The sequence below is a fragment of the Apodemus sylvaticus genome, chromosome 16 (assembly GCF_947179515.1).
Source record: "Apodemus sylvaticus chromosome 16, mApoSyl1.1, whole genome shotgun sequence".
Classification (NCBI taxonomy): Eukaryota; Metazoa; Chordata; class Mammalia; order Rodentia; family Muridae; genus Apodemus; species Apodemus sylvaticus.
Window position 1 is genome coordinate 76396239 of NC_067487.1, and position 72089 is coordinate 76468327.

Below are 72089 nucleotides of genomic sequence, written 5' to 3' on the forward strand. Positions count from 1 at the left end.
TTTCATTAATTATTGTTTCATGCACACACACATATAGATACTCATACACATGCATGTGTGTGTGTGTATGTTTGTGTGTGTGTATGTGTGTATTCTGAATAACCTAACTACAACATGATCAGTCTATATCCATGTTTTGGTTTAGTTTATTTTCTTTTCTGTGGTTTTTTTATAAATGGGTTAGTTGATGAAAGTCCCCTGTAGTCATAACTTTTTCTATCAGTAATTTCAGAATTGGGTGGACTTTATCATCCTTTGTCCTATCCTGTTCAGTTTCAATTAAATTCACCCAATGTTTACAGAATATATGTGTAATAATACTTAGGAAGAGAATAAAAGTGAAGGCAGTAGAAGACATGATTATGTGTAAAAAGAATAGTAGAATTATGCTTTTAACTGTTTTCATTCTAATTAGTGACTGTTTGTTTCATAAAATCAGTGTGGATCTTTCTGAGTTGCTTATCTCAACCAGGAGGAAAACAAACACATGCCAATTTTCCCTTTCATTTGTGACAGTGCTTATTGGTTTAGCTGTTTGTTTTATATCTCAGCCTTATCCCGATGCCTAGAGGTCCCCCGTTCTTATACAGATTCACAGAACATATTCCCACATAAGTCAGTTCACTGATTGTTTTGCCAGCCAGTAACTCTGGCTCTTAGAAAGATTATTCGGTTCCATTACTGACCTAGTTGCCCTGAGGATGCTCCAGACCTGACATTACATTCTTTTCTGTAGTCACCAGTGTGACTCAGAAATTGGTGTTCTGTATACTGTTATGTGTGAACACAATACTGTGTAGGCCATAGCACATGTGCAGAAAGCAGCTTTTAGGGGTATCAGCTCTGTTGTCATTTCCCAGAAATCACTGCCGTATAGATTTTCTGAGAAACTTTGCATTCAGTAGGATAATGTACTGGGGTTTTTCCCTTTTGTTTCCTATTCCTTTGTAATGCCATGATGCTACCCTCATAAAGAGACAATAATGCCAGATAGTGGAACGAACAAGCTGAACACAATGATTAGAAGGAAGTGGTTTCCTTAGCAACAATAACTGCAAAGGAAGCCACACTACTGACTGCTACTGCTACTTCTCCACTACGCCTGCCCCTTTCCCCCAGGTTTGAATAATGCACATAGAGGATCTGAATGCTAAGTGCCTGATTCTAAATCATTTCTAGGGAATGGAATTACAGCAAACAATTACTATCCAGAAAATTTAGAAATCTGACCAGTGTGCAATATACTTTTACATGTCAGTTGGCATCTTCCTAATTATTATATGAGTGTATTTGCACTTTCATTGGATGTTCCCAGAAAATTGCTACTTATCTCAAAGGCAAAGGAGATAAATAACTTGTAAAAGCCTGATTTAAAAAAATTCTCTCATTATATTTTTAGCATTTGAAAAATATCCTTTCTGCTACACTGGCTTAATGACGTGCAGATTAAATGAAATGATGAGAAAGGCTGGAATGCCTCTGATCTTAGAGTATTTAATTTTAAAGGTAATTCTTTCCCGAGTCTATCACCTGCTTTGCCACTTGAGTATTAATGTTTTGATAAGATCATTAAACACTGTTTTATAGATTGGAAATAGCATAGTGACACAGCTCTATGTATTTGCTGATGAGTATTTTACATTATTTATATGCATTTCAAATCATGTGACTGGGCATCATTTTGATGCTGAGTACTTCATGCAGAGCAGGGAAACCTGTCAGGATATGTGAAAACAGCTATTGATGAAAGAGAGATCATGTGGCAAACTAATACCTATTCACACTGATCTTTGGAATACTTGTCATTACCCATTATTATCTTAAACATCATGCCTTACTCATATTTGTGAAATATCATTGAATATATTATTGTAAGTTCCTGAAAACATGTTTCTTATTGGAATAAAACTAGGTAAGAAATAGAGAAATTCTGCCTAAAACACATTTAATGTCAAGGTGGGCCTGATGTTTCAGAGAGCAGAGGTATCTGTCACTCCTCAGTATTATCCTCTGATCATTCAAAAACCCATGCGTTCAAAAAATATGAGCAAAATAAATAACATTAATAAAATTTGAACCATGATATATCCAGAAAATAGTTTTAGAAAAAATGCAAGCCTGCCAGAAAATCAGGCGGTAGCCTGCCTTCTCTTCTCCCTCTGTTCTCTCACATCTACCTCCTCAGTTTCATTCTTAGCTTTGCAACAGAACACCTGTGACAGCTTTCCCTGCCCCCTTGTTTCCATTTCCTACAGATCTTCCCCTTCTAGCTACTCCCTCTCACCTCTGCTTTGCCCCAGTCATGAACCTCAGCAGACATCTCTGCTAACCCAAGGGTCCCTCCATCCAAGGAAACATATGCTGAAGATGGATCCATCCCTCTTCTCCTGCTCACCTCAAGTCTCATCCCAAGCTCCGGAGCAGAACACCTGCTCTGATCTACCTTTCCTCCCTGGCCCCATTCCCAACAGATCTTCTCCATTTGTTTGCCTAACTCATCTCACTAATTTAGCCTTTCATAGAAACAAGAGTTTTCTGTGAATATATCACCTGAGACAGCCAGGGGAAAAGGAAAACTAACTGAAAACTTTCACATTACATCCCCCAAACCTCTGTCACATCCCTAGCTCTGCACCAGAACACCTGCTGTAGGTTTCCTTCTTCCTCTGCCCACACCTCTTGTCAATCAGATAGACCTTCCCCTCCTAACCTCCTTCTTGCTAATTGCTGTTTTATCCCACCCACCAACTCCAGTAGGCAGTCCTTGCTAACCCACAGACCACTCCTACCAAGAATACAGGTAGGCTGTCTGCAAATCTTACCCTCTTCTTCTGCTCATCTAGATCTACCTCCACCCCCAGTTGCAGTCTCATCCTCAGCACTGTAGCAGACATTTGGCGTGACCTCTTTTCACTTTCTTCACAAGAAGACAAAATCAAAAGATCCTGGTGAACAGGCTGTTTTTCTCCCCTGTGAACTCCATCAGACTCCCAATCTAAACCCATTCTTAGGTGTCACCTAATACCCTGAAACACATTTTAGCTAAAACAAGAACAAAGAAGAAGAAGAATGTTCAAAACTATCAGGTCCAAAGAGAATTTCCTGCCAAACCACAAAGCAGCATTATATTCTCTAGGAATCCAGAGAGGAAACAGAAACCAAAGAATAAAACAGTCACCCAACAAAGACAAGTCAGGAAATCAGCACCTAATGAGAGGCCAAACCTACTCCATCTTAGAACTGGACTTTGTCTTTTAAAAAAAGACAGAATAAAAGAAAAAAGCCTGAGAACTTGACCTGCAGCTAAACCCAAGTTGCACGAAAGTATCAGGAAGGACCCCATGGCTTGTCCTTGATCCACACTCCAGAGTTACTCCCTAGTTACTTCCTAGCAACAGTTAATCAAAGATTAGTCTGACTGTTTCAGATGTACTTTCAGATAATTTGTGACTGTTCGAGGTCTTGTTTCCCACGTGTCGGATCACAATAGTCATTCAATTAAATACTTGCCAGGATGGATACCGTTGCTTCCATTTCCTACAAAACCTTGTCCGGATGATAGTTTGGGGGCTGCTTCATCCTCCCATCCTGCTGTGTTGTTGGAGAGCCCACGCTCAAGCTTGTATTAAAGAGACACTAATGTGATTGCAAAGCAGTTGGCTCCTTGTTGGCCTTTCGGGTTCTGGCACAACACTAGATCTGTATTCATCTCAATCTCAGATGCCTATATCACAGTATCAAAACACAATCTATAAAAGTGAGGTTAGTATGTCTCTGCTATAGCCTATATATCCAAATATACCACAGTAGGCCAACAAAATCTGTGAAATATAGATGAACACACACACACACACACACACACACACACACACACACACACACACGACTTTAAAACTGCTTCTTGTTCTGGAAAGACTCAGTGAAGCAGTATAGGGAAAAACCAGAACGGGGAAGTGGGAAGGGGTGGCTGGGAGGACAGGGGGAGAGAAGGGGGCTTATGGGACTTTCGGGAAGTGGGGGGCTAGAAAAGGGGAAATCATTGGAAATGTAAATAAAAAGTATATCGAATAAAAAAATAAAACTGCTTCTATGAATATGATAGAGCTTTTTAAGTGGGAATGAATAAAACCCTTAAAGAAAAGCAGAAAATTCATGATGTCCTCATTTTTAATAACTGAATAATGTTCTGTTTTATAAATGGACCACATGTGCTGTATCCATTTTTTGGTTGAGGAAGATCGGGCAACTTCGCATTTCTGGCCTCTATGAATAAGGCTGCTATGAACACAGTGTAGTATATGTCCTTGTGGCATGGTGGAGCTTGTTTTGGGTATATGCTCAGGAGCAGTGTAACTGGGTCATCAGGTAGAACTATTTCCAATTTCCTGAGGAACCACCAGATTGATTTCCAGAGTGGTTGTACCTGTTTCCAATCCCACCAGTTATGGAGGAGTGTTCCTCATTCTCTACATTCTTACCAGCATGTGCTGTCTGTTGAGATTTTGATCTTAGCCATTCTGCTTCGTATAAGGTAGGAGGATCTCAGGATTGTTCTGATTTGCATTTCCCTGATGACTAAGGATATTGAACATTTTTCAGCCATTCAAGATTTCTCTGTTAAGAATAATCTGTTTAGCTCCGCACACCATTTTTAAATTGGGTTATTTGGTTTCTTGAAGTCTAATTTCTTGAAGTCTTTTTGCATTTTGGATATCAATCATCTATCAGATACAGGGTTAGTGAAGTTTTTTTTCCCCTAATCTATAGCTTGCCTTTTTGTCCTTTTGACAGGGTCCTTTGCCTTACAGAAGCTTTTCAGTTTCAAGAGCTCCCCTTTACCAATAGTTGATTTTAGAGCCTGATCCATTGGTGTCCTGTTCAGTAAATTTCCCTCTGTGCCCATGTGTTTGACACTACTTCCCACTTTCTCTTCTATTAGATTCAGAGTATCTGGTTTTATGTGAGGTCTTTGATTCACTTCACTTGAGGTTTGTGCAAAGTGATAAATATGGATCAATTTGCATTTTTCTAAATGCAGACTGCCCATTAGACCAGCAGATGCAGATATTTACAGCTAAGCATTGGGCTGAGTTTGGGTAGTGTATGGGAGTGTTAAGGGAAGGACTGAAGGAGTTGAAAGGGAAGGCAATCCCACAGAAAAATCAACAGGGTCAACTAACCCAAACCCCTAGGAGATCCCAAAGTCTAAGTCACCAACCAAAGAGCATCCATACATGGGCTGGTTTGAGGCCCCCTGGGAGAGGACTACCTTGTCTGCACTCAGCAGAAGAGGATGCATCTAATCCTGTAGAAATTTAATGCCCCAGGAAAGGGGGATGCCCAGGAGGCACTCTCTCAGAGGGATGGGGAATTTGGTGAAGAACTGTGGGAGGGGGGACAGAAGAGAGGGCAACATTTGGGATTTAAATAAATAAAATAATTAATTAAAAAATTAAAAAAAGAGCAGAGAATATGAACAGTTAGAGGAAATAAATAAACCCTTTAAAGAAATCTAGGAAAAGACAAACAGTTTGTCAAACAGGAAAGGAACTGTTCAGGATCTAAAATGGAAATAGAATCAATAAAGAAAATATAAACTGAGGATTATTCTAGAAATAAAAAATATAAGAATTTGAACAGGAACTACAGAGGCAAGATTCACCAACAGACTAGAAGAGATGGAGGAAAGACTATTAAGCATTAAATGTGTGACAGAAGACATGAATTCATTGACCGAATAAAATGTTAAATCTAAAAGAGCTATCCCTAAAAATATCCAGGAATACTGGGACACCATGAAAAGGCCAAATCCATATATAATAGAAAGAGAGGAAGGAAAAGAATCCATGATTAAAGGCCCAGAAAAATATTTTAAACAAAATCATAGAAGAAAAATTTTCTAACCTAAAGAAGGAGATGCCTATCAAGATACAGGAAGCATACAGAACACCAATAGATCAGACCAGAAAAGAACGTCTCTTTACCACATAATAATTAAAACACTAAACATACAGAGCAAAAAAAGAATATTAAAGTGGCAAAGAAAAAGAGCAAGTAAAATATAAAGGCAAACATTATGAATACACCTGACTTCTCAGTGGAGACTCTATAAGCCAGAAGGCTCTGGACAGATACGCTGCAGACTCTAAGACACCATAGATGCCAGGCAAAACTTCTACACCCAGTATTACTTTGAATCACATTAGGTAAAAAAAAATAGAATATTGTTAATAAAGCCAAATTTAAACATGATCTATCTATAAATTCAGTCCTACAGAAGAAGGTGCTAAAAGAAAAATTCAAAACAAAGGAAGTTTACTACTCTTCCATGACACAGGGAATATTCTCAGACCAGCAAAATCAAAAGAAGGGAAACATACACATATGCACATACACATCACCACCACCAGCAGCAGCAGCAAAATAACAGGAATCAACATTAATTGGTCCGTGATATATCTCAATAAAATTGCCAGAATTCTCCAATAAAGAGAAACAGATTAACAGAGTAGATGCAATAACAGGATCCACAGTTTGGCCTCATCCAGGAAATGTACCTCTACATCAAGGATAGACATTACCATAACGGACCTAAGAGGTACTGACAGGACATTTCACCCAAACACAAAAGAATAGATCTTCTTCTTAGCATAACATAGAACTTTTTCTTCAAAATTGACCACATCATCGAATACAAAGCAAATCTCGAGAGACACAGGAAAATTGAGATAACTCCCCGCATCCAATCAGACTACCATGGATTAATGCTGAGAATCAGCATGAGAAGGAATAGAAAGCTTACAGTCTCCTGAAAACTGAATAACTCTCTACTGAATGAAAAATAAAGTAAGTAAGCAAGAAATTAATGATTTTCCAGAATTTAAAGAAAATAAATGCACAGCATACCTAAAGTTATGGATCACAATGAAAGCAGTTCTAAGTAGCAGGTTCATAGGTCTAAGTCCCTATATAAACAAATGAACAAGAAATAACAACAAACTGTAAAGATCTCATATTAGCATCGTATCAGCACACCTGAAAACTTCAGAACAAAGAAGTAATCACAACTAAGAGAAGTAGCATGCTAGAAATAGTCAAACTCAGGGCTGAAAGCAATAAAATAGACTATATAAATAATCGGTGAATCAAAGGGTTGGTTCTTGAAAATCAACAACATAGACAACCTCTTACCCAAATTAATTAAAGAGCAGAGAGAATATCCAAATTAACAAAATTTGAAAAGAAAGGGGGAACATAATAGATACTAAGGAAATCAAGAGAGTTATAGAAACATGGTTTTAAAATAGGTGCACCACCACATTGGAAAATCTCAAGGAAATGGATAACCTTCACCATTGGTACTACATACCACAGTTAAAAAAAATATCTGATAAGCAACTAAAATAAACCAATAACGCCTAGTGAAATAGAAGCAGTTATCAGAAGTTTCACAACAACAAACCCAAAAGCCAAAACAATAACAACAACCAAAAAACCAAACAAGATCAGCAATAACCAAAACCAACAAAAGAGCCAGTTGGTTTTAGCACAGAATTCTAGAAATAGTTAATGCCAAGTCTACCAATTTTACACACACACACACACACACATGGAATACTGACAAATTCACTTTAAGAGGCTACAGTTATCCTGATATCCAAACTACATAAATAGACATAACAAAGAAAGAAAATTAAAGACCAATTTTCCTTATAGATATAAAAATACTCAATAAAATATTTGCAAAACTAATCCAAGAACTCATCAAAAATATTCCTGCACAAAGCATCATGACCAAGAATGAAGCTGAGTAGGAAAGGGTTTATTCAGCTTACACTTCCACACTGCTGTTCATCACCAAAGGAAGTCAGTACAGGAACTCACACAGGGCAGGAACTTGGATTCATGAGCTGATGCACAGGCCATGGAGGGATGCTGCTTACTGGCTTGCTTCCCCTTGCTTGTTCAGCTTGCTTTTTTTTTTTTTTTTTTTTTTTTTTTTAATAGAACCCAGGACTACAAGCCCAGGGATGGTACCACCCATAATCTGGGTTCTCATGGAGGCATTTCCTTAAGGGAGGCTCCTTTCTCTGTAATAACTCCAGCTTGTGTCAATTGACATGCAAAACTGGCCAGTATAGCTACCATAAAAACAAATTGTAAGAAAAAGAAATGCACATGATCATCTCATTAAATGCAGAAAAGCCCTTTGACAAAGGCTTCATGAAATATTCTTCAGTCATGGTCTGGAATGATTAGGGATACCAGAGACATACATAAACATAATAAAAACAGAAAGCCGAGACAAATCTACACGCCTATAGATACCTGATTTTTGATTTAAAGGAAGGCAGAAATACACACTGAAAAACTACAGCATATTGAACAAATGGTGCTAGTCAAAGTGGATGTCTGCATGCAGAAAAATGCAAATAGATCCTGCAGTGGTTTAAATAGGAATTGCCCCAGAGACTCTTGTACTTGAATGCTTGTCCCATAGGGGACAAGGAGGATGGGAACTGCAGCTGAAACTCTCTAATATATGTGAAGGTGATCCTAATAAAGTCTCCTAATAATGAGGAAGGTAGAACTCTAACTGACTATTTCTTGTCACTAAAGGAGGCTTCCAGTAGGAAGACTGGAATGCATTCAATTAAGTTGTTGGCCAAGAGGTTACCATGGAAATCCCTAAACAATTCCGGTTGTTGTTAAAAGAGTACATTGCACTCTAACAACAGAGAGTGGGGCCCCACTGCAGAAGACAGCATCTACAAAGTGAATTGGCATGGAAAAGTCGTCGAGCTGCTGCCTCCATTGAGCTTTTGTCTCCTCTTTGGTGTGGAAAGATTCTCTGCAGGTTACCAAAGGGAAAAGATAAATACCAATTCAGCCACAAAGACCTTTGATCTGCAGTCTGTCCACCCTGAAAGACATGCCAATGGGCAATGGTGGCACAGAACTTGTGGGAATAGACAACCAATGTCTGGTTTGACTTCAGGCCTGCTCTGTGAGATAAAACTCATACCTGACACTTCTTGGGTGATCAAGAACCAGAGAGTAGATAGCCAGAGACCTAGAATAAAACCAAACACTACTGGTCTGAAAATATCAATAAAATGACTCTTAATGGTATTCTGCTGTGGTCATCATCATACAGTCATCATCAGAGAAACTACAGGTGGAAATAAATTTTTGATTCTTTTTTTTTTCATTATGAACTAAGCAATTTTATTATTATGGGCTCCCAAATGGGTTCACATGGGTTCCCAAAGTCTGAAAATGCAAGCAGGGGTCCTGCAGTAGTTTCTACCAAGTTCTCTGCCTATATATTAGGACTGTTAGCTAGGTGTTTCGGTGGGACTCCAAACAGTGAGATCAGGTTCATCTCTGAATCTTTTGCCTAATCTTAAGAGTCTTTTTCTTTTATCATGTTGTCTTAGTCATCCTTGATATGAGTGATTTTTTATTCGATATATTCTTTATTTGCATAAATGAAAAATTTAAATATGATTAGTATTTGGGTTTCTGCTGCATTAAGAAAACAACCAAGGCAGGAGTTTTGTGCATCAGTGGATGTATGGTGGCCTAACTGGGTCATCATCTTGTGTCTTCCTTTTTTGTCCTCTACATTTGTTTTTGTTTTTGTTTTTGTTTTTAATCAGAATCTCTTTCTGAATCTGGAGTTTATTGACTGAGCTAAGGTGCTTAGAAGCAAGCCTAAGGGATCTGCTGTCTCTACCTCCTAGCACTGGAATTAAGAATGCAGACTTCCAAAGGAGTGCATCAATCAGCAGCCTACCCAGCTCTGATGCCTACGAACCACAACAATTTCTTGCTGTCAAAATAACCTTAAGGGCTCAGAAGTGGTATGCACACTGTGGTGGTCACTATCAGGTTTCTAATGGGATTTAAGACCCACTCAGCAAGAGTGAAATCAACTACTCAGGGTTAGTGAAGTCCTGGATCTTGGAGGAGAACATGTAATCATCACTTTATTAATCAAATTAATCCCTAACTACACTCTAAATATTTTTATTTATACCCACAGATAAGAGTAGTCCTCACTATTTATTATGGAAAGGTCATTTTGCAACAGAGGGAGATTATTACAGAAAGCCATGACCAATCAAATTTTGCAACTGTGGAGTTCAGATCCAGATGATACAACTCCTGCATTTAAGGCACAGGGAATATTGTGGAAGAGAGGTATATATATATATATATGGTTGAGCCAGAAGCTCATGGAGTCTGCTATGAGACTATGTTTCCTAGTAAGGTGAGCAGCTACACCCATACATCTTACCAACATGACTGCCTACACATGAGCTAAACAAAAACAACCCCAAGAGACATTCCAAAGTGGATGATGCATGAGACCTCAACACTCTAAAACTTAATTGTGATTTTTGCAGGTCAGTCTTTCTGAAAATGGTTCCTAAATATTACAGGAAATTGGGAAATTTTTTCTTTTTTTTTTCGATATATTTTTATTTACATTTCAAATGATTTCCCCCTTCTGGCCCCCCACTCCCTGAAAGTCACATAAGCCCCCTTCCCTCCCCCTGTTCTCCCACCCACCCCTTCCCACTTCCCTGTTCTGGTTTTGCCTTATACTGCTACACTGAGTCTTTCCAGAACCGGGGGCCACTCCTCCGTTCTTCTTGTACCTCATTTGATGTGTGGATTATGTTTTGGGTATTCCAGTTTCCCAGGCTAATATCCACTTATTAGTGAGTGCATACCATGATTCACCTTTTGAGTCTGGGTTACCTCACTTAGTATGATGTTCTCCAGCTCCATCCATTTGCCTAAGAATTTCATGAATTCATTGTTTCTAATGGCTGAATAGTACTCCATTGTGTAGATATACCACATTTTTTGCAACCATTCTTCCGTTGAGGGATACCTGGGTTCTTTCCAGCTTCTGGCTATTATAAATAGGGCTGCTATGAACTTACTAGAGCATATATCCTTATTACATGCTGGGGTATATGCCCAGGAGTGGTATAGCAGGATCTTTCGGAAGTGACGTGCCCAGTTTTCTGAGGAACCGCCAGACTGATTTCCAGAGTGGTTGTACCAATTTGCAACCCCACCAGCAGTGGACGAGTGTTCCTCTTTCTCCACATCCTCACCAACACCTGCTGTTTTAGAATGTTTCCTAAGTTTTTAATCTTAGCCATTCTGACTGGTGTAAGGTGAAATCTCAGGGTTGTTTTGATTTGCAGGGAAATTTTTTTTTTCTTAATTCATCCAGGTTTGAAGAGAAAAAATGTCTATGCATTCTCCTTTTTTTCTTGTTTCTTCTCTGTATATATATAAACATTTCCCAAGAGGATTGAATATTGAATCTAGAAAAAATCATCAGGTAATTAGCTTTCCCAAACAACTCTAAAGAAGTTCTTTAAAACTAAAATCTATACAAAACCAAACCAAAACCAAAACAGTATTCTAAAAGTTAGTATAACTTTTACAAAACAAAGTAAAATATTTTGCTGATATTTTATGTACTATAAAGGTGCTGCCTATTAACCACTAGCCACATGCAACTTTGGAGCATTTGGAATCTGGCTGCTATAGATATCAGATGCTTACAAATAAAGCAGGAAGCAGATGCTGGCTATTCAGTTTGAAAAGGCAAAATATATCATCAACAGTGTTGAATAATTATAGAAATGCTCATCTTTTGGGCATGCTCACTAAAACATTTTTTACATTTTTTCTTTCATGACTTAGGTAATCATTTTCATTATGTTTGTGATTTATTTCTGTAATTAACAATTAAAAAAAAATCCCACAGACTAGAATGCAGTGACTGAATTTTGTTCATACAAATATTCTTGGAAAGCTTTCATTACTTCTTTAGCCTACCCAATAGTTATGTCATTGTAGAAGGGAAAATATCTCGCAGTCATCAGCACTTTGCTTCAGTGGTTAAGAGCACTGATTGCTCTTCCAAAGGTCTTTTCTTTTTTTTTTTTTTTAATTCGATATAATTTTTTATTTACATTTCAAATGATTTCCCCTTTTCTAGCCCCCCACTCCCGGAAAGTCCCATAAGCCTCTTTCTCTTCCCCTGTCCTCCCACCCACCCCTTCCCACTTCCCCGTTCTGGTTTTGCTGAATACTGCTTCACTGAGTCTTTCCAGAACCAGGGGCCACTCTTCCTTTCTTCTTGTACCTCATTTGATGTGTGGATTATGTTTTGGGTATTCCAGTTTTCTAGGTTAATATCCACTTATTAGTGAGTGCATACCATGATTCACCTTTTGAGTCTGGGTTACCTCACTTAGTATGATGTTCTCTAGCTCCATCCATTTGCCTAAGAATTTCATGAATTCATTGTTTCTAATGGCTGAATAGTACTCCATTGTGTAGATATACCACATTTTTTTTTTGCATCCACTCTTCTGTTGAGGGATACCTGGGTTCTTTCCAACTTCTGGCAATTATAAATAGGGCTGCTATGAACATAGTAGAGCATGTATCCTTATTACATGGTGGGGAATCCTCTGGGTATATGCCCAGGAGTGGTATAGCAGGATCTTCTGGAAGTGAGGTGCCCAGTTTTCTGAGGAACCGCCAGACTGATTTCCAGAGTGGTTGTACCAATTTGCAACCCCACCAGCAGTGGAGGAGTGTTCCTCTTTCTCCACACCCTCTCCAACACCTGCTGTCTCCTGACTTTTTAATCTTAGCCATTCTGACTGGTGTAAGGTGAAATCTCAGGGTTGTTTTGATTTGCATTTCCCTAATGACTAATGAAGTTGAGCATTTTTTAAGATGCTTCTCCGCCATCCAAAGTTCTTCAGGTGAGAATTCTTTGTTTAACTCTGTACCCCATTTTTAATAGGGTTGTTTGGTTTTCTGGAGTCTACTTGAGGACATCGGTACAGGGAGAAAGTTTATGAACAGAACACCAATAGCATATGCTCTAAGATCAAGAATTGACAAATGGGACCTCATAAAATTACAAAGTTTCTGTAAGGCAAAGGACACCATCAACAAGACAAATCGGCAACCAACAAATTGGGAAAAGATCTTCACCAATCCTACATCAGATAGAGGGCTAATATCCAATATATATAAAGAACCCAAAGGTCTTTTCAATTCCCAGAAACCACATGGTGGCTCACAACCATCTGTAATTGGATCTGATGCCCTCTTCTGGTGTGTCTGAAGACAGCTAGAGTATACTCATATAAAGAAAATAAATCTAAAAAAAATTATAAGTATTCATACATTACACAATTAGTCAATGTGCTATGAAGACTCTTTGGGCTATTCTTTATTTGTTATGTATGCTGAAATGTCAACTGATGACATGTAATGTAGAAGAATGCACTGTAAGAATCTTTTATGTGTCTCTGACAAGGAAAAAGGTTAACCTAATTTCTTCAATCAAATTCCTAATACAAACAGATTTTCTCTTTAAAACTTTTCAGCTTGCTTCATGAGAAAAACATATGCAACAAAATATTTCTCCATTGATAAACAAGTTGAACATTCTTATGTCAAGTTAGCATGAGTAGCTTTGGTTTCAAACAGATAATAGCTGGAGTATAAGACAGCATAAATGAGTAGATAGATAGACAGATAGGTAGATAGATAGAGAGATAGATAGATAGATAGATAGATAGATAGATAGATAGATAGATAGATGATAGATAGATAGACAGACACAGACAGATAGAAAGACAGATCACACCTTTGCTTCACTAATCTTTTACAGTTGAGGAAATATTACAATACTAGAAATCTGTGGTGCATGTATTTATGACTTGTGGTTTTATAAGTTTATGTTCTCGCATGAAAAAAGACAATAGCTAGTAATTTGTCTTAGAGAGGAAACTTTCCTTCTTTAAAAGATGTTACATATTATATGTAGGTAATAGTATGTGGTTGTTTGGAAATTACTCCATAGGTTATTTTCAAAAGCAACTGTTTCTTTATAGATATGCACCAGTACCTTGGAACTTTGAAAGGAGTTTTTGTCTAAATTCTTTATAGTATTATACAAAGACTATGAAGTCTTCTATCTAAAATTTGTCCTGCCAAAAACAAGTACAGGGACTAAGATAGACCAGAGACTGAGGAAATGACCAACTAGTGACTGACCCAACTTGAGATCCATCTCATGGACAAGAACCAATTCCTGACACTATTAATAATACTCTGATATGCTTGCAAACTGGAGCCTAGCATAACTGTCCTCTGAGAGGCTCCACCCAGCAGCTGACTGAAACAGATGCAGAGGAACAGACAAATATTTGGAGAAGTTCGGGAAGTCTTGTGGAAGAGTTGGGGAAGGGTTGAGGAACTCTGAGGGGATGGAGACTCCACAAGACCACAAAGTCAACTAACCTGGACACTTGGGGGGAGATCCCAGGGACTGAACTACCGCAGAGCATACAAAGACTGAACCCAAGCCCCCTGCAGATTAGTCTTCATGCGGGTCTCACAACAACTTGAACAGGGCTTACACTGACTTTGCTACCTGCCTGTTGATCCTGTTCCCTAGCTGGCCTGTCTTGTCTGACCTCGGTGGGAGAGGATGCTCCTAGTACTTTAGTGACTTGAGGTAGGATGGTACCCAGGGGGACATCCCCTTTCAAAGAGGTGAATAAAATGAAGGGTAGGGGAACAGGCAGATGCTGTGATCCTGATGTAAAGTGAATAAATAAATAAATTAATGAAAAACAAATATCAAACATTATTCCTTAATTATTTAGACCTCTTAAACTTATTTTGTTTGAATATTATTTATGTGCTGGGAGATGAACCCAGGTGGGCCTGTATACTGGAGGTTTTCTGTGGAGATCTCTGGCCTGACTGGGTGCAAAAGTTCTCCTAAGGGGAGCAAGTACAAGCAGGGAAGGGGAGTGGCTTCTGCTACTTCCAGGCTGGCTGCAGTTGGCTCCACCTCTGTTCCTGCTGTGCTGTCTCAGTTACTCCACATCACCCCTTGCTATGTTGGTCTGGCTGGGCTGATGAGTGGCCGAATAGCCAGTGGGGAGTATGGTGGAGCTTCGGGTGACTTTTCAGGAGAGCAGACCTCTTCCCAAGTGTTACAGTTCATCTGACAGAAGTTCTTGGACAATGGACTAGTTCTCATGCGCACACCTAATCCCTCTGGATAAGATTATTATTTTTTTCTTTTCTAAATTCTTTGTTTACATTCCAAAACGCTTTTCCCTTTCCCAGTTCCCCCCTCCCCATATGTCCCTTAAGCCTTCTCTACACCCATACTCCAATCACCTCCCTCCTTTTTCTCTGTCCTGGTACTCCCCTACAATCCTGGATCAGGCCTTTCCAGGATCAGAGACCTCTCCTTACTTCTTCATGGGAGTCATTTGTTATGCTACTTGTGTCTTGGGTATTCAGAGCTTCTGGGCTAATTAATATCCACTTATCAGTGATTGCATTCCATGTATATTCTTTTGTGATTGGGTTACCTCACTTAGGATGATATTTTCTAGTTCCAACCATTTGCCTACAAATTTCATAAATTCATTGTTTTTAATTGCTGAGTAGTGTTCCATTGTGTAAATATACCACATTTTCTGTATCCATTCCTCCATTGAGGGACATCTGGGTACTTTCCACCTTCTGGTTATTATAAATAAGGCTGCTATGAACATAGTGGAACATGTGTCCTTATTACTTGCCGGGGAATCCTCTGGGTATATGCCCAGGAGTGGTATAGCAGGGTCCTCTGGTAGTGTCACGTTCAGTTTTCTGAGGAATCTCCAGACTGATTTCCAGAGTGGTTGTACCTTCTTGCAATCCCACCAGCAGTGGAGGAGTGTTCCTCTTTCTCCTCATCCTCGCCAACACCTGTTGTCTCCTGAGTTTTTAACCTTAGCCATTCTGACTGGTGTGAGGTGAAATCTTAGGGTTGGAGTAGTTCTCTCACGCATAATCCCTCTGGATAAGATTCTTATATACAGTTTTGGGGTAGGTCAGAGTCTGACAGCAGGTATTTCTCATTTGCTTTGTCTGAGAGCTTGGGGAGACCTTATTTGCCTGTGGGAAGGCCTGGTGCTGCTCCTATGTGATTGATGGCCACACATGTCTCTGAAGTGTGTGTGTGGGGGGTGGGCAGCTGTGGGAGGCTGTACACAAGACAGGAGCCAGAGCCCAAGGGGCATGGCCAAACACTTGATGTCCTTTGAGGCCAAAGTCACCTGCCTGGTCTCTGGGGTTCTAAACAGGGACCAGGCTGCCTGTGCACATATCATGGCCCCACAAACCCATAGCACAAAGTGAGGGGAAATGTTCATGGAGAAGTTACTAATGGGAGAGAAAAAAGATGGTAACTAGAAATATTTTATTTACTTACTTTGATTATCTTTTGGAGATAAGATCTCATGTTGCCATTGAAGGTATATTTAAACTACTTATTTGCCTGTTTTGACTGAATGGTATATACATATGAAGTTTGAAATAGAAATCATAATACACATTATATAAATGATTAGGGAAGTCTTGTAATCATAGTTTGTATATATGTGTCACAACCTCAAGTACTATTCTACAGGAGCCATCAACGTGCTGTTTTTGAGATAGAGTCTCTCACTTGGAAGTGGAGCTCAGAAATTAGGCTGGGCTGGCTGGTAAGAATTCCAAGTTATCCCCTTACACCTCTTTCTGTCTCCACTGCTACTAGAAGAGCAAGCACATACTGCTAACATGCCCCACTCTTTGTATTGGTACTGCAGCTCAAAATGAGGTCCACATGTTTACATAGCAGAGACTTTATTGAGCTATCACTTCCGCCTCTAATAATCCTATTTTTAAAACTTTTTTGCTTCAACTAATTAAAAATTCCCCAGATTTGTTGAAGTACAATTTTTAAACAATGAGATCACTCATTTAATAGAGAAGTTTGATGAACTTTGGATATATATAAAATAAATACAATATATTATATAATATAATTATATTATATATTATATATCCATATAACAAACACAATCAAAACTTACACAAAAATTTCCTATGATTTTGTGTTCACTGCCTCCAAAGAGTTATTTTTGTTAGTAAATATCAAATTTTTCTTTTCCAGAACTTTTGTGCATAATAGTCAAAAGTTATATGTCTCTTTGAATATAAATTTTTCACTCATATTTTGACATTCAGGGTGCTGAACATATCAGGAATTTAAAGGTTATTCCATTTGTTACTAGAATAATTCATTATTAGGTTATTGTGGTGGTTTGAATAAGAATGGTCCTTATAGGTTTATATATTTGAATTCTTGGTCCTCAGTTAATGGAACTGTTTGGGAGGGATTAAGAAGTGTGGCCTTGTTGGAGGATTGTGTCACTGAATATGGACTGATATGAGTTCAAAGTCTCTACTCAGCTCAGTGTTTCTCTCTGTGCCTAATGCTTGAGGATCAGGATCCAAAGTTCTCAGCTACAGCACCACGTTTGTCTGTTAGCTGCCATGCTCATGGACAATGACATTCATAGACCAACCCTTTAAAAATATAAGGAATCTCCCACTTAAATATTAACAAGACAAATAATAAATTCTATTTCTTTGTTAACTGATGATGGACATTATACTAGATTGGATGAATTTCTTTTTTTAATGATTCCATTTCTTTTTTATTTTAAATTTTATTTATTATTATATGTAAATACACTATAGCTGTCTTCAGATACACCAGAGGGGGGTGTCAGATCTCATTACGGATGGTTGTAAGCCACCATGTGGTTGTTGGGACTTGAACTCAGGACCTTTGGAAGAGCAGTCAGTGTTCTTAACCGCTGAGCAATCTCACCAGCCCCTGGATAAATTTCAAGACCACAAACCCAGCCCTACAAAGGATAATAGGAGGAAAACACCAATACAAGGAGGGAAACTTCACCATGGAAAAAGCAAGATAGTAACCTTTCATCAAACCCAAAAGAAGTTAACCAATCAAATTTAAAAAATAACATCAAAAATGACAGGAAGTAACAATCACTATTCCTTAATATCTCTTAACATCAATGGACTTAATGCCCCAATAAAAAGACACAGACTAACTGACTGGATATATAAACAGGACCCTGCATTTTGCTGCTTACAGGAAACACACCTCAGGGTCAAAGACAAACACTACCTTAGAGTAAAAGGCTGGAAGACAATTTTACAAGCAAATGGTCTCAGGAAACAAGCTGGAGTTGCCATTCTAATATCAGATAAAATTGACTTTCAAACCAAAGTCATCAAAAGAGACTCTGAGGGACACTTCTTGCTGGTCAAAGGAAAAATACAACAAGAAGAACTCTCAATCCTGAACATCTATGCTCCAAATGCAAGGGCACCCTCTTTCATAAAAGAAACTTTATTAAAACTCAAAGCACACATTGCACCTAACACAATAATTGTGGGTGTCATCAACACTGCACTTTCCTCAATGGACCGATCAGGAAAACAGAAACTAAACAGGGACACAATGAAACTAATTGAAGCTTTGGACCAATTAGATTTAACAGATATATATAGAACATTCTATCCTAAAGCAATTTTTATCACTATTGCTCTATAGTAAAGCTTGAGGTGAGGGATGGTGATTCCCCTAGCCGTTCTTTGATTGTTAAGAAGAGTTTTACTCTCCTGGGTTTGTGTGTGTGTGTGTGTGTGTGTGTTGTTGTTGTTGTTGTTATCCCAAATAAATTTGCAGATTGCTCTTTCTAACTCTATGAAGAATTGAGTTGGAATTTTGATCGGGATGGCATTGAATTTGTTGATTGCCTTTGGTAGGATGGCCACTTTTTCTCTGTTAATTCTGGCAATCCATGAGCATGGGGGTTCTCTCCATTTTCTGATATCTTCTTCAATTTCTTTCTTGAGAGACTTGAAGTTAATTGTCATACAGGTCTTTCACTTGTTTGGTTATAGTTACCCCCAAGATATATTATTTGTGGCTATAATGAATGGAGTTGTTTCCCTAATTTCTTTCTCAGCCTTTTTATCATTTGTGTAAAGGAATGATACTGATTTATTTGAGCTAATTTTATATCTGACCACATTTCTGAAGTTGTTTATCAGCTGGAGAAGTTTTCTGGTAGAATTTTTGGGGTCACTTATGTATAGTATCATATCATCCGCAAATAGTGATACCTTTATCTATTCTTTGGCAGTTTGTATCCTCTTGTCTTTTTGTTATCTTATTGTTCTATTTAGCACTTTGAGTACTACATTGAATAGATATGAGGAGATATCTTATGGATATTCATAAGCAATATTGGTCTGAAGTTTTCTTTAATGGTTGGGTCTTTGTGTGGTTTTGGTATCAGATAATTGTGGCTTCATAGAATGAGTTAGGTAGTGTTCCTTCACTTTCTATTTTATGGAATAGTTTGAGGAATATTGGTACCAGGTATTCTCTGTAGATCTGGTAGAATTCTGCGCTAAATCCATTTGGCCCTGGGCTGCTTTATTATTATTATTATTATTATTATTATTATTTATTTTTATTTTTTGGCTGGGAGGTTTTTCATGACTTCTATATCCTTGTGCCATATGGGCCTGTTTAGATAGTTCACCTGCTCTTGATTTAATGTTGGTATATGTTATCTGTCTAGAAGGCAATCCATTTCATCTAGATTTTCCAGTTTTGTTGAGTATAGGCTTTTATAGTAGGATCTGATGATTTTTTGAGTTTCCTCCATTTCTTTTGTTATGTCTCCCTATTCATTATTGATTTTGTTAATTTAGATTCTTGGCCCCTTAGTTAGTTTGGCTAAGGGTTTATCTATCTTGTTGATCTCTCAAAGAATTAGCTTCTGGTTTTGTTGATTATTTGCATTATTTTCTTTGTTTCTCTTTGGTGGATTTCAGCCCTGAGTTTGACTATTTCCTGCCTTCTATTTCTCTTGGGTGAATTTGCTTCATTTTGTTCTAGAGCTCTCAGATGTGCTGTTAAAAGTGTAAGATATCTCCAGTTTCCATACCAGGGCACTTAGTGCTATGAACTCTACTCTTAGCACTGCTTTCATTGTGTACCATATGTTTGGAAATGAAGTGTCAATATTTTATCCAATTCCAGGAAGTTTTGGATTTGTTTCTTTATTTCTTCCCTGAACAAATTATCAATGAGTAAAGAGTTATTCAGTTTCCACATGTTTGTGGCCTTTCTGTAGTTTTTGCTGTTACTGAAGACCAGCCTTAGGCCATAGTGATCTGATACGATGCATGGTATGCAATCTTCTTTTATTGGTTGAAGGTTGTTTTGTGAGCAATTATATGGTAATTTTGGAGTTGCTGAAAAGAAGGTGTATTCTTTTGTTTTATTGTGAAATGTTCTGTAGATGTCTGTTAAATCCATTTGGCTCATAACATCTATTAGTTTCACTGTTTAGTTTCTATTTAGTTTAGTTTCTATTTCAATGACCTGTCCATTGCTGAGAGTGGGATGTTGAAGTCTCCCACTATTATTGTGTGGGGTTCAGTGTGTGCTTTGAGCTTTGGTATTGTTTCTTTTATGAATGTGGGTGCTTTTGCATTTGGGGTATAGATGTTCAAAATTGAGATTTTCTCTTGGTAGATTTTCCCCTTGATGAATACGAAGTGTCCTTCTTCATCACACTTGATAACTGTTGGTTAACAACAGTTGGTAATCAACAGGAAAGTCTGTTTTATTGGATATTAGGATGGCAATTCCTGCTTGTTTCCTGGGACCTTTTGCTTGGAAGACCTTTTATCATCCTTTTACTTTGAGATAGTGTCTGTCTTTGTTATTGAGGTGTGTTTCTTGTATGCAGCAAAATTCTGGGTCTTGTTTGCATATCCAGTCTGTTAGCTTATGTCTTTTTATAGGTGAGTTGAGTGCATTAATATTGAGGGACATTAAAGAGAGATGACTGTTGGTTCCTGATAAGTTAGTTTTTGTAGGTGGCTTTATGTCCTTGTGGTTTTCTCCTTTTGTCTTTGTTGTGTGGTGCTTCATATCTTGTCCTTTCTTTGATACAGTACCTTCCTTGTATTGTAGTTTTCTTTCTAGGTCCACTATAGGGATGGATTAGTAGATAGATATTGTTTGAATTTGGCTTTGTCCTGGAATATTTCTCCATTTACCTTGATTGAAAGTTTTGTTGGGTATAGTAGCCTGGGCGGGCATTTGTGTTCTCTTAGCGTCTGCATAAACTCTGACCAGGCTCTTCTGGCTTTCATAGTCTCTGTTGAGCAGTCTTGTGTAATTCTGATAGGTCTACCTTTGTATGTTACTTGGCCCTTTTCCCTTGTAGTTTTTAGCATTCTTTCTTTGTTCTGTGTGTCTAGTGTTTTGATTATTCCATGATAAGAGGATTTTCTTTTCTGGTCCCATTTATTTGGTGTTCTATAGGCTTTTTGTACCTTTATGGCCATCTCTTTTAGAACTTTTCCTTTTTTGTTGAAGACATTTTCAGTTTCTTTGAGAAACTTAGTTCTTCTCTAGTCTGATTATTCTTAGATTTGATATTTTCATTGTGTTCTGAATGTCCTGGGTCCTTTGAGTTAGGGTTTTTTATGTTCTGAATTTTTTGACAGTTGTGTCAGTCTTTTCTATGTTATCTACTACACCTGAGATTCTCTCTTCTATCTCTTGTATTCTGTTGGTGACACTTATATTTGTAATTCCTGACCACTTCTAGGTTTTCCATTTCCAGGTTTGCCTCCATTTGTGTTTTATTGTTTCTACTTCCACTTTTAGATCCTCCTTAAAAGACTCTGTTATCTTTATGAGATAGGATTTTAGGACAGAGTCCTGATTTTCAGGTATGTTGTTGCATTTAGGGTTTGTTGTGTTAGGAGAACAGGGTTCTGATGATGCCCGTGTATATTTAAATCTGTTGCTTATGGTCTTGCACTTGCCTTTTTCCATCTGAATATACCTGGTGTAGTCTGTCTGGAGTCTGCCTCTTTTGTCCCTGGGTTGCTTCAGGTCTCCTAGTAGGCCTGCAGCCTTTGCTGTAGCAGCCCACAGATGGGGCCTTCCAAATGGGGGCTCTTCACAGGAGCAGAGAAGCTGCTGATCTTTTGTCCTGACTGTAGTAGATCTCCTGGGAGGCCTTCAGACTGTTGGGTCTTCAGTGAAGCAATCAAGCTTTTGTCCAACTGCTCTGAGTGCAGCAGGTTCTCAACTGCTTTAGTGCAGTGGGTCCTCTAAAATGGGTCAGGATATAGTGTCTTCTATGGAGCAGAGAAGCTAAGAGTCTGCCCCCTGTGTAAGGACCAGGCAAAAGGGGTGGAAGAGACTGAAGGGTAATGGTATTCGGGAGGGCAGGGATTTTGGTGGGTGATGGGTCCCTAGTCCACCCAGCTCCCAGCAGCAGCTCTGAGACTACAGATGGGGGCGGGTCTTATCAACTGTTCTGAGTGCACTGGGTCCTCTAAGATGTGTCAGGATATGGTGTCTTCACTGGAGCAGATCAGCTAAGTGTCTGCCCCAGCAAAAAGACCAGGTGGAAGAGGTGGAAACCCCCAATTGGTTCTTAATTTGTCAATAAAGGAGGCTGGGGTGTCAATTGGTGGTGGAAAATACAGGTGAGACATCTAGGTCCTAGGAGAAAAAGGCAGATGCAGGGAAGGAGAAGAGCTTTTCTGCCATACTTTGGCATGAGAACACAGTCACCATGTGAGGTCTAGGGGAGAGCTGGGGCTTTGGCCTCCAATACAGACAAGTGGCCAAGGATGTTTGGCACAGGCTAGGTGGGAGTAGCAGTAAGGGCATGTTTTTCCAGGTGGGAGATAGTAACGCCCAGCAATTATGCCAAGAAGGCAAATGTAAATGAAGTAACAAGCTGTGTGTGTGTGTGTGTGTGTGTGTGTGTGTGTGTGTGTGTGTATGTGTGTCTTTTTTCCCATGTATTTAGGGAAGCTGGGTACTGTGGTCACCCCATAGAACCAAAGGCAGATATACAAAACGAAGACAGGAGGGGGCCAGAGCATTGTCTGGTCCTGGGCAAAGGCGGTAGCATTTAAAAATACTCATAACATTCCTACCCTATTTAATCCTTTATCTTCAAGTTCTGATATTTTATCTTTTGAATGATTCATTTAATTTGTAAGGGTCTCCTTTGAGTATAGTTAGGTTACTGATATGTTCAATTTCATCTTTTTCAGTCTTCGTCTTCTTTAGCACCTTTACGTTTTAATACTTTTGTTTTCTTTCTTCCTTTGTTTCTCCTCCTTCCTTCCTTCCTTCCTTCCTTCCTTCCTTCCTTCCTTCCTTCCTTCCTTCCTCCCTCCCTCCCTCCCTCCCTCCCTCCTCCTCCTCCTTTTTCTTTCTTTCTTTCTTTCTTTCTTTCTTTCTTTCTTTCTTTCTTTCTTTCTTTCTTTCTTTCTTTCTTTCTTTCTTTCTTTCTTTCTATTGGATATTTTCTTTATTTACATTTCAAACATTTTCCCCTTTTCAGATCTCCCCTTTGGAAACCCCATCCCATCCCCTCTCCACCTGCCTCTGTGAGTGTGGTCCTTCCCACTCCTATCCTCCCACCTGGGCATTCCCTACACTGGGGCATTGAACACCCTCAGGCCTAAGGGCCTCTCATCCCACTTATGTCTAACAAGGCCATCCTCTTCCACACATGTGGCCAAGTGCCATGGGTCCCTCCATGTGTATTCCTTTGTTGGTGGTCAAGTCCTCAGGATCTCTGGGGTAAGTGTCTATCCCGTTGATAGTGTTGTTCCCTTCATGGGGCTGCAAACCCCCTCATCTCCACCAGTCCCTTCTCTAACTCCTCAATTGCCCCCCCCAACCCTCCACTCAGTCTAATGGTTGGCTTTGAGCATTCAATTCTGTATTTGTCAGGCTCTGGCAGAGACTCTCAAGAGATGGCCATATCAGGCTTCCATCACCACGCACTTCCAGGCATCCACAATAGTTTCCAGGTTTGGTGACTTTATATGGGATGGATCTCCAGGTAGTGCAGTCTCTGTATGGCCATTCTTTCAGTCTCTGCTCTACACTTTGTCTCCATATGCCCTCCTGTGAGTAATTTGCTCATACTTCTAAAAATCAATAAACTATTCACATTTTGGTCTTCCTTCTTCTTAGGCTTCATATGGTCTGTGAATTAAATCTTGGGTATTCCGAACTTTTGGATTCACTTATCAGTGAGTACATACCATGTTTGTTCCTTTGTGATTGAGTCACCTCACTCAGGATGATACTCTCAAGTTCCATCCATTTGCCTGAGAATTTCATGAAGCTGTTTTTAATAGCTGAGTAATATTCTATTATGTAAATGTACCACATTTTCTGTATTCATTCTTCTGTGGAGGGACTTCTGGGTTCTTTCCAGATTCTGGCTATTACAAATAAGACTGCTATTAACATAGTGAAGCATGTGTCCTTGTTATATATTGGAGCATCTTTTGGGTATGTGCCCAGGAGTGGTATAGCTGCATTCTCAGATAATGCTATGCACAATTTTCTGAGGAACTGACAGACTGATTTTCAGAATGGTTGTACCAGCTTGCAATCCCACCAACAATGAAGAAGTGTTCCATTTTCTCCACATTCTCACTAGCATCTGCTGTCATATGAATTATTGATCTTAGCCATTCTGACTGTATGATGTGGAAATTCAGGGTTGTTTTGATTTGCATTTCCCTTATGACTAAGGATGTCAAACATTTCTTTAGGTGCTTCTCGACTTTTCAAGTTTCCTCAGTTGAGAATTCTTTGTTTAGCTCTGTACACCATTATTAATAGGGTTATTTGATTGTTTGGAATCTAATTTATTGAGTTCTTTGTATGTAGTATTGGTAAAGATTTTTTCCAATCTGTTGGTTGCTGTTTTATACAATTAACAGTGTCCTTTGCCTTACAGAAGCTTTGGAATTTTATGAAGTCCCATTTGTCAATTCTTGATCTTAGAGCATAAGCCATTCATGTTCTGTTCAGGAACTTTCCCTGTTCCCATGTGTTTGAGGCTTTTCCCCACTTTTTCTTCTATTAGACTCAGTGTATTTGGTTTTATGTGAAGGTTCTTCATCCACTTGGATTTGAGCTTTGTATTCTTCTACATATTGACCGCCAGTAGAACTGGCACCATTTGTTGAAAATGCTGTCCTTTTTCACTGCATAGTTTTAACTCCTTTGACAAAGATCAAGTGACCATAGGTATGAGGGTTAATTTCTGGGTCTTCAATTCTATTCCATTGACCTACCTGCCTGTCATTGTACCAATACCATGTAGTTTTTATCACTATTACTCTGTATCATAGCTGGAGGTCAAAGATGCTGAAGTTCATTTATTGTTGAGAATAGTTTTCACTATCCTGGCTTTTTTGTTATTCCAAATAAATTTGAGAATTGCTCTTTCTAATTCTATGAAGAATTGAGTTGCAATTTTGATGGGGATTACATTGAATCTGCAGATTGTTATCAGCAAGATGGCCATTTTTACTATATTAATCCTGCTCATTCACAAGCATGGGAGTTCTTTCCATCTTCTGATGTCTTCTTCAATTTTTTCTTCAGTGACTTGAAATTCTTGTCATACATATCTTCCACTTGTTCAGTTAGAGTCACACCAAAATACTTTATATTGTTTGTGGCTATTTTGAAGGGTGTCATTTCACTAATTATTTTCTCGGCTTGTTTATCCTTTGATTATAGGAAGGCTATTGATTTGTTAATTTTATATCCAGTCACTTTGCTGAATTTGTTTATCAGCTGTAGAAATTCTGGTGGAGTTTTTAAAGTCACTTAAGTATACTATCATATTATCTGCAAATAATGATATTTTGACTTCTTCCTTTTCAATTTGTATCACTTTGATCTCTTTTTTCTGTCTAATTGCTTTAGCTCGAACTTCAAATATTATATTGAATAGATAGGAAGACAGAGGGAAGCCTTGTCTAGTCCCTGATTTTAGTGGGATTGCTTCAAGTTTCTCTCCATTTAGTTTGATGTTGGCTACTGATTTGCTGTATATTGTTTTTACTGTGTTTAGGTTTGGGCCTTGAATTCCTGATCATTCCAAGACTTAACATGAAGGAATGTAGAATTTTGTCAAATGCTTCTTCAGCATTTAATGAGATGATCAAGTGTTTTTTCTTTGAGTTTGTTTATGTAGTGGATGACATTGATGGATTTCCATATATTGAACCATCCCTGCATCTCTGGGATGAAGCCTACCTGATCATAGTGAATGATCATTTTGATGTGTTCTTGGATTTGGTTTGTGAGAATTTTATCGTGTATTTTTTTTTAAATATACATAAGCAAGTTTGGTCTGAAGTTCTCTTTCTTTGTTGAGTCTTTGTGAGGTTTTGGTATCAGTGTAACTCTGGCTTGATAGAAGAAATTGGGTAGTGTGCTTTCTGTTTCCAGTTTTTTGGAATAGTTTGCATAGTATTGATATTAGGTCTTCTTTGAGGGTCTGATAAAATTTTCCACTAAAACCATCTGTCCCTGGGCTTCATTTTTTGTTGGGGGACTAGTAATATCACTTCTATTTCTTTAGTGGTTATGGAAGAGTTTTGATTGTTTATCAGATCCTGATCTAACTTTGGTATTTGGTATCTGTTGCACTTTGTTTCTAACCCAATTCCCCAGTAAAGGAAATCTCAACCAATCAGTTAATAAAGCAAGCTATAAGCATAGATTGGGCAGATCTCCCACTATACTACACTATTTCCATATATATTATCCCATATTGCTTGTGGTTTCTCCAGGCCACAATCTTCTCTCTCTGCAGCCTCTCCATTGCTTCACTGTAGCTCCTCCCTTCCTGTTGATCCCCAGTCACTCATCCCCTAAATGCTCAGCTCCTCCCCCTTCCTCCTGCCTAAACATTGACTCAAGCCTTTATTTGAAAAGTTAAGGTGGGGAGAAGGTTCACAAGGCAACTCCTCATCTGCAGCCCCTCTAAGGAGTGGAATTAGCATCAAAATATAAGCCCAGGCTATCCACAACAAGTCTAGAAAATTGTACATTTTATCCATACTTTCCAGTTGTGTAGAGCATAAGCCTTTGTAGTACAATCTTGTGATTTTTTGAATTTTCTCAATTTCTGTTGTTATATCTCCCTTTTCCTTTCTGATTTTGTTAATTTGGATACTCTCTCTATGCCCTCTGGTTAGTCTGGCTAAGGGTTTACCTATCTTGTTGATTTTCTCAAAGAACCAGATCCTGGTTTTGTTGATTCTTTGGATAGTTCCTTTTGTTTCTATTTGGTTGAATTCAGCCATTAATTTGATTATTTCCTACCTTCTATTCCTTTGGGTATATTTTCTTCTTGTTGTTCTACACCTTTCAGGTGTGCTGTAAAGCTGCTAGTATATGCTCTCTCCAGTTTTTTTTGGAGGCACTCAGAGCTATAAATTTTCCCCTTAACATTGCTTTCATTGTATCCTATAAGTTTTGGTATGTTGTATGTTCATTTTCACTAAATTCTAAAATGTTTATAATTTCTTTCTTTCTTTCTTCCTTCCTTCCTTCCTTCCTTCCTTCCTTCCTTCCTTCCTTCCTTTCTTTCTTTCTTTCTTTCTTTCTTTCTTTCTTTCTTTCTTTCTTTCTTTCTTTCTTTCTTTCTTTCTTTCTTTCTTTCTTTCTTTCTTTCTTTCTTTCTTTCTTTCTTCCATGACCAAGTTATCATTGAGTAGAGTGGTATTCCATGTGTATGTGTGCTTTCTGATTTGTTGTTTTTATTGAAGACCAGCCTTAATCCATATTGCTCTGACAGGAGGCATGGGATTATTTCAATCTTATATTTGTTGAGGTATGTTGAGTATAGGCTTTTATAATATGATCTGATGATTTTTTTGAATTTCCTCAGTTTCTGTTGATATATCTCCTTTTCGTTTCTGATTTTGTTAATTTGGATACTGTCTTTGTGCCCTCTGGTTAGTTTGGCTAAGGGTTTAGCTATCTTGTTGATTTTCTCAAAGAACAAGCTCCTGTTGTGTGACTGATTATATGGTCAGTTTTTGAGAAGGTATCCTGAGGTGCTGAGAAGAAGGTATATTCTTTTGAATTCGGATGAAATGTTCTGTAAATATCTGTTAAATTCATTTGGTCCATAACTTCTGTTAGTTTCAATGTGTTTCTGTTTAGTTTGTGTTTCCATGATTTCTCATCTGTCCACTGATGAGAGTGGGGTATTGAAGTTTCTTACTATCATTGTGTGAGGTGCTTTGAGCTTCAGTAGTTTCTTTTATGAATGTGGGTGCCCTTGCATTTGGAGCATAGATATTCAGAATTGAGATCCTTTCTTGGTAGATTTTTCCTTTGATGAGTATGAAGTGTCCTTTCTAATCTTTTTTTTTTTTTTTTTGATAACTTTTGGTTGAAAGTCGATTTCATTTGATATTAGAATCACAACTCCAGTTTGTTTCTAGAGACCATTTGTTTGGAAAATTGTTTTCAAGTTCTTGTCTCTGAAGTAGTGTCCTTCTTTGACACTGATTTGCATTTCCTGTAGGCAGCAAAATGCTGGGTCCTTTTTATGTATCCAGTCTCTTAGTCTATGTTTTTTTATTGGGGAATTGAGTCCATTGGTGTTAAGAGATGTTAATGAATAGTGATTTTGCTTCTTGTCATTTTTGATGTTATTTTTATGTTTGTGTGGCTATCTTCTTTTGGGTTTGTTGAAAGATTAGTTTCTTGATTTTTCTAGGGTGTAGTTCCCTCCTTGTGTTGGCATTTTCCATTCATTAACTTTTGTTGGGCTGGATTTGTGGAAAGATATTGTGTAAATTTGTTTTTTTAATGGAATATCTTGATTTCTCCATCTATGGTAATTGAGAGTTTTACTGGGCTGGCATTTGTATTCTCTTAGGTTCTGTATGAGGTCTGCCCAGGACCTTTAGACTTTCATAGTCTCTGGCACAAAGTCTGGTGTAATTCTGATATGTCTGCCTTTATATGTTGCTTGACATTTTTCCTTATTGCTTTTTATATTCTTTCTTTGTTTTTTGCATTTGGTGTTTTGACTATTATTTGATGGGAAGAAGTCCTCCTTTCATCCAGTCTATTTGAAGTTCTGTAGGCTTCTTTTATATTTTTGGGCATCTCTTTCTTTAGGTTAGGGAAGTTTACTTCTATAATTTTGTTGAAAATATTTACTAGCCCTTTAAGTTGGGAATCTTTGCTCTCCTCTACACCTATAATCCTTAGATTCAGTCTTCTCATTGTGTCCTGGATTTCCTGGATATTTTAGGATAGGAGTTTTTTTTTGCCTTTGACTGTTGTGTCAATGTTTTCTATGGTATCTTCTGTACCTGAGATTCTCTCTTCTATCTCTTGTATTGTTTTGGTGATGATTGCATCTATGACTCCTGATCTCTTTTCTAGATTTTCTATCTCCAGGATTGTCTCCCTTTGTGATTTCTTTATTGTTTCTATTTATATTTTTAAATCCTAGATGGTTTTGTTTATTTCTTTCACCTGTTTGTTTGTGTTTTCCTATAATTCTTTAAGGGATTTTTGTGTTTACTCTTTAAGGGCTTCTACCTGTTTACCTCTGTTCTCCTGTATTTCTTGAAAGGATTTATTATTTATGTCCTTCTTAAAGTCATCTATCATTTTTATGAGATGTGGTTTTGAATCAGAGTCTTGCTTTTCTGGTGTGTTGGGGTAACCAGGGCTCACTGTATTTGCATAACTATGTTCTGCTGATGCCAGGTAGCCCTGGTTTCTGTTGCTTATGTTTTTGTCCTTCTTTTTATCTCTGGTGTTAGTTGTTTTTGCTATCTCTGACTGTTACTTGTCCCTCCTGCAAGCTTATGTGTCAGTACTCCTGGGAGACCAGTTCTCCCTGGGAGGTATTTGGGTGTGGAGAGCTGTGGTACAGTGTCATCTCTGATGTGCAGAGAGAATCCAGAAGGATCCTGTCCCCAGCTTATTCCTTGGTTCTTGTGTCCTGATGGCTCTCGGTAAGTCCCTCTTGTGCCAGAAATTTTAAGAGAAGTGGTGGTCTTACCTGTGTTCACATCCTGGGAGACCAGCTCTCTCCTGCTAGTATCTCTGTATCTGGTATTCTGTGTGCTGTGGCACAGAATCAGCTCTGGGCTCAGATGGATGCTGGAAGGCTTCTGCCCTAGGCCACTCTTGATTCCTGTGCCCTAAGGGTTCTGGGAGATTCCCTCTGAGCAAAAGTGGTGGTCTTATCTGTGCTCATAGGCTTGTCAACACTCTTGGGAGATTGTCTCTCTTCAGGTGCTATTTGGCTATGGAGCCCTATGGCACAGGATCATCTCAAGGTTCCTTCTTACTTTTTAAAATTGAAAGTAGATTAATCTGTTATACAATGCACCTCAACCATAGTTTTCCCTCCCCCTGACCCTGCTCCTCTTAACTGCACCTCTCCCAATTCCATGGCTTCTATTTCCTCTTCAGAAAAGTACAGGCCGCCAAGTGATTACAGCCAGACAGGACAAAACAAGATGCAACAATACAAGGCAAAAACCCTCCTATTGAGGCTGAATAGACTGCCATATAGTAGGAATAGTCTCAAGAGCAGGCAAGCAGACAAAAGAGTCAAAGGTACACATTCTCCCACTGTTAGGAGTCAAACAAGAACACCATGCCAATAGTCATAATATATGTCTAAAGGACCTGGTGCATACCCATGCAAGCCCCATCCTTACTGTTTCTGTCTCTATGAGCTATTTGAGACCTTTGCTGATTTAGTGGGCCATGTTCTACCAGTCTTCTGACTCTTAAAGTCTTTCCTTCCCCTCCTCTGAGAGGTTTCCCACATCAAGGGGAGGGACCTGATGGAGACTTCCCATTTACACTCTCTCTACATAATGCCTGGCTTTGGATATCTGCACCCTCTCTTATTTGCTGGTGGGGAAAGACTCTTGATCATGACTAGACAAGGCACTGATCTATGAGCACATCATTAGGAATCATTGTATTGTTTTGTATTGTTTTGTTTTGTTTTTCCAGTTATGTTTGATTCTGTCCTAGGCTTCTGTGCTATCTAGTTCTAGTTGCTGGCCATCTAGTCAATGTAGGGCATGGGCTCCCTCTTGTGGCATGTTAAGCTCAAGTTAAACTAAACATTGCTTGACTACTCTCATATTTCTATGTCTCCATTGCCCAAGTACATCTTGCAGGTAGGATAGATTGTAGTTCAAGGTTTTTATGGCAGAGTTAGCTTCCAAATTTCTCTTTCCATAGCCCGCAGAGTATGTGTTCTTGTACCAAAGATGCTAGAATATAGTAGTGAAAGCTATAAGTCCACACCAGTTCCACTGTTCTATGTTCAATGAACTGTGGAAATTGTCTTGGCAGTGTGATCCTGCTGTTAGTTTTCAGAGGAAGAAATTCTGTTCTTTCATCATCCAGGGTTCTCTATGGGACCTCCTTGGCCAACAACTCAACCAAATTTAACCCATTCTCACAACTGGAAGCCTTGCCTAATTATATAGATGGTCAGTTCAGACTCCATCTAGAATAACCCCATTCTCATTACGGTCACCCTCATAGATACCAGGAAGTTTCCTCTTCCCAAGGTTTCCATACAGCCCTCCACAAAGTCCAACTATCTTTCCTTACATTCACTCTCTCCATTCCACCCACCTAATATGCCGTCCTTCCTACTCCATCCAAAGAACCTATTTTCCCCTTCCAAGGGGGATACATGCTTCCCACTATAGTTTTCCTCTTCAACATTTCTGAGTCTGTGGATTGTAGCTTGATTACTTAATTAACAGCTAAAGTCCACTTATAAGTGATTATGTACCATGTTTTTCTTTCTGGGCCTGGGCTATGTCATGCAAGATAATATTTTTCTAGTTCCATCTATTTGGCTTCAAATTTCATGATGCCATTTTTTAAAAAATGGCAATACTACATGGTATAAATGTACCACATCTTTATCCTTTCTTCAGTTAGTGGATATCTAGGTTGTGTCTAGTTTCCAGCTTTTACAAATAAAGCTGCTATGAACATAGGTAAGCAAGAGTCCTTATGATAGGATGACACATCCTTTGGGTATATGTCAGAGTGCTACAGCTGAGTCTTGAGGTAGACTGATCCCTGCTTTCTGATGAGCTACTATACTGATATAGTGGTTGTACAAATTTACAACCAGTGGAGGAGTGTTCCCTTTGCTCCACATTCTCACAAGAGTTGTCACTTGTGTTTTTGAAATCAGCCATTCTCTCAGGTGTCAGAATCTCAAAGTAGTTTTGATTTTCATTTCCCTGATGGCTAAGGATGTCAAAGAGGCTCTTAAGAATTTCTTAGCCATTTCAGATTTCTTTACTGAGGATTCTGTTTTGATCTGTATCCCCATCTACACCTCATTTTAAAAGTGTATCATTTGATTTTTTCCCTTTTTTTTGTTCTTGGATAATTTCTTTATTTACATTTCAAATATTATCCTCTTTCCCAGTCCCCCCATCCCTGGAAAACTCTTATCTCCTCCTTCTCCCCTGCTTCTATGAGGGTGTTCCTCCACCCACCCACTCCCACCTCCCTGCCTACAAATTCCTCTACACTGGGACAACAAGCCTTCACTGGTTCAAGAGCCTTTCCTCCCATTGATGCCAGATAAGGCCATCCTCTGCTACATATGAGGCTGGAGCCATTGGTCCCTCCATGTGCACAACTTGGTTGGTGGTTTAGTCTCTGGGAGCTCTGGGGGGAGGGTCTGTTTGGTTCCTATGGGTTGCAAACCCCTCCAGCTCCTTCAGACTTTTCTCTAACTCATCCATTGGGGATCCCACTGGGGACACGGTGCTCACTGTAATGGTTGGCTATGAGCATCTGCTTCTGCATTTGTCAGGCTCTGGCAGAGCCTCTCAGGAGACAGCTATATCAGGTTCCTGTCAGTATGTACTTCTTGGCATCCACAATAGTGTCTGGGTTTCATGACTGTATATGGGATAGATCCCCAGGTGGACCAGTCTTTGGATGGCCTTCCCTTCAGTCTCTGCTCCACACTTTGTTTCTGTATTTGCTCCTGTGAGTGTTTTTGTTCCCTTTTCTAAGAACCCCAAAGCACCCATACTTTGATCTTTCTTCTTCTTGAGTTTCATGTGGTCTGTGAATTGTATCTTGGGTTTTCTGAGTGTTTGGGCTAATATCCACTTATCAGTGAGTGCATACCACGTGTATTCTTTCGTGATTGGGTTACCTCATTCAGGTATTGATATTTTCTGGATGATGTCTAATTTATTGAGTTCTTAATAATATTTTGGATATTAGCCCTCTATTTAATGTAGAGTTGATAATTTTTCCCATACTCTAGGCTGTTCTTTTGTCCCATTGATGGCATTTCATGCCTTACATAAGCTTTTCACTTTCATGAGGTTTTTTATTTATTAATTGTTGATTTTAATGTCCATGCATATGGTGATCTGGTCAAAAATTGTCTCCTGTGACAGTACTTTAAAGTTTATCCCCCACTTCTTCTATTGGTTTTAGTGTGTCTGTATTTATGTTGAAGTCCTTGATCAATTTGAACTTAAGTATTTTGCAGAGTGATGAATATGGTCTATTTGCACTGTTTTCATACAGACCTCCAGTTAGAGTAGTAGCAATCTTTGTTAAAGATGTGTTTTTCAGTGTATATTTATAACTTCTTTATAAAAAGTGAGGTATCCAGGTCTGAAAATCCATTCCATTAATTAAAGTGACTTTTTTATGCTATACTTCCTTAGTACAGCTTGAAATCAGAAGTAGTGATACCTTATCAGTTTTTTTTAATTACTCAGAATTGTTCTAGTTATCCTAATTTTTTTATTTTTTTCATGTAAAAATTGAGAATTAGCTTTCCAAGGTCTGTAAAGAATTGTGTCAGAATTTTGGTGGGGGTCCTGTTGACTATATAGATTTTTTTATAAGATGGACATTTTTACTATGTAAGTCTGCCAACCCATGACTACAGGACACATTTTCTGATATCTCCTTCAATTTCTTTCTATAAAGACTTTAAGTTTTCACAAACAAGTCTTTCACTTGCTTGATTAGAATTAACCCAAGATACTTTATCTTATTTGAGGCTATTGTGAAATGTGTTGTTTTTCTGATTTCTTTCCTATTCCATTTATTATTTGTATATAGAAGGATAAGTCGTTTAAAAAATTAATCTTGTAGCTAGCAACTTCACTGAAGGTGTTAATAACTTATAGAAGTTCTTTAGTCAAATTTTTAGTCAAACTAATGTATACTGTCAAAACATGTACAAATAATGATATGTTAGCGTCCTTTTCAATTTGTGTTCCCTTGTGTCCCTTTATTTGTCATATTGGTTTAGCTAAAACTTCAATATTATATCAAGTAGATATGGACAGATTATAAACCTTTTCTTATTCCTAATATATTGGAATTGGTATGATATTTTCTCTATTTAGTTTGATGTTGCCTATTGGATTGCTGCACATTGCCTTTATTATATTTAGGTATGTACTATGTATCCCTTACTGCTCCAGTAATTTTATCATGAAGAGGTGCTAGATTTTGGCAAAGGCTTTACTAGCATTTAATGAGATGATCATATGTTTTATTTTTCTTTCAGTTTGTTTGTGTGGTGGATTACAACGATAGATTTCTGTTTATGAATCACCTCTGCATCTCTGGGATGAATCATACTTGGTAACGGTGTTTTGTTTTTTGTTACTGTTGTTTGTTTCTATTTTTACATTTATCTTCATGAGCAGGATGGCCTGTAATTCTATTTCTTTTTTTGAGTCTTTATGTAGTTTGAAGATCAGGGTAACTGTGGTCTCATAAAATGAAATAAATAATGTTCCTTCTGTTTCTCTTTTGTGAAATAAATTGAAGAGTATTTGCATTAACTCTTCTTTGAAAGTCTCATAGAATTCTGCAGGAAAATTGTCTTGCTTGGGCATTTTTGATTATGAAATTTTTACTGACTCCTTCTATTTCTCTAGGAATTATCGGTATATTTAAATTGTTTATGTGATCTTGATTTTACTTTGTAATATCTATCAAGAAAATTATCCATTTGTTTTAGATCTTCCATTCTTGTGGAGTACAGTTATTTAAAATATAACCTAATTATTCACTGGATTTCCTCCTGGCTTTTGTTATAGCTGCTTTTTGTTTCTGATTTTGCTAACTTGAATATTTTCTCTCCATCTTTTAGTTTGGATAAGGGGTTTTCTAGTTTGTTGATGTTTCATGAAAACCAATTCTTTGTTTCATTGATTCTTTGTATTGTTCTTTCTGTTTCTTTTTTTTAATTTTAGCTTTCAGTTTCATAGTTTCTTACTGCTTTTCTTGGTTTTCCTTACTTCTCTTTGTTTTAGCACTAGCATTAGATGTCTCCATTTTATTTTTTATTTTTAGGTAGGAATTAGTGGTATGACCTTTCACCTTAGAACCACTTTCATTGTGTCCTATAAGTTTGGGCATTTTGTGTATATATTTTTAATTCTATTCTACCTGATTTCATTCATTTCTAGAAAATCTTTATCTGTTTATGATGCTCTATTTTTTCATTAAGAGAGAATTTTTCAGTTTTTATGAGTATATAGGCTTTCTCCTGTTTCTGTTGTTGAAATCCAGATTTAATCTATGGTAGTCTGATAGGATGTAAGGGTTGTTTTGATTTTCTTGTATCTGTCGAGTCTTGCTTTGTGTCTGAGTATGTGGTCAATTTTGGAGAAAGTTCCATGAGGTACGGAGGAGAAGGTATTTCTTTTGTATTTGGGTGGAAAGTTCTCTAAATATATTTTAGGTTCATTTGGTTTATAATGTCATTTAGCTCCAGCATTTGTCTGTCTAGCTTTTGTCTAGATGACCTGACCACTGGTTAGAGTGGGATATTGGAGTTTCCCATTATCAGTGTGTAAGGGTCAGTTTATGATTTAAACTGTAGTAGGGCTTCTTCTACTATGGTGGGTGCCCTTGTCTTTGGGACATAGATGTTAAGAGTTGAAATGCCATTTTGGTGGATTGTTTAAAATGTATGTGTAATGTCCTTCCCCATTTATTTTATTAATTTTGATATGACATCTTTTTTTAAAAATATTAAAATGTCTGTATCTGCTTGTATCTTTAGGTCCATTTGCTTGGAATATCTTTTTCCAACTGTTTACTCTGAGGTAATGGCTGCTTTTGATGTTGACATGTGTTTCTTGTACACAGTAAAACTATTAATCCTGTTTCCACAACCTTTCTGTTAATTTGTGTCTTTTAATTGGGTAATGAGGCCTTTGCTATTGGGAGATATCAATGAACAATGATTGTTAATTTCTGTTATTTTGTTCTTGTAGTTATAGGTGGGGATGGTGGTTGTGGTGGTGGTAGTGGTAGTGGTCTGTGTGTGTGTGTGTGTGTGCGCGTGTGCGCGCGCGCGCACGCGTGTGTATAATCACAGATCATCTCATTAGTGGAGAAAAGGTCTTTGACAACATCCAAAATTCATGATAAAATTCTTGGAGAGACTAGGAATGCAAGGCACACACCCAGCAAAATAACAGCAATTTATAGCAAGTCCAATGCCACATTGTCATAAACAGTTCAAAGAATATCTTCTAAAATCAGGAACAAGACAATAATGTAGCCTCTTTTCATACCTATTCAATATAGCATTTTATTTCTTAGCTAGAGCAACAAGACAACTGATGTGATTGTATCTGATTGGTTCCTGACTGGTCATTTGGTGTTCATGAACACTTCCTTGACACTATATCACTACGTTATATAAGCTTATAACATTTTTACAAGTCTAATAGTTTTTACAACAGAGCTTATCAGTGGGAGATCTGTCAAAGCGGAGGTAGTAACAACAGGATATTTTTTAGGAGTATATCATAGCTAAAACTTATCAGAAAAACTCTGTGAATACAAAGTATCTCTGCATATTCACTTTTCAATGGAACTTATGATACAAATCAAGGATTTGTATTAGAAAAACTAGAACAAAACTCTGAAGCAAACATTTCAACAACATTGCTTTTGCAGGGTGGCTGTTAAGTGAAAGTGAGTCACATTAACATAAACACTGTGAAACCATAAAGGTTTATCTAAAAAAATGAAACTGCTCTGAAGTAACTAACAACCAGGTAACATACACAATATGTGTACACAGGACAAAGAAATGATTCAGGTTCTGGTTGAAATAGTGCAAAATTGTATGAGATTTTGTTGCATTATTGAGAGTGAAGTACAATTATAAATAGTATTGTATATTTCTTGAGATTTTTGTTTTACATTTTTGAGCCATAGTTGAGTATAGTTGACTAAATATCAGAAAGTGAAACCACAAATAAGAGATTATTATGTACTGCTGTTAGCCTTAGAATCTCTTAAACTGTGCTGAGTCACAGAGATAATCCTATAAAATTAAATAGTTGATTTATATAATTTGAAAAAGCACCATAACTGTATGGGGCTTAGTTCTCAAAACACAAAACTATAAATAGTAAAGTTCTTTCACTATTGTAAGAGTTTTCATTTTACTATTCAATGTAGCTATCTTCTCATCAGCAAGTACATTATTCAGTTTTTTTGTCACTGTGACAAATGCCTAGAAACACCCAATAACCCATTTTACCTAACTAGCACCACCTCGGAATTTCTACTACTTTCCAGTAATACCATTGTCTCATAAATCCATCAAGGAATTAGTCCATCCATTAGGTCAGAGCCCTCAAGATACAATCACTTTCTAAAAACCCGTCAGCTGGCATCTAATCTATTAACACATGAGGGTTTGAAAGATGCTCCAACTCAAACCATAACAGCAAGGATTCAAGGAGACAGTTTGCAAATGAAAATGTCACTTCCAATTTAAATATGATTGTCTCTTAAAGCCCCATGTTCTGAGGACCTGTATATGGTGACCTCTGATAGCTCCAGAAAATCTGCATTTTAAGAAAGCAGGACTACTATATCTGGAGTCTTGGGATATAATTCAGATGCTATTTATTTTTCCTAATATCAAGCACCAATACAGAAATTGAATATCAAAGCAAACGGGTACACTTTAGCTGACATGATGAATCATAGATATATGATGAATGATAACAGCATATGGGTACATTTCAGCTGACAGGATGAAACACAGGGAACCTAGTTTGATGCTGAGATTCAGGATGTGAAAGGAGCAGTAGCAATTGTCACAGAATGCATTAGAGAATCAAGGACAAGTGTTGAGAAAATTAGAGTATTGAGTATGTAGTGAAAGTCTGACAGAGTACAAAAGGATCACAAGTTACCCATTGCCCAAACTAGGATACCCAAGTTTTTGTTCTCCAAATCAGTTTGTATGAGCCAACTTTTAGCATAATTTAAACACATCAAGCTCTAAGTTTAGATATCTTGTTTTATGATTCTCCCAATAGTAGTAAAAAGTTTCAGATCATTTAGTGGGGTTGTAGAGAGAAATACATAGAAGACTGGAGAATAGAGTCATTCGAAGAAACAAATGCTTCAATTTAAAATATAAGTCAAGGTCTACAGCTTTACTTAAACCCTAGGGAGTGAAAGATGAAAATAATAAACTGAATTGAAAACCTGAAATAGCCGTTCTTCAATGTAATAAGAGGCTATGTGAAAAACTCCCAGCTACCACACTATTTTTATTTGCAGAAAATGTAATCTTACATATAAGAGACCACCAATACAACCAAAGCTATCACACATAAACACATGCACTAGTTTCTGAGCAGACGATTAATGTATTCTGAAATGAAGAGCATCCACAGCTCTCAAAACAGTTAAGCTAAAAGAGGAGTTTAACAATTAACTCAATAACTTGATTAAGTATGTGAATTATACAATTTACTGCGAATATACTTGTTTGTACATAATTTAAATATTTACAAAATGTGATAATGTGGATAGTCACAAAGATACTAAAATTCAAGATAACAGTCACATTACAGGAAGATATTTTGGTGTAGGGAGATTTATATTAGAATTAAAACAAACTTAAATGACTCAAACATGTATGAACTTGAAAATTAAGGTTTATATATTCTTCTGAAAGAAAATGAAATAGAAACTGGTACTGCAAATTCTTTTCAAAATAAGAAAATAATACATCAGAACCAATAAGCCACAGGAAAAGAAACACTGAAAACATTTTAGCCTTAAACTGCTTACTGCTTTAATTATTATTATTTGGGGGGAAGTCAATTTTTTTTATACTTTAATCTCTTTTTACAGACCAATCTTTAACCCCCTCCAGGTTCACCTTCTGACTGTTCCTCATCCCATTCTCCCCTCCCTTCTTCTCCACAGAATGTCCCCATCCCCCTACCCCATCCCACCAGGCCTACCCATTCCCTGGGACTTCAAGTGTCTTGAGGGTTAGGGGCATCTTCTCTTGCTGAGTCCAGACCAGATAGCCCTCTGCTGGTTAGTTGAGACTACTAGTCTTCCTATTTTAGTCCTCCTCCTCAGCTTCTTTCAGCTTTTTTCTAATTTAACCTCAGGGTTCCCCAGCTTCTGTCCATTGGGTGGGTGTAAATATCTGCATCTGACGCCTTCAGCTGCTTGTTGGGCCTTTTGGAGGGAACTCATGCTAGGCTTCTGTTTGTAAGCACACCATAGCATCAGTAATAGTGTCGGGCCTTGGGGCCTTCCCTTGGACTGGATTCCAATTTGGGTCTGTCTCTGGACCTCCTTTCCCCCAGCCTCTTCTCCATTTGCCCTTGCACTTGTTTCAGACAGGACCAATTCTGGGTCAGACCCAATCCTTCCACTTGGTGTCCTGTCTTTCTACTGGAGGTGGACTTTACAAGTTCCTACTGCCCACTGTAGGGCAATTCATCTAAGGTCCCTCCCTTTGATTCCTGGGAGTCTTTTACCTCCCAGGTCTCTGATACATTTTGGAGGGTCTCCTCCACCTCTTACCTCTCCAGGTTGCCTGTTTCCATTCTTTCTGCTGGCCCTCTGGGCTTCAGTCTTGTCCCCAGACCCCAATACCTGATCATGTTCCCTTCTTCCCCTTCCTGTGCCCTTTTCCACCTACGTCCTTCCCTCTGCCCCTTCTCTCTGTGATCGCTTTCTTCTCCCTCCTAAGTGGGATTGAAGCATCTTCACTTGGGCCCTTCAGCTCGTTAACCTTGACTTCTGTGGATTGTATCCTGGAAATTCTGTGCTTTTTTGGCTAATACCCACTTCTTAGTGAGTTACTAATTTAATTGTTTAAATTTATCTGCGTGTTTGTGCACACGCATGTGGTTGCCTGTGGAAGCCAGAAGAGGGCATCGGATCACTTGTAGCTGGAGTTAGAGGCAGTTGTGTGCTTCCTGATGCAGGTGCCTGGAAACTGAACTTGGTCTCTTATTTGAGTGACAAGGGCTCATAATCCCTGATCCACTGCTTTAGCTACAAATGGCTTAATTATTAAAGCAGAAATAATAAAATAGTGGGAACTACTTTTCATAATAACACATTAGCAATATAATAGCAGTTTCTACAGGGAGTAAAAAAGACAAATTAATGTTAAGCAATAAAAACCAATTAGAAAAAATATTAAAGCAAAGATAACAAATCCAAAACCGGAGTTCCGGGCACAGGGCGGCCACTGGAGGAGAGCAGGCTGCGTCTCTCGCAAGCTTTGGAGGGAGAGCCGCCGCGATGTTCCGGATCGAGGGTCTCAGGCCGAAGTTGGTCCCGGAGGAGATGAAGCGGAAGATGCGTGAGGATGTGGTCTCTTCCATTCGGAACTTCTTCATCTTCGTGATGAAGCCCTGCTGTGAGTCACTCCATATATCTTAAAGAAGCTGGACAGCATATGAGGATTGGGAGTCTCGTTGATGCACGGCATGAAGAGCCTGGGGACGGTTTCTCCTCCTGTCTGCAGATGAATTGGCCCAGAAAGGTGTAAGACTGATTAAAGGGACACAAAAACTGCTTGTTGAGAACAAGTCAGGCTTTGAAAACTGACCTTCATAGCTAAAATACTTGGGAAGTGTAAAAAGATGTCTTGTGGGCGTGGTGCCCTTAGGCCTATGAAATCCACCTCTGTGATTGCCGATGGAATGGTAAATGGTATGTGTCAGGCTCTGAGGGGCTTCTGTCTGAAGTGGTACCGTCCCTGTAGTCGTTTCTGTTTACTTCTGTTCAAATTGTTATTTGTGAAGAGTCTGTTTGGAAGTCAGCACACCCCCACGATGACATTTAAGCACAGTCTATATTTTTAATAAACATTTTGATGAAGAAATAAAAAACAAATCCAAAACCGTATGTCTCTTTTGAAAGTAGACAACAAAAAGACGCATGTGCATATTCAAGGTAGTTATGGGGAACCTAAAATATAATACATATCTAGAAGAGATTAAAATGAGAACATGTGCCTTTCTATTTTCACAGACTTGAAATTCCAGAAATTATCTATCAACTTATCATCTGTTCATTTACCTCCTTACCTATCAACCTATTCATGTATGAAGTATTTTATGACCTATCAATATCAGGCTTCAGGATTCTCTAGTATTATCTAAGACAATTTTTAAAAATCAAATTAGAGTAATTATAAGCTTTGTTATAAAATGACTTATTATCTCCATGTCCATATGTTGGGATCAATGTTGCACTGTGTAGGGCCAGCTTCACAGACCAGAGCTTCATGTAGGTTCATGAAGTCCTGCAGTTGGTAGGGCTTGGTGTTATTTATTTATTTATTTATTTATTTATTTATTTATTTATTTATTTTGGCCAATGTCTCACTAATCTTATTTTATGCCCTGATCTCATGTTTTAGAATGGAAGTTCAATAAGTTAATGAAAATAGGAAGAGGAAATGTGGATATGGAATTTGGCATCAGATGCAGTCAGTTCCTGCCCTTCAGTGTCTTCTTTCCCTCACTCCCCCTCTACCCTCACCTTTTGTGATGAATTCATAGGGGTCTTCATCCCCCTCTCAGTTTTAGCCCATCCACATAGAAAACAACAACTCACAGCTTTCTATCTATCTTGGATTTGAACTCAGGTAAAGAAGAACCAGTTAGGTATCTGTACACATCTTAAGAAATTTGGTGGCAGAGGATCAAGGCACACTGAATTTTTCAGACCATTGTTACTGGTATGGCAAACCTTTCATGCACTTTCATTCAATATTTAGTGAAGTTTCCCGCTGGTAAGAGTTGCATAATTTTGGAGTGCAACACTCTGTTTTGGGATATAAGAGTGGACCTCAATGTAACAAGAATATTTTGCTTGATTTTTCTGCCCATGTTATTTCTATCTTTTTGGTTTCCCTGGGGAAACCCGGTAGCTCATCGAGTACAAAGTAGGTTAAATCATAAACCAGCTCTTATGTATTTGTAACAATCAATCTTGCCAAAGAATACTAATTTGAAGAACAAATCATAGCCTAACAGTGAAAAGGGTGTTTTATATTTTAGTACTTTTCATAGAACACTTTTCTTTCCATTTGAATATGGAGCCTGCATTTACATTTTGTGCTTGGTCCCACAAATTTTATAGCTGACCCTGGTATTAAAAATCAGAATATAAAGGCTCTGTAATTTATGATTGCAAACACATCACAATTAAAGTTTATTTTATCTTAATTAGACAGTTAACAAAGCTCTAGTCTTCATGGATTCATTAGATTTTTAATGTCTTTTTTTCCCCAAGAAAGTGAGAGGCTCTTTGTAGTACTGCTTATTGTTGATGATTAATATACTATATAATAATATAACATATGATAATATAGCAATTAATAAATACTATTTAATAATAAGCAATACTACATATAATAAAATTGAAAATATGTTTATATTTTTTGATTCATGTGATTGCTTCTTCCTTGTTCTTTCCCATACCTAATTTTGAGTTTTTCTTCCCTATGAGTTAAAACTGCAAATAGATTTCTAGAAAGACTTGAATTATAAACTCGAAAGGAGGCTGGGTATAGTGTGAAGGCCAATGTATGTCTGATTGCAAAGAGCTAATAGCTTCCCAAAGTTGGTGTCTTTTTTTTTTTTTAATGTTAATGATTGACATGCCATCTTATCAGGCCAGGGGAGCAGGAAAGCTAACTGAGGTCCTTCATCATTCTCTTCTCTCCTCCAAATTCAATTTTGTCCCATTCCTAGCTTTGCAACAGAACACTTACTACAGCCTTCCTACCACTGCTGCACATCTCCATTGGATCCCACAGACCTTCCCCTCCTAACCCCTCTCTCTTAATTTATTGATTTATTTTAGTTCCCAACTCCCGTAGGCACCCCTGTTAACCCAAAGGCCTCCCCAGCCAAGGAAGCAGATATCTACCTGCAGATCATCACATATCCTTCTGTTCTCCCCAGTCCCAATCCCACCAATTCCATCCATACCTCTGTGGCAGAAAACCTGCTATAGTCTCTATTGACTTTTTGACTATCAGGTCCAAAGAAATGTGCCTAAAAGACAACACACAGAACAAGTATCACACTCTCTTAAAACCCAGAGAGGATACAGAAACCAAGGAACAAAACACCAATCCAATGGACACAAAACCAGAAATCAACATCTAGAACTATAATCATTCAAATCCCAGATGCCTACATGCCAGTTTAAAAACATAAACAATAACAACTAGGACAACATATCTCCAATAGAGCCCAGCAATCTACCACAGCAGGCCATCAATATTCCAGCATACCCAAATGACAAGGAAAAGATCTTAAAACAGGGTGCATGAAGGTGATAGAAGTCTTTAAAGAGAAATGAATAAATTCTGTAAAGAAATGCAGGGAAACATAAATAGTTAGAAGGAATGAATAAAAATGCTCAAGACCTAAAAATGGAAAGAGAATCAAAGAAGAAAACCAAAACTGAAAGAATTTTGGAAATGAATAATTTAAGAATTTTAACAGTAACCATATAGACAACCTTTACTAACAAAATACAAGACATGGAAAACAGAATCTCATGCATTTAAGAGTCAATAGAAGAAGTGGACATATTCAGCCATTAGAAACAATGAATTCATGAAATTCTTAGACAAATGGATGGAGCTGGAGAACATCATACTAAGTGAGGCAACCCAGTCTCAAAAGATCAATCATGGTATGCACTCACTGATAAGTGGATTTTAGCCTAGAAACTTGGAATACCCAAGACATAATCAACATATTAAATGATGTCCAAGAAGAATGGAGGAGTGGCTCCTGGTTCTGGAAAGACTCAGTGTAGCAGTATAGGGGAATATCAGAACAGAGAAGTGGGAAGGGGTGGATGGGGGAATAGGGGGAGGGAAGAGGGCTTATAGAACTTTCGGGGAGTGGGGAGTCAGAAAAGTGGAAATTATCTGAAATGTAAATAAAAAATATATCGAATAAATAAATAAATAAATGAAGAAGAAGTAGACATATTGGTCAAGAAATTCTGAAAAAATAACTTATTGAAAAAACTTTTGGAAAACTATGAAAAGACCAAATCCAACCATAGTAAGAATAAAGGAAGGAGAAGGATCCAAGATCAAGGCCCACATAATATTTTCAATAAAATCATGGAAGAAAGTTCCCTAAATTAAAAAATAGTGATCCCCGTCAAAGTACAAAAAGCATACAGAAGAAAAATAGATTGGATCAAAAAAGAAAGTTCCCTTGGCACATAATAATTAAAACACCAAGCATACAGAAAAAGAAAGATTATTAAAACTTCAAGGAAAAAAGACAAAGTAACAAATAAAGGCAGATCTATTAAAATTACATCAATGGAAAAGTCTAAAACCCAGAAGGATCTGGGAAGTATGCTGCAGATCCTAAAAAAATCACAGATGCTAGCCAAGATTACTATATCTAGTACAACTTACAATCATCATAGATAGAAAAATAAGATACTATATAATAAAGCCAAATTTAAACAATATTTGTCTACAAATCCAGTTTCATAGAAAGTGTGATAAGAAAAACATCAACCTAAAGAAGTTAACCTCATCTATGAAAACACAGAAAGTAAATTATCTCAGAGAAGGCAAATCAACTCTCTCTCCCTTTCCCTCTCCCCCTCCCTCTCCTTCTCCCTCTCCGTCTCTCTCTGTCTGTCTTTGTCTCTCTCTGTCTTTATCTCTCTCTGTCTCTGTCTCTCTGTCTCTCTGTGTCTCTCTCTGTCTCTGTCTTTCTCTCTCTTCATCTTTTTCCCCCCAAATCAAATCAATATACCAATATCAAAATAACAAAAATCAACATTCATTGGTCCTTAATATCTCTTAATATCTACAGTCACAATTCCCCAACAAAAAACATAGACTAACAGAATGGACATGAAAACAGTATCCATCATTCTGTTTCATTCAAGAAATTATACATCAACATCAAGGCTTGATATTAACACAATCACAAAGGCTGGAAAAAGATATTCCAAGGAAATGGACCAAAGAAAAAAGTTGGTGTAGCCATTTTAATATTTAACAATATAGACTTCAAATCAGAAGAGATAAATTAAAGGACACTTGATTACTCATCAAAGGAAAAATGCCCCAAGGACAATGATACCCCACGTTTATAAAAGAAGCATTACTTCATGTAATACAATTGTCCTTCAAAGGATATTAAAGACTTGATTTTCATAACCTTTTGGATTCTGGCCTTGTAATAAATATGTAATAAATATTTGTAATAATAGTATGTGCATAGCTTATCTTTCTCCATTGGAAAGTCTTACTCTGGAGTCATAGTGTCTTATAAGCATTCTTGGGGGTGGGGAGTTGTGGCTTCACAGCTAGTCCACTAACAAAGCCATTTTAGCATCTATGTTTTCCTGGAGCTGATGGAGCCTCTCATCAATGTGGTCCATAAGCTTCTTTTCCCTCAGTGCTGTATAGGTAAAATGGAAGGAAATTCTCTTCTGTAACTGGCAGGTTCTTCTCCCAGAGGCCTTTCTAGCATGTATAATGTGTGACATTTTGAGAATGTAAAATGAGGGTTAAGATATGAATCTAGGGGATTGCAGTTCCCAGCAGACTAAGCTTTCAGAATTTAACTGATATATTCATGTTGGTGATACAGTGGTGCTAATGGGATTGCTCTGAAGACCACCTGTAAGTGAATAAAATTCTTTCCAGCTAAAAAAAGAATCATTACTACAGCTTAAAACATATATTGCCCCTCACACAGTAATAAAAGGAGACTTTAATACCCCAATTTTACCAACAAACACGTCCCCCAGACAAAAACTAAACTGGTAAATGTGGGAACTAGCTGACATTATAAAACAAATGGACCTAACATATATTTATAGAACATTTCACCCAAACTTGTAAATTTCATACTAGCAACTTAACAGCACATCGAAAAGCTATAGAACATAAAAGAATAAATGATACCCAAAAAGAATTGATATGAATAAATTATCTAACTCTGGACTGAAAGCAATAAATAGAAACAAAAAGAACAATACAAAAGTTTAAGGAAACTATGGGTTGGGTCTTTGAAAAAAATCCAAATTAACTAAAACATGATGAGAGAATATCCAAATTTAAAATATCAAAAATGAAAAGGTGGACATAATGACAGACACTGAGAGAATCTAGTGAATTATGAGAAGATTTAAAAAAATCTGCATGCTACCTAATTAGAAAATCTAAAGGTAATAGATAACTTTTCTTGATAGGTGCCATCTACCAAAGGTAAACAAAGATCAGATCAGAAATCTAAATAGGCCTAAATCTCCCAACCAGACTAGATTGTTTTAGTCCAGAAATCTACTAGATGTTCAAAGAAGAGTGAAGACCAATGCTCCTCAAATTATTCCATGAAATAGAAACAGAAGTGAATATTGTCAAATTCATTTTATGAGGCCATAATTATTCTGATGCTCAGACAACATAAAGACTCAACAAGAAAGAGAATTACAAACCAATTTTCCTTATTAACATAAATGCAAAAATTTCCAATAAAATACTTAAAAACTGAATCTCAGAACACAGCAAAGGATGATCCACTGTGATCAAATGAACTTCATCCCAGAGATTCAGGGATGGTTCAGTATATAAAAATCAGTAAATGTAATATATTATGTAAATACACTAAAATATAAAAAATAACAATGGTCATCTATAGACTTCAATTTTAAAAATCCTACTTTTAATAATGTTTCTCAGACACTTCAACCTCCCTTCTAGCCCAACATCCAAAGATAGGTGAGAAAGATGGTAAAGAGGGTAAGGGGATGTGGACCTTCTTCTCAGAACCTCAAGGTACCATCTCCATAACTGACCATATAATTGGTCACAAAACAAACCCCTACTGACACAAGAAGATTGAAATAATCCCATACATCTTATCAGATCACTACAAACTAAGGCTGGTCTTCAACAATAACAAAAAGAACAGAAATTCCATATACACGTGGAAGCTGAACAGCTGTCTACTCAACAACAACTTGGTCAGGGAAGAAATAAAGAAAGAAATAATACTACTCAGCAATTAAAAGCAATGCATTCTTGAAACTTGTAGGCAAATGGTTGGAACTGGAAAATATCATCCTAAGTGAGGTAACCCAATCACAAAAGAATACGCATGGGATGCAATCATTGATAAGTGGATATTAACTAGCCCAGAAGCTCTGAATACCCAAGACACAAGTAGCATATCAAATGACTCCCATTAAGAAGTAAGGAGAGGGCCCTGATCATGGAAAGGCCTGATCCAGCACTGTAGGGGAGTACCTGGACAGAGAAAAAGGAGAGAGGTGATTGGAGTATGGGTGTAGAGAAGGCTTATGGGACATACGGGGAGGGGAGAACTGGGAAAGGGGAAAGCGTTTTGGAATGTAAACAAAGAATTTAGAAAATAAAAAAATAAAAAAAAAAAAGAAAAAGATTTTCTGGAACCGAATGAAAATGTTGACACTTCATACCCCAAATTATGGGACACAATGAAAGCAGTGCTAAGATGAAAATTCATAGCACTAAGTGCACTTGTAAAGAAACTGGAGAGTGCTTATGCTAGCAACTGAATAGCATACCTGAGAGCTTTAGAACAAAAAAAGCAAACACACCCAAGAGGAGTAGACAGTATGACATAGTCAAATTCAGGGCCCAAATCAACCAAATATAAACAAAGCAAACAATACGAAGAATCAACAAAACTAAAAGCTGGTTCTTCGAGAGAACTAACAAGATAGACAAACCTCTAGCCAAACTAACTAAAGGACCCAGAGGCAGTATCCAAATTAAAAAAATCAGAAGTGAAAAGGGAGATATTACAATAGAAATGGAGGAAATTCAAAAAATTATTAAATCCTATTTCAAAAGTCTATACTCAACAAAACTGGAAAATCTAGATGAAATGGATTTTTTTTTGATACAAAAAGCAAGAGGAATTTTATTTACTCCAGCATGCTGGGGTCACCCCATACATGGAGAGAGAATGTCCATGAGCAGCAATCACAGCAAGCCTTTATATAGTCCTCAGGGCTGCTGCCATTAGGCACAATGTGATTGGCAGAACCATGTGAATTTTTAAACTGATTGGTCTTTAGGGAATGAGGCCAACAGTCTGTCCTGCGGAATGTGTTCCTACCTGCAGGTCTGTTTCTCCCAGAAATGGATGGTTTTATAGAGGGATACCACATACCAAAGTTAAATCAAGAACAGATAAACTATCTAAACAGGCCCATATCCCATAAGGAAATGGAAGAAGTTTAAAAACCTACCAACCCCAAAAAGCCCAGGGCCAGATGGATTTAGTGCAGAATTCTACCAGACCTTCAAAGAACACCAGTTACCAATATTCCTCAAAATATTCTATAAAATAGAAAGAGAAGGAACACTATCTAATTAGTTCTATGAAGCCACAATTACTCTGATACCTAAACCACACAATGACCCAACCAAAAAGGAGAACCTCATGAATATTGATGAAAAAAATACTCAAACCAAATCCAAGAACACATCAAAATGATCATTCACTACAATCAAGTAGGCTTCATCCCAGGGATGCAAAGTTGGTTCAATATATGAAAATCCATTAATGCAATCTACTATATAAACAAACTCAAAGAAAAAAATCACATGATCATCTCCTTAGATACAGTAAAAACATTTGACAAAATACAGCACCCGTTCATATTAAAAGTATTGGAGAGATCAGAAATTCAAGGCCCATACCTAAACACAATAAAAGCAATTTACTGCAAACCAACAGCCAATATCAAATTGAATGGAGACATACTTGAAACAATCTCACTAAAATCAGGGACAAGACAAGGATGCGCACTCTCCCCATATCTATTCAATATAGTGCTTGAAGTGCTAGATAGAACAATAAGACAACAAAAAGACATCAAGGGGATACAAATTGTCAAAGAAGAAATAAAGGTATCCCTATTTGCAGATGACATGACAATATACATAAGTGACCCAAAAAATTCTACCCGAGAACTTCTCCAGCTGATGAACAACTTCAGCAAAGTGGTTGGATATAAAATTAACTCAAGTAAATCAGTAGCCTTCCTTTATACAAGTGATAAAAAGGCTGAGAAAGTAATTAGGGAAACAACTCCCTTCACAATAGGCACAAATAATATAATATATCTTGGGGCTGGGGTAACACTAAACAAACAAGTGAAAGACCTCTATGACAATAACTTCAAGTCTCTCAAGAAAGAAATTGAAGAAGATGTCAGAAAATGGAGAGATCTCCCATGCTCATGGATTGGCATAATTAACCTAGTAAAAATTGGCCATACTTCCAAAGTATTCAAAGATTCAATGTAATCCCCATCAAAACTCCAACTCAAATCTTCATAGAATTAGAAAGAACAATTCTCAAATTCATTTGGAATAACAAAAAACCCAGGACAGAAAAAACGATTCTTAAGAATTATAGAATGGCTGGGGGAAATCATCATCCTGACCTCAAGCTATACCACAGAGAAATAGTGATAAAATCTGCATGGTATTGGTACAGAGACAGACATGTTGATCAATGGAAAAGAATTAAATAAAGACCCAGAAATTAAACCACACACTTATGGATAGTTGATCTTTGACAAAGAAGCCAAATATGTACAATGGAGAAAAGAATGAATCTTCAATAAATGGTGCTGGTCTAACTGGCTGTGTGTAGAAAAATGGAAATAGACCCATCTTTGTAACCTTGCACAAACTCAAATCCAAGCAGATTAAAGACCACAGCATAAAACCAGATACACTGAGTCTAATGGAAAAGAAAGCACGAAAGAGCATTGAACTCTGGCACAGAGGGGAAATTTCCTAAACAGAACTCCAATGGCTCAGGCTCTAAGATAGAGAATTGATGAATGGGCCCCCAAGATACTGGAAAGCTTCTGTAAAGCAAAGGACTTATTCAATAAGACAAATCAGCAACCTAAAGAGTATGAAAAATCTTCACTAACATCACATCTGATACAGGGCTAATATCCAAAATATATAAAGAACGCAAGAAGCTAATCACCATAAAACCAAATAACCTAATCAAAAAATGGGGTATAGAACTAAACTGAGAATTCACTACAGAGGAATCTCGAGTGGCTGAGAAGAACTTAAAGAAATGTTCTAAGTCCTTAGTGATCAGAGAAATGCAAATCAAGTGACCTTGAGATTTCATCTTATGAAGATCAAAACCTCAGGTGACAACCCATGTTGGTAAGGATGTGGAGAAAGAGGAAGACTCCTCCATTGCTGGTGGGATTGCAAACTGGTACAACCACTCTGGAAACAACCAGGAGCTTCTTCAGGAAATTGCAAATAGACCTACTTGAAGACCCAGCTATACCACTCTTGGGCATATACTCAAAAGATGACCCACAATGCCAGAGAGGAAAATGCTCCACTATGCAGAGCGAGCAGCTTCCAAAGTTATAGAAATGAGAGAGACAGCTGGATGCCTTTACAGTCACCCAAAATTCCTCTGTGTCATTGAAGCATCATCTTCAGCCTTTTGGCCTAAAGCATTTGATAGACTTTTCTGTGAAGCAGGAATTATAAAGAACTACTTACTTTGTCTAGGTGAAGCTCAGCTGTCAATTTCCCTGTTTGTCTAAGGTTTGGACAAGCTACTGTCAGCAATGGAAGCAAGAGCAGTTTCTTTCCCAGCGGCTAGATTGTCACAAAGAAGTAAACTCCATATGAAGGTTCTTCAGTGCTCATCATTTTCTTTGAAGTGGTGTAAGGGTGCTGCCAGGAGCAGTTGTATCTTACTGTCATGAAAAGCCTTTTATTAATAAAACATTTTTAAATGATATATTCTCAGTATTTCTGAGGTTTTTGTTTTTGAAAACCATCTATCTATCATCTTTATCTGTCTATCTATCTATCTATCTATCTATCTATCTATCTATCTATCTATCTATCTATCTATCTATCCTATATCTAAATTGCTTGTTTCTAGTTAGCTACTAGCTCCTTAACTTTGAAAAGAAGCTATAGGAAGCTAAATGAAGTTTACTTTTGTAGTTAACTAAAATAGGTAACAGGACCAAAAAGTTTTTAAAAGCATGTTCTTTTATTGAAAAAGTAAGTAAAAATATTTTATGATAAAATTGAAGATTTACATGGAAAATATTTCTGATAAAATAGAAGAGATATATAGAGATCATGTTAAAATTGACAATTTTTATGGAAAATTAAAGAGTAAAATGGTAGACATAAAAACATTGCTAATTAATTGAAAAAGGGAATTGAAACATTTTGTGATAGAATTGAAGATTTATGTAGAAAATATTTTTGATAAAATTATAGAAAAATGTAAAAAACAGGTTAAAATTGAAGATTATCATGGACAGTTTTATATAGATATTATAATGGTAGGCATAAAAGTATTCCTAAGTTGATTGAAAGTGGAATTATAAACATTTTCTAATAAAGTTTAAGATTTACATGGAAAATATCTGATAATATTGAAGAAATATATAGAAAAACATGTTGAAATTGAAGACTATCATAGAAAATTATACAGATAAAATGGTGGGCATAGAAATGATTCTAAGTTGATTGAAAATGGAATTATAAACATTTTCAGGTAAAATTGGAGATTTAATGGAAAATATTTCTGATAAAATTCAAGAAATATATAGAAAAACATGGTAAAATTGACTATTTCATGGAAAATTATACAGATAAAATGGTAGACATAAAAAACCTTTCTAAATTAATTGAAGGTGGAATTAAAATATTTTGTGATAACATCAGAGATTTACATGGAAAACATTGCTGATAAAATAGAAGAAATATATTGAAAACCATGTTAAAATTGAAGATTATCATGAAAAATAATGCAGATAAAGTTGTAGACATAAAAATTACTAAATTAATTGAAAGGGGAATTACAAACATTTTCTGATAAAATTGAAGATTTACATGAAAACTATTTCTTTTAGTTTAGGTCTTTTTATTGGGAAATTGAGTCCATTGATGTTAAGAGATATTAAAAAATAGTGATTGTTGCTTCCTGTTATTTTTGTTTTGTTTTTAAAGTTTATTTACTTATGTAAGTACACTGTAGCTGTTTTCAGACACACCAGAAGAGGGCATCAGATCTCATTACAGCTGGACAAATGGTTGTGAACCACCATGTGGTTGCTGGGATTTGAACTCAGGAACTCCAGAAGAGCAGTCAGTGCTCTTAACTGATGAGCCATCTCCCCAGCCCCAGCTTTCTGTTATTTTTGATGTTGTGTTTGTGTGGTTATCTTCTTTTGAGTTTGCTGGAAGAAGATTATTTTCCTGCTTTTTCTAGGGTGTAGTTTCCCTTCTTTTGGTGTTTTTCATCTATTACCTTTTGTAGGGCTGGATTTGTGGGAAGATATTGTGTAAATTTATCATGGAATTTCATGGTTTCTCCATCTATGGTGGTTGAGAGTTTTGCTGGGTATATTAGTCTGGGCTGGCATTTGTGTTCTCAGAGGGTCTGTATGAGGTCTGCCCAGGATCTTCTAGCTTTCATCTTCTCTGGTGAGAAATTTGGTGCAATTCTGAAAGGGCTGCCTTTATAAGTTACTTGTCCCTTTTTACCTTACTACTTCTAATATTCTTTCTTTGTTTTGTGCATTTGGAGTTTTGATTATTATGTACTGGGAGGACTTTCTGTTCTGCTCCAGTCTGTTTGGAGTTCTGTAGGCTTCTTGTATATTCATGGGCATCTCTCTCTTTAGGTTAGATAAGTTTTCTTTTATAATTTTGTTGAAGATATTTACTGACCCTTTAAGTTGTAAATCTTTGCTCTCTTCTATACCTATAATCCTTAGGTTTGGTCTTTTCATTGTGTCCTGGATTTCCTGGATGTTTTGAGTTACAAGCTTTTTGCATTTTGCATCTTCTTTGACTGTTGAGTCAATATTTTCTATGGTATCTTCAGCATGAGATTCTTTCGTTTGTCTCTTGTATTCTGTTGTTGATGCTTGCATCTATGACTCCTAAATTCTTTCTATCTCCAGAGATGTCTCACTTTGTAATTTCTTCATTGTTTATACTTCTACTTTTAGATCCTGGATGGTTTTGTTCCGTTCCATCACTTGATTGTGTTTTTCTGTAATTCTTGAAGGATTTTGTGTGTGTGTGTGTGTGTGTGTGTTTCCTCTTTGAGTGCTTTTACCCATGTTCTCCTGTATTTATTTCTTTAAGAGAATTTGTGTTTCCTTTTTAAGGGCTTCTACTTGTTGAGTCATGTTCTCCTATATTTCTTCAAGGGAGTTATTTGTGTCCTTCTATCAGAATCATGATATGTGATTTTAAATCCAGATCTTGCTTTTCTGGTATATTGGGGTATCTAGGACTTGCTGTTGTGGGAGAACTTGGTTCAGATGGTGCCATGTTGCCTTGGTTTCTCTTGGTAATATATACATTACCTTCTCACGCAAGCCTCTGTATCTGTCCTCCTGGGATACCAATACTCTCTGTATACACATGCATATAGGTACTCCTGTGAGACCTGCTCTCGTGTAGTTGTTTTTGGGTATGTAGCTCTGTGGCTCCAATCAGTTTTGGGTGCAGGAGGAAAATAGAAGACTCCTTTTCCAGGCTGCTCTTAGGTTCTTGTGTCCTCAGGATTTCTGGATGCTTCCTCTGAGCAGCAGAGCAGTTCTTACCTGTGCTGTCTGTCCTCTCTATGCTGATGGGTGGGTAGCTGTGTTCCTGCACTGTCCCGATCTGCAGGACAGTCAATAGGGTCCCCGGACCACCTAGGAGAAGGTGAGAGACAAGAGACTCGAGAGACACACAGCAAGATAGTATTCTGATCAAGCTGTCAAATTTTATTTTTTACACAAGGTAATTTAAGGGGAAGCAAACAAGGTGTAGGTAAGGGTAAAGAGGGAAAGTCATTGTATTTGGGGAATAATCTCAGGGGGCTAGTATCATTTCTCAGGAGCAGTTTCTCAGATATGTCTCTCAGAATTTCAGGAAAAAGCTGGTGATTGCTGCAGGAACTTGGCATAATAAATTGATCATGAGGAGGTGAAGTGGAAAGGAGTTGCTATGGTAACCTAACCACAGGTGAGCTTCATTTGTTCTAGCCCACTCAGGTGAACTCTGCATGTACTGACCATCTAGCTTACTTGGCTAATCTTTAAGCTAGTGCATTTCCTTCTAAAAGCAGGCCAGAGAAAGTAGGCTAGAAATGGCTGAGAGGAGGGGGTTTGAGATCTATGTGAGAATGGCTCCTGCCTGACACTGCACCACTTAGACATGGCACACTGTGGTAGAGGATGGTCCCAAACCAGAGACAGAAACAAGAAGGCTTCCGCCAGAGGGTTCTGCATGGGATCCTCTGAGCTGCAGGGCAGGACTCCCCTGTGTTTACTGTCCTCTCTGTGTTGATGTGTGGTTAGGTACTTCCCTGCACCACTTGGATATGATCAAAGGCATTTCTAAGATTGTCATCACCTCTACTAAATGTACAATCTCAAAATCAGCCTTTTGAGAACTGAAAGCAGTTGCTCATTAAATTCTCAAGTAAGTATTGATTATAATATATACATGTGCATATATTTTAATTTTCTAATCCACAAAATAAAACACATAATCTATCATATGACATTACTCTACTGTAGTACTATTAAAAAGCATCTGTATTTTAAACTCAGTATATGGCATCTCTGTGAGTTGCTATTCTAGTTCCTCAAGCTTTTGTGGATTTTTCTTATCTGGAACTACATTTTTGCTGTTGTTGTATGTTCCAGATCAAATTATTCTGAAGATTCTTTATTCTGGATTAAAGAATCCTCTAATCTCTGTTTAATAGCCTTCAATCTAGCACATAAAATTTTAATATTTCTTTTTCTAAGTCTGCTTTATTCTGATCTCACTTAAAGAGGATATATAAAATTGTAATCATTGTGCTCCTGGACAGACTGGACAGGAAACACTGGGTACACAGAGATATCCTGAGTTTATCATCTCTTGGGACAGAGCCTGTCAGGCTTCTGCCTGCACTCAAGGCCTGGGCAGCTCTGTGGGTCATCTGTGTGCCAGCCCTGTCCTGGGACATTTGCCCTACAGAGTGATAAGCACTTGAGGAGGTGTTCCCTCAGCTTCCACAATCTTCACTCCTGGACGAACCAGACAGGCAACACCAGGTACACAGAGACAGCCGAGTATAACATTGCTTTGGGCAAGGCACACCTGGATTCCAATGGCACCCAAGAGTAGAGCATGTGCCAGGGGAAACCCAGTCATTCAGTGGTGTGGAAATAGCCTTACAGGCTCACAGGATGTTCAAGCACCAGCCAGTGACAACAGGACCAACTAACACCAGAGATAACCAAATGGCAAAAGGCAAATGTAGGTATGTTCCTAACAGAAATCAAGGCAATATGGCAGCATCTGAAACCAAGCAAGTCCTGGATACCCCCCAACATACCAGAAAAACAAGATTTGGATTTAAAATCACATCTCATGATGCTATTAGAGGATTACATGAAGGACATAAATAAATCTCTTAAATACAGGAGAACATGAAAAAGGATGAAGCCATTACAAAGGAAACACAAAAGGCATTTAAAGAAATTCAGGAGAATATGGGCAAACAGATAGAAGCCAATAAAGAGGAAACACAAAAATCACTTAAAATAAATGCAGGAGAACTTGGGTCAACAGGCAGAAGTCATGAAAGAGGAAACACAAAAATCTCTTAAAGAACTACAGGAAAACACAAACAAACAAGTGAAGGAACTGAGCAAAACAATCCAGGATCTAAAAACAGAAGTAGAAATGACTAAGAAATCACAACGGGAGACAACTTTGGAGATAAAAAACCTCGGGATGAAATCAGGGGACATAGATGCAAATATCAACAAGAGAATATAAGAGATAGAAGAAAGAATCTCAGATGCTGAATATACCATAGAAATGATTGACTCAACAGTCACAGAAAATGCAAAATGCAAAAAGCTTGTAACACAAAATATCCAGAAAATCCAGAACACAATAAAAAGACCAAACCTAAGGATTATAGGTATAGATGAGAGTGAAGATTTATAACTTAAAGGGACAGCAAATATCTTCAACTAAATTATGGAAGAAAACTTCCCTAGCCTAAAGAGAGAGAGATGCCTATGAATATACAAGAAGCCTACAGAACTTCAAACAGACTGGACCAGAACAGAAATACCTCCCATCACATAATAATCAAAACCCCAAATGTACAAAAAAGAAAAAGAAAGAATATTAAAAGCAGTAAGAGGAAAAGGCCAAGTAACATATAAAGGAAGACCTATCAGAATTACCCAGAATTCTCACCAGTGACCATGAAAGCTAAAAGATCCTGGGCAGAGACTCTAAGAGAATACAAATGCCAGTCAAGACTACTATACTCAGCAAAACTCTCAATCACCATAGGTGGAGAAAGCAAAATATTCCATGATAAAACCAAATTTACACAATATCTTTCCACAAACCCAGCCCTACAAAGGATAAAATGTGGAAAACGCCAATGCAAGGTGGGAAACTATACCCTGGAAAAAGCAAGATAGTAGCCTTCTTTCATCAAACCCAAAATAAGATAACCACTCAAACGTAAAAATAACATCAAAAATGACAGAAAGTAATAATCACTATTCCTTAATATCTCTTAACATCAATGGACTCAATTCCCCAATAAAAAGACATAGACTAACAGACTGGATATGTAAACAGGATACTACATTTTGCTGCATACAGGAAACACACCTCAGTGTCAAAGACAAACACAACCTGAGAGTAAAAGGCTGGAAAACAATTTTACAAGCAAATAGTATCAGGAAACAAGCTGGGATAGCTATTCTTATATCAGATAAAATTGACTTTTAACCTAAAGTCATCAAAAGAGACACAGAAGGACATTTCTTAATGGTCAAAGGAAAAATCCACCAAGAAGAACTCTCAGTTTTGAACATCTATGCTCCAAATACAAAGGCACCCTCATTCGTAAAAGAAACTTCACTAAAGCTCAAAGCACACATTGCATCTAACACAATAAAGAAATACTTTTTAGAATTTAATGAAAATGAAGGCACAACATATCCTAATTTATGGAACACCATGAAAGCAGTGCTAAGAGGAAAACTCATAGGCTTGAGTGCCTCCAAAAAGAAACTGGAGAGAGCATACCCTAGCAGCTTAATGGCACACTTGAAAGCCTTGGAACAAAATGAAGATAATTCACCCAAGAAGAGTAGAAGGCAGGAAATTATGAAACTCAGGGCTGAAATCAATCAAGTAGAAACAAAGGGAACCATAAAAAGAATCAACAAAACCAGGAGCTGGTTCTTTGAAAAAAATCAACAAGAAAGATAAACCCTTAGCCAGACTAACCAGAGGGCACAGAGACAGTATATGAATTAACAAAATTAGAAATGAAAAGGGGGATATAACAACAGAAACTGAGGAAATTAAAAAAATCATCAGATCCTACTACAAAAGCCTATACTCAACACAACTGGAAAATCTGGAGGTAATGGACAATTTCCAAAATTAAATCAGGATCAAATAGATCATATAAACAGTCCCAAAACCCCTAAAGAATTAGAAGTGGGCCTTGAAAGTCTTCCAACCAAAAAAAGCACAGGACCAGATGGTTTTAATGCAGAACTCTATCAGACCTTCAAAGAGGACCTAATCCAATACTCTTCAAACTATTCCACAAAATAGAAACAGAAGGAACACTACCCAACTCGTTCTATGAAGCCACAATTATGCTGGTTCCAAAACTACACAAAGATCCCACAAAGAAAGGGAACTTCAAACCAATTTCCCTTATGAATATTGATGCAAAAATACTCAATAAAATTCTTGCCAACTGAATCCAAGAAAACATCAAAATGATCATTCACCATGATCAAGTAGGCTTCATCCCAAGGATGCAGGGATGACTCAATATACAGAAATCCATCAATACAATCTGCTACATAAACAAACTCAAAGAAAAAAAACACATAGTCATTTCATTATATGCTGAAAAAGCATTTGACAAAATTCATCATCCTTTTAAGCTAAAAGTCTTGGAAAGAACAGGAATTCAAGGCCCATAACTAAACATAGTAAAAGTAATATACAGCAAACTAGTAGCCAACATTAAACTAAATGAAGAGAAACTTGAAGCAATCTGACTAAAATCAGGGACTAGACAAGGCTGCCTTCTTTTCAATATAGTACCTGAAGTTCAAGCTAGAGCAATTAGACAAAATAGAGAGGCAAAATGATACAAAACAGAAAGGAAGAATTCAAGTGATCAGTATTTGCAGACATTATGATAGTATACTTAAGTGACCTGAACAACTCCACCAGAGAATTACTACAGCTGATAAACAACTTCAGCAAAGTGGCTGGATATAAAATCAGCTCAAGCAAATTAGAAGCCATCATATACTCAAAGGATAAGGAGGCTGAGAAAGAAATTAGGGAAGTGACACCCTTCACAATAGCCACAAACAGTATAAAGTACTTTGGTGTGGCTCTAACCAAACAAGTGAAAGATTTGTCTGACAGAAACTTCAAGTTTTTGAAGAAAGAAATCCAAGAAGACTTCAGAAGATGAAAAAAAAAATCTTCCATGCTTGTGGATTGGCAGGATTAATATAGTTGAAATGACCATCTTGCCAAAAGCAATCTACAGATTCAATGCAATCCATATCAAAATCCCAACTCAATTCTTCAAAGAGTTAGAGAGAGCAATTCTCAAATTCATCTGGAATAACAAAAAACCCAGGATAGCTAAAACTATTCTCAACAGTAAAAGAACTTCTGGGGGGAATCAGTATCCCAGACCTCAAGCAGTACTACAGAGCAGTAGTGTTAAAAACTGCATGGTGTTGGTATAGTGACAGGCACGTAGATCAATGGAATAGAATTGAAGTCCCAGAAATGAACCCTCACACCTATGTTCACTTGATCTTTGACAAAAGAGCTATGACCATCCAGTGGAAAAAAGATAGCCTTTTCAACAAATGTGCTGGTTCAACTGGAGGTCAGCATGCAGAAGAATGCAAATCGATCCATTCTTATCTCCTTGTACTATGCTCAACTCCAAATGGATCAAGGACCTCCACATAAAACCAGACACACTGAAACTAATAGAAAAGAAACCGGAGAAGAGCATTGAGCACATGGGCACAGCAGAAAATTTCCTGAACAGAACACCAATAGCTTATGTTCTAAGATCAAGAATTGACAAAGTGGACCTCATTAAATTACAGTTTCTGTAAGGCTAAGGACACTGTCAAAAGGACAAAATGGCAACCAACAAACTGGGAAAAGATCTTCACCAATCCTACATCCGACAGAGGGCTAATATCCAATATTTATCAAGAACTCAAGAAGGTAGAGTTCAGAGAGCCAAATAACCCTATTAAAAATGGGGTACAGAACTAAACAAAGAATTTTCACCTGAAGAAGTTTGAATAGCTGAGAAGCACCTAGTCATTAGTCATTAGTCATTAGGGAAACTCAAATCAAAACAACCTTGAGATTTCACCTCACACCAGTCAGAATGGCTAAGAGTAAAAACTTGGGAGACAGCAGGTGTTGGCAAGGATGTGGAGAAAGAGGAACACTCCTCCACTGCTGGTGGGATTGCAAGCTGGTACAACCACTTTGGAAATCAGTCTGTCAGTTCCTCAGAATACTGGGCATGACACTTCCGGAAGACCCTGCTATGCCACTTCTGGGCATATACCCGGAGAATTCCCAGGCATGCAATAAGGACACATGCTCCACTGTTTATAACAGCCTTATTTATAATAGCCAGAAGCTGGAAAGAACCCAGATGTCCCTCACAGGAGGAATGGATACAGAAAATGTGGTATATTTACACAATGGAATACTACTCATCAATTTTTTTGTAATATTTTTATTTTCTATATTCTTTGTATATTCTATTTACATTCCAAATGATTCCCCCTCTCCCCGGATCCCCCCTTTCCATATGTCCCATAAACTCATCAATTAAAAACAATGAATTCATGAAATTCTTAGGCAAATGGTTGAAACTGGAAAATATCATTCTAAGTGAGGTAACTCATTCACAAAAGAACACATATGGAATGCAGTCACTGATAAGTTGATTTTAGCCCAGAATCTGTGAATACCCAAGACACAATTCACATATCAAATCATTCCCAAGAAGAAGGAAGGAGAAGGCCCTGGTCCTGGAATAACAGGACAGAGAAGTGGGAGGGGGTTGATTGGGGAATGGGCAGAGGGAAGAGGGTAGAGGGAAGAGGGTGGAGGGAAGAGGACTTATGAGACTTATGGGGCGAGAGGAATTTGGAAAGGGGAAATCATTTGGAATGTAAGCAGAGAATATAGAACATAAAAATAAAAATAATTAAAAATTTTTATCATTATTGAACATATAATATTTCTGTGTATTGGTAAGGGTCCACTTGGCCTCTTTTGTGGTGTTTTTCATTTTCTTTTTTCTCCATATGTCCCAGATACTGGTGAAAGCACAGTCTTCCCCCAAGACTATGTTGGCTGTCCTATATGTGGGGGCCCTAGCCCATGAACACATACTTGTTAAGTATGCACATTCACCCCATACAGTTTGGTGCCTACATGTTTCCTGGTCACCTAGCATTCTCTCCTGCACTTTGGACCCTTCTCTGTAACCATGCAGTGTTCAGAAGAAGCCTCAGATTTATCCTGAGGTTCTGGGAGACAAGCCATCTTTTCTATTCATTAGGAATTTTTAAGAGCCACTTTTAGCACTGCCTCTGTGGTTTCCCACTCCATGGACAGGAATTTGTCTTCTACATAGGTGCTTTTAGGCTCTAAACTTTACTTTCTAGCCCCACGTTCAGTGCATCATTTCTAACCACAGCCTTTCCACCAGTGCCCCAGTTTCCAAATAGAATAAACAACAACTTGGAGGCTTAAATTTATTTGAAAAGGCCTTCACCATAAGTTTGTTCTTGTTCTCCAACGGGTGTTTTTGTAAATTAGATTTTATTTATTTTTTGGCACATTCCAGAATGCTATACCCTAAATTAGAAAGATAGAGACACTACTGATGAGCTAACATTAGAGGAGAAAGCTCATTCAGACGAAGGAGCTGGCAAATAATATGGTGAGGATTGGCCTCCTAGTGCACCTTCTGCTCTGCCTATGGTCTTTACTGTACAAGATGATACTCAGATGGATATGCAACTACATAAATTGGAGTTTGAAATTAAGTTGCCGAAATTGACTAATGAGCTACAGGAACTAAAAAGGGTATCAAGTACAGGAAGGAGCAGTGATCCTGAGATGCACCAATTACTGCTAGAAAGAGCTGTGTGTCAGGCTCGCAGGGAAGGACAGGATACATCTGACCTGCTGGCTTTCCCTGCCATTGAGATCGTAGACCAGCAGAGTAGAGTTAGACAATTTCAGACCTTGGAGTTCAAAGTGACAAAAGAATTAAAAACAGCTATGGTACAATTGAAAGTTGCTAATTTACAACTGAATTGGATACCTTGGGATCTCTGCAGACAAGTTAATCCTGTTTTGTTTCTAACTCTTTACCTTATATTTTAAGCAGATTGGTTGTCTCCACTCAGGCTCATGGATTGAAAACTGGCATGTCTGCTAAAGACACTTGCAGGGGGGTTGGCAAAAAATCAGCTCCCTACATCAAAACCAATACAAGTGGACCTCTTATGAGAGCTACATAGAACTCAGATCTGTGTGTGTTTGCTTATTGAGCAGACATGGGCACCAGTGGGAGGTGTGAGGCAAAGCACTGCAAGGGGAGGACCATGTTTTCTGTCTCTGAGTCCTCTGTGAAGCACACCTGGTTGCATAGAGGTTGGTGTTTAAAGGCATTCCTTAGACTAACAAGCAACAAGGAAGCCTAAGCCCTCTCCTCCAGAAAAAGACACCATAAAGTATTTAGGAGGATCAGATCACTACTTCACACACACCTCCATGGTTAATGCCCACTGTCCTTTGATAGATGACTGTCCACTTGGTTATCTTCTCATTTTAAAACTAATAAAAAGGGAGGAGATGTAGAGAGCCTTATTGAGGTGCCATGCCACCTGGCAGGAACTTTATTGACCAATGTGAAGTTCTTCTCCCAGCCTTTGAATGGGAACTCCTGTGTCAGCCATATTCCCCTCCTCCTTGGGTGGAGTGCTCAGGCAGAGGTGAAGCCTATTGTTCTTCAAGGACCTGCAGTTTCCTGAGAAACACTAGCCACCTGTGGATTAACTGAACCAGTTCTGCTGAGAAGCTTCCAGCCTTTCCCCCCTGCCTATATATATTGGGAGATCTTCATTAAACTTTGAGACCTTGAATAGCAGGTGTTATCTTGGTCTCTGTCTCTTTTTTGCTGCCTACCCATACATTCAGCTCCCCTTCCAGATAATCCGTTCAATGTAACTGTGGACAGTTAATCAGCTATGCTAAGCTATCCTAGGGTTTAATGTTAAGACCAGTGGGAAGTGGTTATTAACCTAGAAAACTGGAATACCCAAAACATAATCCACACATCAAATGAGATACAAGAAGAAAGGAGGAGTGGCCCCTGGTCCTGGAAAGACTCAGTGAAACAGTATTCGGCAAAACCAGAACGGGGAAGTGGGAAGGGGTGGGAGGGAGGACAGGGGAAGAGAAGGGGGCTTACGGGACTTTCGGGGAGTGGGGGGGGCTAGAAAAGGGGAAATCATTTGAAATGTAAATAAATTATATCGAATAAAAAAAAAAAAGAAAAAAAAAAGACCCAGTGGGAAAGCTTAGGGTCTTATACACTGGGCATCAGCCTTGCTGGATATGACCATCTGTAAGCCAAAGGGGCCTAGCCTCCTTCTAGAAGTTATGTCCTAAGTGACCTGGGTACCATGGCAACAGGAGCAGCAGGGCTGGCTAGAGAAAGATATGGTTTGGTCAGTTAGTATTGACATACATCTTAGAATCTTGGGGTGGGGGTAAGAATGTGTTGTAAGAAACCACCTTCAGAAGGCTAATGGTACTATACTACGGAAGCTGTGAAACAGGTTGTACTGACCAAGCCAGGCTTTTCTAGAGAAGCATTGGCTATCACTTTCATACAGTTTCCATTTCCAAGGAGACTAGGGCCTGTTTGATATGCATAGAGACTAACAAGGAAGCAGGTGAAGGACAGGAAAAGAGCCTTGAGTACTCACTGCACTGCCAGAGGAACTTCATCTTACCTGAGGCCAGCTTTTGGAATATGAAGGGGCCCCAGGCATGTAGGCCCAAGGCTGTTTGCCTGACACTAGTACCATGCCTGAGGTTCAAGATGGATGCAGGGATACACATTGGCTGGGAATGTTGGCTGTGGAGAACACAGTGTCTGAGTCTTGTGTCCTTATGCCATTTCAGATTCCACATATGAGAGGTAGAGCAACCTTGGGTTGTTGCAGAAACATGACACTGTCCCCACTTCCATCTTCCCCATTTCCCATCTGCACCTCAATCAGGCCTGACTGAACATACACATAACTAAAGTGGAAGGGAAAACTGGAGTTTAATTGTCTCATCTTGGACCAAGAGGATGACCAGCACCCACTTTTCTTGGTTCAGCTGCCAACCACATTTATTTTCACAGACTGTGGCTCTCAACAAGCTCAGCTTTCAGAGGTGATAGAAGTATCCAGAAATCACTGCTGTGGGAGCAGTCCCAGGTTGCCCAAACCCAGTTTAGGCAGAGGAAGTCCACACAGAATGGTTACCATTGCTAGGGAAGGTATAGCAGGGAATGTGCAGCATAGAGCTTCTGGGAGCCGTCATACACGTATTCACTGAAGGGCAGAGCCTCTTCCAGCATCTCCACTGCTTGCTCAGAGGACCCCACATTCATGGCCTCAAGGAAGATCTTGCATGAGGGCAAGGCACAGAAGGCCACAGTGACAACTTGACTTTCTATCCAGGAGTGATAGGCAGCCAGTGTTGCCTCACTGTAGCGTTTGGAGGTATGAACATCTCCAGAGTTAGTGTGCAGGCCTTCTAGAAACAGCTAGAACCAGTGCAGAGCATGATGTAGGCACAGCATGGTTCAGCAGCATGAGTTAGGGTGTTGGGGATAGGTATCTTTTCTTTTTTGGAGACAGGTTTTCTCTGTAGAGCCCTGGCTATCCTGAAGCTCACTCTGTAGACCAGGCTGGCCTCGAACTCAGAAATCTGCCTGCCTCTCCCTCCAAGAGTGCTGGGATTACAGATGTGTGCCACCACTGCCCGGCAGGAGCAGCAGTCTTTGTTACTTCATAGCCTACCATGGACTACAAGCTAGTGTAGTGTTCAGACTGTGGGCTGCTTCTCAGATGCTCCATTATCTGCAGCTTTGAGACTACATCCTTGGAAATGAATGAGAAGACAGCTCCAGGCTGTTCAGAAGTCTGGTAAGTCCCTCTCCCCTGGCAATACAGTGGTCCAGAAGCACCTCTCCCTCATCAGTGAGACACTGCTTGAAGCTGACCAGGAAGATTTTAAGGTTGGAATCTCTCTCTTAGCCATCCATTTTCCAACATGAGCTGAAACAATTTCATGCAGAACTTGTCACCATGCTGGACTAGCTCATTTTGTGGTTCTGAGGAAGAGATTGGGAAGAAGATCCGAGATGGGTGCCAGTGGTTGCCCACAGAGAGCAAAGGGTACAGTAGAGGCCAGTGATGGAGAGGCTTGATCAAAGCTACAATTAAGCTGCTGTGAAAGATGATTCTTTGCCAGTATGTTCCATGATTTTGATGCCATGTTCATGTCAAGTAAGAGTCCCCATCCCCATGCTTTCCTCCAAGCTCCAAGCCTGCAGTTGAGCAGAAACCTTGAGGTATAACCCCTATTTAATTTTTAGTATCACCTGTGGTGATATGGTTGGAACTGGGGTATATTTCAGGGTTGGAGCAGAAACCTAGTGTGACAGAAACTTCAGGGAATCTATAAAGGACTTTTAGTAATGTAGGATACAAGTTTCAACAGGCCATCTCTCATAGTAAGGCAAGTTGTGTTCAATTGAATTATGGGCAATGGGTATCCAGTAGGAATTCGTAAATAATTCTGGCTGTTGGTACAACAAAGTATTTTTCTCTTAAAACTGAGATCAAGTCCCCCTTATTGAGGACAATACCCAAACTCATTGAACATGTGAAATCCAGCTGGTTCCTATGAGCCTACTTTCTAGTGCCTTTGGTAAGAGAAGGTACTCTTAAGTCTATCAAAAAAGAAACAAACACCAACCCAGCCACCAAACCTTTGACCTACAATCAATATTTTGTCCTGCCTAAAAAATATGCTAGAGCAATTCTAGCACAAAGCTTGTAGGAGTAACCAACCAATGTCCAATTTGTGTTTAGGCCTAACCTGTGAGATGGTATCCATGCCTGATACTCCTTGCACAGCCAAGAACCAAAGAGTAGAGGTTAAGGTAAATACTACTGGTCTAGAAAAGTAATAACAAAATTACTTCTTATAATCTGCTGCTATAGTAATAAGTCAGTATCTTATTTGACTGCTGGGTTGCACGTCTGCTTTACCACTAGGGTGGCAGGAGCACCTTACGAGTGCCATTGGCAAGGCACTCAGGGAGGAAGAATATAGTCCATAATTGGAGGTCCATAGTCTATATTTTCTCTGATTATAAACAGTAGATCTAGGAGGATTGCTGTACTTACCAAACTCCTGTGTACCCAGACACAGCTGGGATATCATTGCAAGTTGGGAACACATATCAATAGACTGTGCTTCCCCTCATGATGTCTATGAACCAGAAGGGGAGGGCCCGAGCCCAGACTGGGGATGGAACATGCTTTGGTTTCAAGTGAGCGCTGAGAAAACAGAGCAGCTGGGAGAAAGAAGGCCTTCTCTAGTAGATTTCGGAATGGATATTCATGAAGAAAGCACCATCCTGCCTCTCAAGTGACCCTTGCTTTTCCAACTGTCTTATTTCATGGCAGATGTGAATGCCAATGGCACCTTACTCAGGGTAAACTAGGGATTAAATACCTTTTCTGGGAAGGAATACCTAACTCATTGGCTGAACACATGGGGCCTATCTAGATACCACATTAGCATGGAGAACTCCAGGCTTTTATACTTCATGACTGCTTGTCATGATCCTCTCAGGGTGTCATGGTTACGTGTTATAGAACGAATAGAGCTTGACATGGAGCTGTCTCCATTCCTGCTATTCTCAGTTCTAAGTGACTGAATATGTGACTATGTGGGTTATGATTCTTGTGCCTGTTCTTGGGCTGTCTTTCTTGTTTTAAAATTTCCTTTGTCCAACTTCAATAGGATGATTTTTGTTTTAACTTATATTTTATTTCATTATATTTTGTTTTCACCTCTTAGAAGCCTATTCTTTTTTTTTAATGAGAGACAGAAAGGGAGTGGATCTGGATGGAAGGGAGAGAAGGAGGAAATCATAGGAGTAGAGAGAAGGGAATCTAACAATCAGGATATAGTGTGTGAAGAAAGTATACTTTTAATAAAAAATAAAAATGGTGGTGATTTTCACATTTGGTATGAGATTGTAGACATTCAAGGCAATAACTATACAGTCTAGAGTCTTATTTAGCAGATGCCTGCCAGAAGGGAAGCAAGTATCTGAGGCTTGCATTTCTGCGAGCTAAAGGAAACATTAACATATAACCCTTTCTCCAGTTTCTGGTCTGGCTACAGTCAAATGGTTGCTGCTCAGAAGGAAACCCTCAAGTTGTTTTTTGATGGAGTTAAAATCTGGCTGTGGCCCAGGCTAGGGTATCTGGCTGTCCATCATGGGTGTGGCATGGGTCCTTGGCATGGTGCTTTCCCCTCAATCTGCCCATCTTACTCTCCTCATCTTTCTGTGAAGTGCTTGTTGCAACTGTCAGCACATTTGGGAACATCTTCACACACACAAAACATGTAACCTTGGGCTTGTTTAGTTGTACTAAAAGTAAACTGACAGGGCCTGGGTGTAAAGTCCAGCAGCTACATACGGACAGTGGGTTCTCTGGAAGGAGAGATAGGATCGGAACAAGGTAGCAAGAGAAATCACATGAAGACAGGCATGACTTCTGGTTCAAATCTCCACCTTTATAAAAAGGATAAAAAGGCAAGCCAAGCCCCTCACCTGAAAGCTGGAAACTGGTTCTGCTTGTTCTGCAGGAGACTGGTGGTCATGTTGCTGGCTGCTATTCTTTGAAACAATGGGCTGGAGGAGGTCACAGCTGGGGATTAGGAAGTGTCATGTCTTCCTATTGGATGGGTTCAGAAAATATGACAGCACAGAAATCAATTCATCAGACCTACCACTTTTGTTCCTGCTATAGCTTTTGTCTATCTATCTATCTATCTATCTATCTATCTATCTATCTATCTATCTATCTATCTATCCATCTATCTTTCTCTTAGCTATCTAAAATATTAAAATATTAGACAAAAGCATATTATCTTGGCATGAAGGAACTGCTGCTAATGGAATTCCAAAAATATCACTTGATTATCCTTCATGGGCTTGTTTGCAACTAACTCCCACTTGACTAACATCCTTGGAGCACACTGGCTACCCAGCAACTTGACTAGCACCCCTGGACACATTGGCCAACCAGAGCTTTTCATTACTTGTACATTGGTTCCCTCTCAGTCCACCCCAAAAAAACTAACATTGTAGGCTGACAGTACAGGCTACCCATTTGGAATATAAGAGATAAGCTCTCTTCTTTTAAGAATCAGAACATAGCTGAGCCTTGAATCAGAACTTGTAACCACAACTATGTATGAGGCTAAGGCAAAAGACTTGCAAGTTCAAGGTCTTCTGGTCATATGAAAGAAGTTCCAGGGTAGCCTCGAGATGTAATCACCCCACAGGTCAAGCTGAGAAACAACAGACAATCTAGACTTGTTGCCCAGTAATAGGGTGCTTGCATGAGGCCCTGCAGTCAATTCTTATTACTGACTAAAACACAAGTAAGCAAATGAATGGTAAATGATAGCAAAGCATAAATTAAGATAGGATTAAAACCTGAGTATAAAAGATAAAACTAGTGAGTATATGCTAAAGTATTGTCTTAGTCAGGGTTTCTATTCCTGCACAAACATCATGAGCAAGAAGCAAGTTGGTGAGGAAAGGATTTTTTCAGCTTACACTTCTGCATTGCTGTTCATCACAAAAGGAAGTCAGGACTGGAACTCAAGCAGGTTAGGAAGCAGGAGCTGATGCAGAGGCCATGGAGAGATGTTCCTTACTGGCTTGCTCAGCCTGCTTTCTTATAGAACCCAAGAATACCAGCCCAGAGATGGTACCACCCACAAGGGGCCCTCCCCCCTTGATCACTAATTGAGAAAATGCCCCACAGCTGGATCTCATGGAGGCCCTTCCTCAACTGAAGCTCCTTTCTCTGTGATAACTCCAACCTGTGTCAAGTTGACACACAAAATCAGCCAGAACAAGTATAAAGTTTTTTCTTTAATTTAGTTAGTGTGCATGTTTGTGTGGGCCCATATTATTATATATACACTATATGTCTCAGAAGGCCAGAGAGGCCAAAGAGGGTGGATTCCCTAGAACTTCAGTTACAGGTGATGTGAGCTGCCATGTGGATGCTGGGAACTGAGCCTGGGGCCTCTGCAAGATCAGGGCTCTTTACTATGTAACCATTTCTCCAGTCAGAAGTTTTAAAACTTCTCAAGAATTGTAAAAATCATGAAAAATAAATGCACATTTTATTACATAAATCCTTTTAAAATGACAAGATATCACAGCCAAAGCTGCCAATAAAAGAACTTGGAAGGCAATGAAGTTAAAGGAATCACTAAATTATTAGCAAAATAATTTGTAATGCAAAAATGAACAAAAGTTATAAGGACAACAGAGAAGGAAATTCAAAATTATCAGTGGATCAAAGGCACAAAAATTGAACCTCCTTTATGTAGAATAAAGCCAAATAATATAAAAAGAGATTATAACTATTTGGAAGAATTTAATAAACTATATTGGTGGCTAAGATTCAAAGCATAATTTGTTTTCAATGTAGTAGAAATGTAAATTATTTTGAGAGAAATTGGGTCAGGAAGTGTTTAGCTGAATAGCCCATGCAAACTGAATACCCAAACTCATTTTTAGTAGTCTGTGTCAAGGACATAAAAGTGATACGAAGAAAGTATAACATGGAAACATATGGCCCCGCCTCACCAATAACTCAGTTCAGAGTTTTTCAGGGCAAAGGGGTGAAAAATATTAAGTAGGGACTGGATTTTGAATTTATATCTTCTTTTAGGCTAGGGTGTGCCATTTGCCACCCTTGTGATGTGGAGCAGTGACAGTGAGTTGCATCTTACAGTGGGCTAAATGATCCTGAAAATGAATAGTGGACACTGAGCGGTGTGCTGTGCTGATGAGTTAGGATGCTTGGAGGTTAAGTGCATCAAATGTTTCGACATATAATATTTTCAATTTTGGGAACTCTATCATTGATCTAATGTTTACTAATCATGACCTCAGATTTCTTATGACAAAACCCAGGAAATATTAATCAATAAGAATAAAGAATTTTAGGATACTTATATTACTGAATATTACAGAGATGTTATATATAAGGGGTTGAGGTAATGTTTTAGTTGATAGAGGTTATGAAGACTTAAATTTGGATTCCTTTTACATAACTGAAAGCTGGGTGTGGTATTGTGCATCTGTAACTGTAGTTCTGATGGAGTGGAGGCAGAGAGATCAGGATTATCATTGACCAGCCAGGCCAGATGAAGCAATTAGCTCTAGGTTTAGTGAGAGGCCAAGCCTAACCAAACGATGTGGGGAGTGATCAAGGAAGATACCTAACACCAACCTGTGCCCTCACACACATGCATACACACACTCATCTACACTTGCACACACACAGGAGCACATCTGCATGGACACATGTATACACCACTTGAACACAGACATATAACACTTACATAATACTTAAATCTGAACTGATTGACAATGATTTCTGTAATGTAAACAGATAAGCAGATTGAAGAGTATGCATTTTCATCAGCATATAAAATAAAATATATACATTTTATATATATTTAGAGAGACAGGTGTTTACTGAGAGGGCAGTATTTAGCTATTCACTTCTTTACATAGTATTCAGGCAATTTTTGAACATTATAATATTTTCTAAAATTAAAAATGTAATTTTTAGAAAACATGCTAAGAGTTTAAGCAATATGGATGAGCAGGAGTTGATATGTAAATATTTTCCTTTTATACCTTCTGATGCTGCTGTCATGACTTTGATGTACCTTCTTTCAGAATCTTTTGCAGAAACAGAAACTTGTTTGGTTTCATTTAATATGAAGCATCTTATTCTTTGCAATTGATATTTAGTTTGTTTGTTCTTTCTTCTAACATAACAGCAAGTCTTAGACATTTCTTTTCCCATTAGAATTCCTCTATATCTTCCTTACCAAAAGAGTATGTCTAGATTTTTGTTGGGTATTAAGATGGCTTACAGGTTATATTTGGTAAAATAAATGTATATGCAATAACAATTAGTGTAAAAGGAGTCCATGGGCTTGATAGGGCATAGGGCAGTGAACATGAGCAGGTTTGGAGGGAGGAAAACAGCTGTAATTATAAAGTAAGAGACTGTTTCACAGAATGAATATGTTGTTACATATTACATACTCTTTTTATATTCACATACAAATTGTTCGTAGTATTTACTAAAATATTGCCATGTTATCTGTTGAAATAATAGAGACTACTCTCAACACAGGAACATATGGGACCATTTCAGTAATTAGGAAGGACAAACAGATTGTAGGTTTCAGCTGGGTGATTTGGGAAAAGGTTCATGAAGTGTTCTCTGTTTTCTAGTTTTGCTTCACTTTACTCTCCCTTCATCAGAGTTTCAAATTGAGAGTCTGATGTTCTAGGCGAGGTCTCTGACCAACAGTCCTCATGTGGGTGTCAGGTCAGCAAGTAGCAGCATCATGTCTTAGCTGGAAGCACCAGGGCAATTTCTGCATGTCAGGGTTGACTTTTCTTTCTCAAAATCAGTTCTACAGAAATATTCATACGAGTGTCAGGATCAAGGAGTATGTGTGTTTTAAAATTTAAAGACATTCCCACAAGGCTGTGCCAAACATGTATCTCACCAGCAAGGGAGGGTGATGAAAGGAGGGAAAGCAAGCTCCAGTGGGAAATTTCTTCTAATGAATAACTTGGAGCAGAGAAGATGCATATAGCCACAGTGCTTTCATTTGTTATCTCTGTAAAGAGAAGGTAAGTGTAGGGGAGACTAAGGAAGGCCTTTATTATGTGTACCTTGATCAAAGCTTTTCATTTCTGTCTTTGGACTCGGGTCAGCATGTGACTGAGACATACAAAACTGTTGTTTCATATGTTTTTCCACATGTGTGTGTTTTCTATTCTTTATGAAAACGAAGAAAACCATTTATTATAAATAATCTCTTAGAAAAGTATCATCTTATTCAAAGCACAGCCTCTGTCTGCCATTTTTTGGGAAGCAGGCCTGCTGCTTTTACAACTATCTAGAAGTTGGTGCCTTCTTATCATTTGTGCGCTTTAACTAATGACTCTTGCTCAATATTTGACACAGACCATGAAACTAGGGGCCAGGCTTGTTTCAGTAGAGAAAAAGACAAAGTGTCAAGACAGCCGTACAGAGCAGCATAAAGAAGCATCAAAGGTCTGTTATGTACTCCAGAACTATGAGTTTACCTGAGGGAATTTCTTACTTTGGTATGTGTATATAAGTAATTTAGTGTGATGCATGGCATCAAAAGGGTACTTGTGGTGGTTAGTGTTAAATGCCAACTTGTCAGAACCTAGAATCACTTTGGAAAGGGAGCTCTGAG

General features: G+C 38.2%; 1 protein-coding gene and 1 pseudogene across 1 annotated transcript; one reads left to right on the forward strand and one right to left on the reverse strand.

The window, feature by feature from the left end:
- The first annotated feature begins 40450 nt into the window (after positions 1-40450).
- LOC127666916 (mitochondrial import receptor subunit TOM5 homolog) lies at positions 40451-40898 on the forward strand. The gene is given in 2 exon segments (XM_052159916.1): positions 40451-40612; positions 40615-40898. Coding segments are annotated over 2 exon segments (159 nt in total). The 5' UTR covers positions 40451-40507; the 3' UTR covers positions 40669-40898.
- Positions 40899-63981: 23083 nt separating this feature from the next.
- LOC127666476 (ceramide-1-phosphate transfer protein-like) lies at positions 63982-64761 on the reverse strand (annotated as a pseudogene).
- Positions 64762-72089: the final 7328 nt, after the last annotated feature.